Genomic DNA, 60948 nt, shown 5'->3' with positions numbered 1-60948 from the left:
CTCCCTGCATTATCTCTGTGCCTATGCTGTGAATCGGCAAGTGTGATGTGATGCCATCTGCGTGTTGGCTTCACTGCTACATACAGCAAAAGGAAAGGCAAAAGGAGTTGCTGTGGTGGGACAGGCAAAGGTGAGTATCTGTGTATATTATTTTAATGTGGAGGCACTATAAGTGGGGGAGCGGCTGGGGAGGGGGATAAGAAGGGGAGCTTTTGGTAGGTCACAGTAACAGGAGTAGCTGCTGAGGGTGGGGGGATAACAGGAACTGGTGGGTAGGCACAATAAGATGAGGAGCTGCTGGGGGGCAAAATAAGAGGGGGAGCTGTTGTTTGCGCAATATAGGAGTGAGCTGCTGAGGGGAGCACAATAAAAGAAGGAGGTGTAGAGATGAAGTAAGCGGTGGAACAAAACGGGGGGTTTTGCGACGCCCAAGACACCCTGTAGTGATGGGAAGTCCAGCTTTTCTTAGTGAGTTGGATCATTAGACTCTTCTGGCTCCTGAGCAGCTCCCCATTAAATATATAATAATAACATTGGATTCCGTGCCGAAACGGGTTGCAATAAAAAATCTTTGTAAGATACTGATTTGAAGAACTTTGTATGCCTGAGCGCCAGGAACATCTGATACCTCCAAAACCACATTTGGGTCCTTCCACTGTACCTTAAATATATAATAGGGATCCTCAGTCCAGCCAGTCCCCCACTCCACACCACTTTCAACCCAATATTATCTTGTTAAAGGGGGCGTGACGAGCCATTTAGGGGAGGGGTAAAGTGAACTATCGGCTGAAGGGAGCTGACTCGAATCGTTCATGCAAAAGAACCGGCTTGCCGCTCGTTCACGGACGACGCATCACTAGTACATCACATCTTTTGTCCCTCTTTCTAACAAAATTTGGGAAGTATACAATTGTGGGGCTAGCTTATGGCACCCGTGAGCATTAGTCTTATAAACCTCCTGCGGTGACTATTTCTAGGGGTAGTGGGTGTTATTTGGTTGTATTGGATGTAGCACTTGAGCTGTTATTCATGGGATGCTGTGACTACCACTGCAGGGAGTAGCTGCTGATCCTATTCATATGGTGTAGTGACTGGTATATAGACTGGCACCTTTACGGGCAGCCATAATATGAGGGGGGGGGGGGGGTGAGGCCGGTATAGAAAGACAACTGAAGGCTGAGCTGTACACACTGCACTGTAGTGGATAATCTATCTCCAGCCGCAGCAGTACATGGCCTCTCCGTGCATCACATTGGGGACAGGCAGAAGTGTAGACGCCTCAATGAAGGACTTGCGGCCTGTGACGTATACGGAAGTCTCTCCTGCCACATGGTGCTGCTGAGCTCCGGGCTGTGATCGGCTGCTGCTCGTGAGGCAGAGCCTGAGGAAGGAAGGAGACAGCCGCGGCCGGGGTCAGTATATCCAGCGTGTGCTTACTACACACATATAACCTCATGGGAGAGGAGGCCCGGGAATGGGAGACAGGACTCCATACTTATCATAGAAGAGGAGCCCCCGTAATAAAAAAAAAGGGGGGGGGTGGCTACTTGTCACCTGAGGAACGACATCTGTGTCATAACACGTAAAAACATCTAATGGATCCATTTAAATAGCGATCTGCTATTCTCCCCTTCATTGATCTGTCAGAAAACAGTAGGAATGGATCGTGATATTATTGGGTGGATTATGTCCTTAGATTTGTGACTGATCTTGCAGATGTGTTAGTAGACTGGATACAGGTCTCCTCTTCATCAATTATGATGATATAACACATTGATGGCAAACCTTTTAGACGCTGAGTTCCCAAACTACATCCTAAACACATGTATTTTCTGCAAAGTGCCAATGCTACAATTTAAGCAGTAACTTATTACTCCCTGCTCTGTCACATGTTTAAATTGTATAGGCACCTGAGGACACCGATACAGTAGATAGAAGGCAAGGAAGTTTGGATTATCATTGTAGCTTCTTTCTAGGGTCCTGGGCTGCCTGGGACTGCAAGAGGCCTTGAGTCCTGTCTGGCGAACTCTGCGCTGGGGTGATGGGGCGGGTGCCCATAGAGAGGGTGCTGAGTGCCACCTCTGGTACACGTGCCATAGGTTCTCCACCAATGGTATAACCAAAAACTTCCTATCCCTTATAATGGAGCTGCCTCTTACTGTGTGTCACAGGCTTTGATTGTCAGGCAATTTATGAGATCAGTTTTGTGACAGATGAGAAAGATCTCACTTGGACCAGTTGTTCATACACATTAAATGTCATGTAAATTCGCTGATTTCAGAGGAATATGCCCAGCTTCTGTTATGTATAGTGGCCTCCTGATTATCCCTTGATGATGGATTTTGTGTGTCCCAAAGTAACTTCCATTGTGGATTTTAAAACCACTTAATAATAAAGATTTAGAGTGTTTTTTTTTTATACTGTAGTTCACTCTTGGTGGTCTAATGTACCCTACACATCGGAAACAATGACGCTGCAGCTACATTCAATACTCTGTACTCTGCTGTTGTTTTTTTCCCTTTGTGCAAAGTCTGAATGACTAGGTTGAATCTCCTCTACTTTTCTGATACTGTATGCACTGAGGATTATCGACCTCTACTTCCGCTGTGGAAAGTCTTCAATGTTTCCAATAATTAAAATTTGTATTATTATGATTAAAAATACACAGTGCTCCTGTGCTGTCCTAGTAATATAATGATGGTTATTGTAGTACCTTCATCACAGATATTACGTTGACTATCATTTTATATTACTAGGAAAGCGCAGGTGTAGTGTGTATTTTTAATCGCTTTTAATTATTTGAAGGAAACGTGTGGGCTACCCCTTCCTCCACCAGCGAAGTACAACCACACTCTGAATTGTCTACTGTTTTTTTTTTTTTTTGCACTATTTGAAATTGTATTGATTTTTTTTTTTTACAATTTGTATAATCCTTCATGGCCTGTTGACAGGGATAGATAACTGAACATTCCTTTGTTTTCCAGGCTAACCAAGATGGAGTACATGACAGGACCAGCCACAAGCAGCCAAGGGAACATGTAAGTTACTTTCAAAAATTAAAGCAAACTCTTAGACCTATTCTTGATCCTTAAGGGGTTTATCATCACAGATATTTAAAAATATCTATTAAAGGACACCTGTCATCAGCTCTGTGTCACTAGTCCTGTCACTACTACCTGTTGGAGCAGCTCACAAGGATCCCATCACAGCCTTTATCTAGTTATTTCATACATTATTCATTGTAAAATCATCTATTTTTTTTATCATGTAAATGAGGCTGGTCACATGGTCAGAGGCAGTGATGTCACCCCTGTTACCCCTCTCCTCCCCTCGCTCATGTCTGTGTGTAATGTATAGTAAAGCATTGCTAGTGTGTGTGCTGCATCTGCTGACATGCTGCATCCTCCTAATATACAGGTGATAGACACAGACATCAGCTACACATGAATCTGACATGTTCTGCTGTAACATGGCTCCCTGGAGCTGTTGTATCTCTCCTATACACACACACACACACAGACTGCAGGGGGCGCCAGCATCAGGAAGCACATCATTATACAGCCTCACATCAGTATACAGGCTGTCAGTCATGCACTGGGGGTGTGGCCACCAGCACCAGGAAGCACATCATTATACAGCCTCGCATCATTATACAGGCTGTCAGTCATGCACTGGGGGTGTGGCCACCAGCACCAGAAACCACATCATTATACAGCCTCACATCATTATACAGGCTGTCAGTCATGCACTGGGGGTGTGGCTGTGCCTCCCACTCATGAATAAGACGGACAGCTTGAATATGCTAATGCTTCATTGGACATTTCACAGGTCATTTGCATACAGCTTTAGGACTTCATTGCTTAGTTTTACAGGCATGTAGAGGGACAATGAAGGTATAGAGACAATGCTCTCTAATGGCAGTTTATGAAAATATATTTAGTTTAGGGGGGTTATTTTGCATGACGGGTTCTCTTTAAGGTAAATCCCTATAAAGGACCTGTCTCCATGTACAAAATGTTGAATTACATAATTCTTCCTCAAGCCGTTCTTGGACAGATTTATGAACTGCGCCTACTTACATTTACAGAAAAGGTCTCCGCATTTTGGTGCAAGCATTTTCTCTAGGTAGTCCAAAATGAAGAGAAGTTTGCAAAGTAGCAGAAAGGCTGTTAAAGGGAAATCTACCATCAAAATCCATTCTAATAAACTAGGGGCACTTACTCCTAGATCTAGGCACTGTGACTGTGGTAATGTGCTGTAGCTTCATAAGCTGTCAAACTGAGCAGGAGCACCTAGTCCTCCCACTGTGTGATGAAACTTCCTCTTCTGCAGTGAGGTTACATCAGACAGAGGGAAGGGGGTTGAGTTGTAGGTGGGAAGATGGAGACATTGTAACAGCCTGTAAAGCAGCAGCACTGAGGGGCTCCGGTAACACCCGCAGAGCACGGATAACAAATATAAGAAGATTACTTGTCTCCTTCGTTCCAACACAGCAGCTCCTGTTAGTGCGGGTGGTTTTTGTACAGAGTCTGCGGAAATGACTTCTTATCAACAGTAAATGACTAATAACTCCTATTACTGGTGACACTGTGCTGCTTGGCTGATATCAGACCTGCTCAAAAACCTGCAGTAACAGGAGCCTTGAATATATATTGTATTGCCTCAACCCTACCTCCAATTACCCCCATTCCTCACACATCCACATCATGCCAATCATTGCTGCAGATTCTGGGGTTACTTTTAACCTTTGCCATATAATAGCAAATACAGATGCTTATGGTTGGTTGTTGCTGTGATGGGGTCTACTGCAGAATGTCCACTATGGGAATTGCATTGTGACCCTGTGTGTCCAAGTCTCACAGCTGCAACAACAGCCCAAGAGACTGTATGTTAAATTGCACCATCTCCCCTAAGAATAGATTGTGTTTGATCATTATGTGTTTTATTTATTTTTCAGCCTTTGTTGCGAATGTGGCGTGCCCATCCCCCCAAATCCTGCAAATATGTGTGTGGCCTGTTTACGGACCCAAGTAGACATCAGTGAAGGGATACCCAAGCAAGTGTCTGTACATTTCTGCAAACAGTGTGAACGGTAAGTGTCACAACTACAAATATTCTCCATCTCCTAACTAACTTACTACTGTGCGATATCGTCCATAACACCCTGTGCCATATGTGCTTACCATCTACACCCTTAGGGCTCAGCAGAACACCAGTTTTTAGTGTTTGTATAACACATGTGAAAGCACTTTGGATTTTAAGACTTTTTATGATGTTTTACAAGTGTTTTTCATTTGGTTACATTTATACTTAAATTTTTTCATCACATTTAAAGTCTTATAAAGAAGTCTCTGGAAAAAACCTCTGAACATAAAAATGTTACTGACCCTAGTGACAGAAAACAAAAACATCATGTATTTTGCTTTCCTTGAAATGACTATAGTCTTTAATGTGTGGCTGTGGTGTCCTTGAGATTAGCGCTGTATAGAGTTCCATCATAAACGGTAGGGGTTGTCTGAGTCCTTATCCATTATTGTTGACCTATCCATAACATAGATCTTTAGTATCTGATTGGTGGGGTTTTGACATCCTGTAACAATCTGGTGTTTCTATCCAAGTTAATGGGAGCTGTCTGCAGATCCCTGGTATAGTTGGCTGCACAGTGGACAGAGCTTCCGCCTTTGTTCCCTCTATAATGGAAGGTGGGGAAACTGCTGATTGGTGCAGGTTCCTGGTTTAAGACAATCGGGGTTCCTTTTAACGCGAGATGATGGTTCTGGGTGTTAGAGCATACAACATGCTAAAAAAGTAATTCTCAGTGTTTTTGGAACGTTACCCATAATCTGATATTCATTTAGAAACTTCTCTAGGCTCAATGTTATGAGATAACTTTGATGCTACGCCTTTCTTTTATTTGTTTAGCTACTTACAACCTCCGGGAACATGGATCCAATGTGCTTTGGAATCGAGGGAGCTGCTCACTTTGTGTCTCAAAAAATTGAAGGCTTCTTTGAGCAAGGTATGACTTGGTCGAATAGTCGCATATACTTGTGAAATTTAATGAAAATGCATTTGTGTTGTTCTGCAAGGTGGCTCACATGTTGCTGATATCCAGATTCTGGCAATATCGACCTCAAGCGCTACATAGGATTGGGTCAGATGTATCTTAGCAGTTTACCCTTATTGATATTGGCATTTGGTCTTTAGTGCATATACAACTTTTTAAAACAAAAGTCACAAAGTCTCCAAAAGTCGCAATTCGTTCTAAGCTAGGGGGCGGGAGATGGTGGAGCCGGAGCAGCTGCCGTTCCTCCTCGGCACCCTGCCTAAGCTCAAAATAGATCCAGGGACTCTGTTGTTGAATCAATGAACATTTTTCATGTTTTCAATGAGCCATTGCCAAAATCTCTAACAACAAGTTATATAAGTTATAAGTAGTTAAAAAAACAACAAGTTATATAAGTTATAAGTAGTTAAAAAATGACAAAATTGAAATGATGTACATACAAGAAGATATAGTATCTCATATGAGCAATCATATACACATAGGGGAACCCTAGATCGTACTGCCAAACACCCTAAATAAAGGAGACCTAGCCTAATGTCATGTATAAATAAGAAAGCTATTACATGAGCATGTTCCCTACAGCGGCCAGTAGAAAGACCCAGACCTTGGCATAGTTGTATTTTTCTTTAAATGTTTTTTCAAGCTATTGCTCCTTAAAGGGAACCTACCACCACAAATCTACCTATAAAGGTAGATCGGGTGGTAGGTGGATCAATAGGGCGTGAGGATAGGTCCTTTTAAGGGCTAATCCTCACGTCCCCGACCTGTTTCGATAACTTTTATTATCTTTATATGTAAATTTTGTTATGCGGCTACTAGGGCGTGGAGTAGCCGTGGCTGAGGCTACACGGCGTGGCTACTCCACGCCCCAGTAGCCTCTTTCCCCCTCCTACCCACAATAATAATAATAATAATTCTTTATTTATATAGCGCACACAGATTACGCAGCGCTGCACAAGCATGTCAAATTGGTCCCTGTCCCCATGGGGCTCACAATCTAAACAACCTAACAGTATGTTTTGGAGTGTGGGAGGAAACCGGAGTACCCGGAGGAAACCCACGCAAACATGGAGAGAACATACAAACTCTTTGCAGATGTTGACCTGAGTGGGATTCGAACCCAGGACCCCAGTGCTGCAAGGCAGAAGTGCTACTCACTCAGCCACCGTGCCGCCCTACAATCTTCGGTGCGCAGCTCCTCGTAGCCGCGCCATGTAGCCTCAGCTCCGGCTACTCCATGCCCCAGTAGCCGCATAACAAAATTTACATATAAAGATAATAAAAGTTATTGAAACTGTGCGGGGACTTGAGGATAGCCCTTAAAAGGGCTAACCTCACGTCCTATTGATCCACCTACCACTTGATCTACCTTTATATGTAGATTCGTGGTGGTAGGTTCCCTTTAATATTGTATTAGACACTGAAGATGTCAGCACTGCTTAGGATCTGTATGCTAGTCAGCTCTGTAGAGTAATCGTGCATATTAGCTTTCTCATGTGTTTGTTTCTGTAATCATGCTCTGCAGAATATTCATGTAATAGCTTTCTTATTCATGCTCATGACATTGGGCTTTGTCTAATTTCTTTAGGGTGATCACTTTTGTGATTGTGTGACATTTCTATCTAGAGTTCCCCCTATTTGTATTTGATCTATACAGGAATCAAGGAGTCACTAGTAAACACAATTGCAAGCGACTAAACAAAGTGCCTTCAGGAGGCTGCATTGATACATGATTGTATGTATCTGTCGATACTGTTCCTCATGTGATCTTCTTATATATATAGATACGTCAATTCAAATTTGTAGTTTTTTTTCACCACTTGTTATCACTTGTTACAGTGTTTGGCAAAGGCTCATGGTGTTGAGCCAAACTTCACGATTTATTGCTGCAATAAAATAGTTTAATTGATTCAGCAACAGAGTGCCTGGGACTATTTTGAATAGTATTTGGGGTAGGAACCCTTGCAGAGCATCTCCTACATTGTGCAGTGCGTGATCAGAATTCACCTGATAAAGATCTCCTCGCAGTTTTCTAGATCTCTGCTTGCTGTCCTGCAATGAAAATGTTTACTTCCAGTGAATAGAAATCTGTCCATGGTAATGTGATGGACACATGGGTGCACAAGCTTTAGTATCAGACGGCTCCTATTACTCTCTGTGATAATGGCTCCTGCACCTGCCTGAGGAATTGATACAGAAAGTATATGGGAAGATTATAAAACTATTTCTCACACAAACCATATCAATTAATCAATCCCAATCATTTAGTGGCGGGTGTTCTTTCAGGTTGGATTCACACATTGTGTTTTGAAACACAATTCAAGCTCAGCAGGGAGGAGTTTTTCCTGATCAAGGTTTTTTTTTCTTTTTTCAACACCTAAAGCCTTGTGATCAGGCATAAGCAATATGTGTTGTGCATTGTTTCCCGCCAAAACACGAGTGACTTGTTCCCGATACAAGGACTTATCTAAACACATCTGCAATCAGGAGAAACTCCAACCATGCAGCGCTTGAGTTGCATTTAAAAATGCAGTGTGTGAATGCGGCCTGAAAGGGTTCGGTGTGCTCCAGTAACCATGACCAGATTTTTGAGTGTTTAGGTGTGCTCAAATAACATATATTTTCTTTTCGAGAAACGTATCTTATCAGTATCGAGTTTCGGGATACTTTTCCAGATATTGTATCACACTCAAAATTTTGGTATCTGTGCAACCCTATTGTGTTATACCGTAAGATTGAAGTGAGATATTCAAATCTCATGTGTATGCCAGGGTTTCTGCAAAAAGTACTGTGCAGAGATTAAAATCTGCAGCATGTACGTTTTCTGTTGCTGATTCGATCTGGCTTTCATAAGTTGTAGGTGGAAATCTTTAAAATTCTTTAAAAATCTGGATTATTTATGAACTTTATTTATGGAATACTTCTGAAATCTAATTAAAATCTAACTCAGTGGAGCTTCCGTGTCCCTGTAAACAAACAGGGGCACTTACCAGCGAGACGACAACCCCTTTAAACCTGTAGGCTTAAAATCTTAAATGAAATATACCAACAAAATCTAGTATGAATAAACCAGGGACACTTACTCATGGATCCAGGCAGTGTGACTGTGGTAATCTTCTTATATTTGTTATCCATGGCCTCCTTCCTTCTAAAATCAACTTGTATAATTATACTAATGAGCCTGAAGGGTTCTGGGGGTGTTTCTAGAATCCCTTAGTGCTGCGGATTTACATGCTGTTACAATAAGCAGAGCCGGACCTGCTGCTGCTGGATTACACAGGCAGAGGGAGAGTTAGACCTGTTTGCTCATTGTAACAGCGTGTGAATCTGCAGTGCTGAGGGGCTCTGGTAACGCTTCCGACTCATTTGCATAATTTTAAAAGTTTATTTTTAGAAAGGAGGCAATTGATAACAAATATTGCCACAGTCTCGGTGCCAGGATCTGTAAGTAAGTGCCCCTGGTTTATCATGCTTGATGGTAGATTTTCTTTAAATAGTTGAATAAGGTTTTAAGATAAGTACTGTATGGGTGACCCTGTTAGGGTCGTGTACTAACCCTGGTAAATTTTTGTGATGGTGGCCAACCCTTTTAAGTGATTTTATATTCGCAAGACCTCTGCAATCTAGTTGGAGGAGGATTATTCTTACCATCTTTTATCTTTTCATAAATTGATAGTAAAGTGAATGCAAATTGTTTTCTAAGGTATATTATAGAACAGAGCTTCTTACTTTTATTATCCTCACACATATCACATAATCTTCTGAATTCTATCTTGCTAGCAACCAGAATTTACGCAGGATACATAGATGCATAGAATGGAGGCGAGGAAGTGAGTCAGTTTCCACAAAGTTTCTAGAGGGAACACTTGAAATTGAGACCTCTAATTAGGCAATTTTATACAGACGAAACGGACCATATGTCACGGCAGGGAGTATTAGTCTAATTTTACAGAGCTGCCCTTGGCAGAAAAAGTACCCATATCCGGACAAAAACAGATAGTAAAACGTCACTTTTATTATAACCATCTAAAATAATAGTAGCATTGCTACACGGTGCTCCATGAAAGAAAAAGTGCTTAAAAACACAGTGTGACTCAGTTCTCTGGGTCTATAATGACCAATTTAGTATTAATATATGCTGTAGCACACAGGTAGCCAACACATAGGGTCGTGGGCACAGGGCTGTATATAAGGTGTTTATTTCTACGCTCACAGTTATGTCACTTAATATGACAGTTAATCAGTAGAGGTGTTATTGTTACAGCAGTAGGAGTATTGAAAGTGACACCTGTTGCCTTTAAATGTGGTCCGGGTGACACCTTATACCAGGAGTGACATCTCATGAGCCTGCTGTAGGGACCCTACTACATGTAGCAAATAATAGAAGCATCAGGCCATTAAGCCAGTGGCCACCTACTTAGGTCTCTGAGTCACCCGAACCACATTTAAAGGCAACAGGGGTCACTTTCAATACTCCTACTGCTGTAACAATAACAATGACCCTATGTGTTGGCTACCTGTGTGCTACAGCATATATTAATACTAAATTGGTCATTATAGACCCAGAGAACTGTCACACTGTTTTTAAGCACTTTTTCTTTCATGGAGCACCGGGTAGCAATGCTACTATTATTTTAGATGGTTATAATAAAAGTGACGTTTTACTCTAATTAGGCAGGCGCCTAATTTTTTTTTTTTTTTAATGAACTGCGCCCTTTTCTGTTAAACCCCACCCTTTTGTCTAGTGAGCTGTATCAAGTATCTAAAATACATACTGGTCATGGCACCAGGCATGTGGGCCAGGCTTTTATTTGTGAGACTGTGTTCAGCTGCATTTTAGCTTATTTTATCTTCTCCAATTACTTTTGCATGAAGGAAAATGTTTGTTGTATTCATAGGATACTCTACATCATTTTCACCAGCTATGAGCTGCGATCAGTCATATTCTATTCCAGCCATGAAGAACACGGATTCTACTCTGCTGGATGCTGGGGGTTAAAGTTTCCAGACCTGGAAATTGCAGCCCTCATACCACATAACACAACATCATGATGAGCTTAAACAGTCTTAGCAAAGGCTTCTATTTTTGCACAGCATGGAACGAAATCCAGTTAGCAACCTTTAATGTTTGTTTTGGTTGAGGCGGAGTATTTCTGGAGGACATATCACTTCTCCGCAGTAAACAGGCTGAAGATCTACATGGAGGATTCTGTAATCATTCTTGTATCTTGTCCAGATATCTGGGCAGAAAATCCTCTGTCTGTCAGACTTCTCTACGTGTATTCCTTATTTGGGCTCTTACTAATAGTTAATACAGAACCGGTGTGGCTGTTCGGCCGGCAGGTGGTAATGTCTTATGCATTATAATGCATTATATTTCTATATGATGAAGGGATTCCCGTCCACTGCACTACCATTTGATTTCATGCATTATGAACCAAACCTACCTTGAGAATGCTGTAGCTGCACTGATGCAGAAACATATCTTGTCTAATCTCTAAACTGAGTGGTTTTGCTGAAAAAACAATTATAAAAAAATATGATAATGAAGATCTCTTGCTCCTTTGCCTGGCTCTGGGCTTTTCCTCTCATATTAGTTATGTACTGCACCAGTGGATGATGTCATCCCTGTGTCATCCCTGAGAGGCAGAAGTAATCAATTGCTGCACCATCCCAAAGCTACTTTGTATGAGTGATTTAGAATTTTGAAAATGGCAAATTTTTTAAAAAGGGGAAGAAATTTTTTAAAGAGGGGATTAAAGGGCGTGATTGACAGAAGCTCGGTATCCACCATTCTGTTCTGAGACCCCTGTAGAACCTGCAGAGAAGTAAACTGCAAGAAAATGCTAAAATAAGTCTTTTTTCCAAAAAGAGAATTCCAGTAAAATCAGAGGAGGGTGGCAGTTCACTGCAAGTCCCATAATTCCCCACAACACTCTTCATCTATACCAAGCACTGCAGTATATTGTATCAGTCTTGTATTTCCGGTTTTTATTTACTATTTGTGAATGTTTTTTTTCATTTTGTTTTCTGTAAACGATGAAAATGGAAAACTGTTTGGCATTTACTACAAATTATTTGACTTAAAAAATACCCAGGACTGTGGAATATGTCTTGTTGAACTCTAGTGCACATGTCTGACTTGCTGCACACGTACTGTAGGGACATGCAGAGGTAACAGCAGGGGGCGCCAATCAGAAGTTCTATTTATATTCAGTTATCTCATTTAAAAAGAAAAAAAAAGTTTCCAGTGAGTAAAAGGATTATGCAATGCATTAAATTTGTGGGAAACACCTTTTATCTGAGAGTGAAAGGGCTCTCCCATCCTTTCTCATTGTAAAAAAAATAAAGACAAAAAACAGAGACAACGGAGGGCGGCGCCTCGGGTGATATCGTAAGGCAATTAGTGAATGTAAAGAAAGTCCCAAATTGGGTGCTCACCATTAGCCACCTTGGCTAGTATGCATCAAGCCCTTTAACAGGGTAGCAAGGGAATGGACGCGGTCCCGGTCTGCTGCTCCTCTAGCCCAAAAACGAAGATGCCAATTCCAAGAAGCGGAGTCTAGATTCTACGAGCGCTGACCACTGACTGAGAGTATCAGCGAATGTATCACTGGTTACAACTCCAAATAATTTATTGATAAAACCAGAATGGTAAAAGAAAAGTACAGGAATGTATAGTATATCCTCCTAACGCGTTTCGGGTCGGACGACCCTTTCTCAAAGATAGATTTCCTATCTTTGAGAAAGGGTCGTCCGACCCGAAACGCGTTAGGAGAATCTAGCCAACCCATCCTTATATATCCTTTCTCATTGGTAAGGAGTGATGACATGAAGAAAAGTTACTGGGTTGAATGGAACCTGAGTAAGAGGCATCTTGGATGTCACTTTCTACCCTTACAGACACTCTGCTTTCAGATCAACACTGGACACTGAATTTAGTGAATTTAGTTTTTTGTCTTTAAAATTGAACATTGTGTCTTGAGAATTTTTTTTTTTTTTCTATGAAATCTTCACATGTACGTGGCAAACAGCAATGGGGGGAAAAAGGCAAAATTAAAACTTTGTGACGTTAACAGTGAACCTATAATGTATAGATGGCAAGACATGAATGTAAACCTTTACTGAAAGAACAAGTAAGATTAGACACTGACTGCGTTGGTATCGTTCTAGGTACGTCTTATTGATGCTGGATTTATTTGGACAGAACCACATTCAAAGAGGCTGAAAGTGAAACTAACAATACAGAAGGAGGTAGGTGAACTGGTGGGGGTGGAAAGAAATACTTGTTACCTCTGTTGCTTCTAGTTCTTGGAAGTGATGGCCGTGCTTCCAAGTATTCTTCAGAATGACATGTGTAACGGGAGAAGTGCTGCTGTCCGCACGTCTCTGGCTGTTAAGCAGACGGCTCACACTATTCATTTTCCGACAGGTGATGAATGGCGCAATCCTTCAGCAAGTCTTTGTAGTTGACTATGTTGTACAGTCACAGATGTGTGATGACTGCCACAGAGTGGAAGCTAAGGATTTCTGGAAAGCTGTGGTCCAGGTCCGCCAAAAGGTAACAAACCCTACTCCTATAATTATTATAAACCTGATGCAACGACTAGATGCCTATGGTGATCATATAGATTTTCCCTGTAGTCGCCATCTAACACTATATGATCAATGGGGTAAAATACTGTGAATGCAACTTTATTGTGACTTCAATGGAGAGGCTCTAGGTCACATGCGTTAACACACAAGGCCTTGTGCTATCCGGCTGCGCACAATGCCCCTGCACTGCCCTGTGCTTGGTCATGGGAACTAGCTGGCCAGGCTATGCTGTAACATGATGTCCATAACATGCAGCAAGAGCTGCCACAAGAAACCATTGGTCAGAGATCAAGACTGATGGCTACTGGGGAGCACTGTGACTTTGCAGGTTATTGCCCACTGCCTTGGATATACAATACAAGTTTATTGATCCCTTACGATAAATTGCTATAAAGTACATATAGACACATACATGTAAACACACAGAATCATTAATGTGGAGGGTGGGAAGTGGAGCAGATGGGGGTTGTTGGTGGCAACGCTGGTCCTGTGGGAGCTGGTGGATTTGTTGTATATTTTGATAGTTGATATATAGATCTATAAGTGCTCTGTAGGTTTTCTATGACTGTTATGTATAATGATTATGTTTTTCGCTAGGTTCTTCATAAGAAAACGTTCTACTACTTGGAGCAAATTATTCTGAAACACAGACTTCACCAGAACACGCTACGTGTTAAGGAAATCCATGGTAAAGTATATTTATACAAGACACTTGTGACTTTCTGAAGCAGTTTTTTTTTTTTTTTTTAGTAGTAAAATGTCTTCATTGATGACCTCATATTCTTCCATTATTTTACCCCACTACTCTTTTCTAGATGGCCTGGACTTCTACTATGCATCAAAGCAACACGCACAGAAGATGGTTGAGTTTCTCCAGTGCACTGTGCCCTGCAGGTATGTATTACTCTTGGCTGCCATGTGGTGTGACATATGGGTTCAATATTCACTCTTAATGCGTAACATAAAATGTGTAGTAGAAACATCTGCACCGCATAATATTGATCTTCATACTGGTATCCCAGTGTCATAAAGATGTAGCCTACAATCCTATAAGGCTAACCATCCAGATCAGCCTTGTATCCTAAAAAAACACTCCATGAGGAAGAAGCCAAACACTTCTGCAGACATCTATTAACAAAATATTCTGAGTATATTTGTGCGTATGTGAGTTATCCGCTCCCAGCTTCTTTAAGGGGAGGGAGTAGATTATTTTTTTTTTTTGTACAAATACTACTTTAACTGTAACTTGTGAGATTCCACCCATATTATTTATTACTTTACGTCACCTTTCTTGTGCTCTGCTTCCCAAGCTGTACACTGTTTTCCATGTGTGGCCTGCTGACTTATGAAGTGGTAGAATAATTTATTAGTCGTGAGTCTCCATGCCCCTTTTGATGCACCTCATGTTTTAATTTACCTTAGCAGCTTCTTGCTGAAGTCTAGGTTACTGTCCATTAAGATTTCCTAGTTTCCAGTGTTTTGTTTAACTTTTATTTTTATTTTTGGTAGATAATACTAAATGGAGTATTTTCTTTTGCATATTTAAAATTTTAGGTATTTTCAATACAAACACTAGAATACAAAGGCGCGCATCAAGGCACCTACACAACACAACTGTGTAACAACGCATTACCGAGCTTAAAAAAAAAAAGCCAAAAAATGCTAAATTGAGTATTTTACTGTACAAATCTATTATTAGATAATTTAGGAATATATTGGAGGAATAGCGAAACTGCAACCCAGTCAGCACTATGTTAGAGTAAACTTGTGAGAACATTATTTGCTAAGAGACAGAAATTTAAACCAGTGTCGTATTACTGTAGTCATTCTATGAAAGACTGACCCACCACAGAAGCTGGGATGGGACTCCTTGCATCATCATTAACGCATAGGAGAAATGATGATTCTATGATTCTTGGTGTCCTGTCTTCCTGTACTGTGGTTGATTCTCCAATTCCAGCCAGCCTGATAGCTCAACTGCTTGTGACTTTATGCAAGTCATTTTTTTTTTAATTTTAATTTTTTTTATGTTATAAAACTGGCAAGCGTCCATACACTGTATTAGGTATGTTATAGAAAAAAATGTAATACCTTAAACATTGATTTTGATCATTTTTTAGTGGTAGATTAAAGCAGATGATTAAAAGTTAGATAATTTTTTTTTAGTGTCTGTTCTAGATCACTATGTTCTGATGTATTGGACATCAAAAGTGCCATTATTTGAGGATCCGGTATACATTTAAGTAATGCCTGACTTGTGCTAGCTTTGCCTTACATCATGCCACATACCCTTGAAATGGCCAATGAGACCCATGTGTGGAGTATTAAGGTTTTACACATGTTCTGAGCAGTCTGGTTGTTCTCTGCATAGAATTCCCTGCACACTCTGGATACCAGGCAGGTTTATAACTCTGATTATGTGGGGATCTTGTCTAAAAGAAGGGTGGCAGTTAATAGGGCTCTAGGGGATCCTGCCACTTGCTGTATTTGTGAAAAAATGTGGTTCCCTTTAACATTTGCATTAACATAGCGTTGTATAAATGCAAACGTTAATGGCAATTTGATTTGGCATATCTCCTTCAGCTGTTGCGTTAAAAACACATGCGTTAACTCCACATGTGAACACAGCCTGAAGAGCAGCTCTATTACATCTTGCAGCCTGATTTGTCCTGCATGTATGTTTAGTTGCAACATATGAGCATTTTTTTATGGAAATCATTCATAAACCTTTTTCCAAAGGTTCATAGGTGGAGATTTATCAGGACTTGTACACTGGACAACTGGAGTCCTGAAATAATCTGTTACTAAGAAACCACCAGTTATTCACCAGTGGGCCGGCGTGAAGCGTTCCTATCATGAAAGTTCATAGGTTATGGCACAATACTCCACCGACCAGGGCCTGCCGTATAATGTGGCCGAAGCCTCCTGATGTATACGCTCGTGCCTTAGAGGCAGGGACTTCATCATACACTGGTGTGCGATAAATCCTGCTCATAGAGTATCAAAAAACATGGTGATGGAACTGTATGGGTGTCGTGTGCCAGCAGGAATGGGTGCTAGTGACAGCTGAGCTCACTCTGTAAAACAACCAGCATCGGAATTATGAGTGTGGCTGCTAACCAAGGCTCATACAGTAGCAAGATTTACAAAACCTAAAAAAGGTCTTGAGTGCATTAATATAATTTATTTCTATTTAGTTGTGTTCTACGTCGTGAATCCTATTGGAAAAAAAGTGGAACTACATACCCCTCAACCCAAGTTGGGGGACGACAGATGGGCCAAAAAAGCTTGAAGTCTTACAGAAGTAGTTAAAACGGACATTAAATGGAAGCCATTAAAAGTCCATTGCCCTCAGTGGACAATTTATCAGATCCATAAGTCTTGCGTTATTATAATTTTTGTGACAGAAGGTGAAAGCGGGAGGCAAAATGCGGTTGTGAACTGGGTCTTAGTTCTCATGCACATGACCATAATGGGGGTCGTGACCTGGCCGCACAATTTATGGCTGGATCATGGCCACCATAGAGGTCTATGGCACCCGCTCACGGTTTGGTGAGCACACTGTTTCCCTGCACCATGACCTGGCTCAGCTTTCTAGCAGAGGTGAGGGGAGCCCAAGTACATCACATACTGATGGATTTCTCAGAATTTATAGTTCTAAAATTGTTACTGCTAAAATAGTTCAAGACTCAACAGCATTTTTCTATAAAATGTATTTGATGGTTTTGTAAGTGCAAAAAAAAACTAATTCTTATCCCTACTTGTAGGTCAAAAGCTTCTCAGCGACTGATTTCTCATGATATCCACTCAAACACCTACAATTACAAGAGCACCTTTTCTGTGGAGATTGTTCCGATATGTAAGGTGAGTGGAAAGGGCTTTCAGCTTTAGAACATGTCCTGCTATCATCTGTAGTAAGCATACTGCCCCCCAGAGCCTATTTGAAGGAGTGCGTTTGCAGAATGCCTTTACTAGGTATTATTTAATTTCGTTACATAGCTGAAGTGTGAACACTTGTTTAGTTGACACTACATTTGGTACTGTAGCCAGTTGGTTTATGACTACAATGGATAATACATAAATTTAGTTATTTTTGATCCGTACAAATTGCATTTACCATATATACTCAAGTATTAGCGGAGTTTTTCAGGACAAAAAAATGTGCTGAAAAACCCTAACCCGGCTTCTACTTGAGTCAGTGAAAAAAAAAAAACACCTTGCAGGTCCTCTTCTGTGTTTAGCTCTGGCTTCGTCTTTGGGGCCCCGCGGCTGCGTCAAACACACACCATTATGTCAGCTGCTTGCCGACATCACACAATGATCCAAACGGCTGACGTCATGGTGTGTGCGACGGGACCGCACGGGGAGCTGAATACAGAAGAAGGTGGGTGTCCGAAAGTTGACTACAGGTTTTTTTTTTTTTTTAAGGTTGTGCGGGGCGGGCGCCGGCGGGGCTGGGCGGGCGCCGGCTGGCTGCACGGGCTGGGCGGGCGCCGGCTGGCTGCGCGGGGCTGGGCGGCTGTGACCAATACTCTGCTTATACTCAAGTACATATGATACATGTGTTTTAGTATAATTGTGATCTATACAGTTCGTATTGCTGAGGCTATTAATGACTCTTATATATTATTTATACAGGACAATGTGGTGTGCCTATCTCCAAAGCTAGCTCAGAGCCTGGGCAACATGAATCAGATCTGTGTGTGTATTCGGGTAACAAGTGCCATTCATCTTATTGACCCCAATACTCTACAGAGTAAGTCCGAACTGTCATATTTGTTTTGTTTGCTTAATCCCTGAAAAAAGTTCTTATAGTCCTCTTTAAGGTGCGCCTTATATGCAGAACCTTAATCTTCCTCTCATGAACATCTTAAACCCCGTCATGACCAGGAGTTGAATCTCCAGGTCAATTTTTGAAGTTCTGTTCTGTTCTGCTCTTCCTTAAATGGTATCATCTTTGGAATCACTTTATATAAAAAATTTTTTTATTGACTTTTTTCATGACATGTGAGACTATAAGATTCCCCGCTTTAATGGGACACCAGAAGTGTATTTCTATGTGCCACAGTTCAGGAGATATGACGGTTTGAATTTGGACACTGTCTTGACTTCTACAAACTGTCTGTGCTGCGTATGCACAAATAGGATGTATATAGCTATATGGCAGTCGTGAAGGGGTAAATGGTATTCAAAAATTTCCAAAGCCTCAGTCATTAGTGGTCAAAAATTACTGGAATAATTGCTGGTCCATCTTCTCTGTATTTAAATTTTCTGTGGTATATGGATGGAAACCCAGTTCTCAACCCACCTGTTCTTACACGTCAAGGATTTGTGGGTGTTTCCGTACCCCAATATTTTAAACTTGTATCTCTGAAATTAGGCACATGGGTTGAGCATTTCCTCAGGGATCCTGTCCTTTTCTGATTCTGTATCTCCACCTGCTAAACTGATCTTTTTCAGATGTCCACTAAGCACCTGCCACCACTTTAGGGCTAAGTCTCTCTCTCCACATTTAAAATGACTGCATCAGCATGTGTTACTTATTTATGATAAAAGATTTTCCTTCCATCTCTACAGTTGCTGAAGTGGATGGGAACACATATTGGCGCCATCCTTTTCACAGCTTGTTTCATCCAAAAAAGCTGGAAGAGTTCATTGTGATGGACATAGACCTTGTGAGAGACCGGAAGCAGGGAGCAGGGGCTGGCGTACGATCAAACAAGGTATGGATTAGATTTCTTTCCCTATTGCCATATTCTGCTTAGGGTTCTAAATCAGAACCTTTACTAAATATAATGAGTCTATGGAAAAACCCTCTGCCTTTTACTCGCATCAGTCTGATTAGAAATTGCCCTATGAAACTTTGGTGTAACGGGATAAATACTGAAAGTGTTATAGGAAATATGCAATTAAAGTCCTTCATGATAAACCAGTGACACTTACTCATAGATCCAGGCACAGTTACATGTGGTAATCTTCTTATATTTCTTATCCATGGCTTCCTTCCTTCTAAAATCAACTTTTACGATATGCTAATGAGCGGGAAGGGCTCCTTGGGGGCGTTACGTTACCAGAGCCAATTTGTGTTGTAGCTTCACAGTCTGTTATTGTAAGGTTTTGCCCCTGTTTCTACAGCCTCAGGTTCTCTAATGGTTAACATAATCCACTTAGGGAGCTCAAAGAAATCACACCAAGACAGAAGTATGATGCAAGTTATCTCGCTGTGGAGACATGCTAGTCTAGGCAGATGTCAGTGCTTTGCGTCACAAAGGATTATACAGAAACTTTTAGTGGGGCAGGACCTGGGCTTGGTTGGTTAGGGATAAAGAAGTAATGTCCATAGTTCATTGGTCCATAAATTATCACAGAAACAAAATACGTCGCTTAGTATCTGTAGATCGCAAGTATATAAAAATAAAAGGATTTTCATTAATTCTTGCTGCTCTGTTACAGCATACCCTTGCTGAGGTTTGGGTGCAGAAGACATCAGAGATGAACACAAACCAGCAGTATCATTGCCGAACTCACCTGGGACATCTGCTGAATCCAGGAGACCTGGTGCAGGGGTAAGGTATTATAAGGGGGTACAGATATAGGTCACTCTAACATCACACTGGATAACTCAAGAGTAAAAGGAATTGTGTAAGAAGATATGGACATATAGTAGAAGATATGGATATATTAAAGATTACGTCCCAGAGAGAGAGTCATGGCTTGTATGTAGATGCTAGCATTGTTGTTCTTTGTCCTAACCTATAACCATACAAACTTCTATAGACATGCACACTGTAACCACATAAAGATGTTCCGCAGCACTGTACCATAGTAATGATGATCAGTCCTTGCTAAGTGCTTCAAGTACATTGATAACTGACATCCTTCATGAATGGAACTTAGAGAAAGTAGTAGATTCCGTTCATAGTAATATGATGGCTCTGCATTGACTTATTTATTAATGTCCTGTAGTGCATAGATATACTGTAGTAAATAACAGTATACAGGCAATTCCTGACTAAAGACTCCATTTGCAGACTCTGGACCTCTGTCCCACTGTGACCTCTGGTGAAGGTCTCTGGATCCTGTTAATTTAATGAAATTTAGGATCCTTTTGGATGAGCATATGCTGTGCCTGGGTCAGCAACCGGGCGTAGCGTACCCTTTTAAAATTGTCACAGGGACCAGAAAGTAATTTTGCTGGTGTTGCACTTACAAAATATATGTGTTCTGAATTGGATACAAATTAAACTCAAAGAGGACCTGTCAGAGAGATTTGGGACACTGAACCACCCACAGGTCCTTATCGAAAGATGGTTTAATGTCTCAAATCGCCCTTCAGAAAGTCCCCAGGTGTGCACTATTAAAAAACATTAATATTTACCTGGTTCCCGTGCTCCTTGCATCGGCGTACTACAACCCAAATTTACTGTACATGGACTGTAGTTACTTTTGGGCAGTGAAACCAGGGTGTACAGCTCCAACTTCAGTGAAGACCTGCGCGGTGAGCACAGGAGATGGTTCCCATCTGTAGGTAACTATAAAAGTGTATTTTTTTTTTTCTTGGCCTCTAATAGTGTTAGCCTCTTTGGAAATGGTTATAAGCCATTGGTTTTAGTGCTGCACATAATAGAGGCTTGCAGAATATTGCTAGCTGATATACACACTTGTATGTACAGTAAAAGTCTTCCCTAATCTGCCTTGTTAAATGGCTATTCACCCACGTAGAGCTCCATAGGGCCTGTCCTGTGTTTTATTCTCGCATGGTTTGTGTGCCCCGTATTGCAGCTCATCACCAGAGACTCGGCTCCCTTTGGAGAGTGTGTGGGTGTGCAGCTAAATTACACACCCCTCCCAGGCATCCCAGCACCGCTTCTCCCTAATGAAGTGCTTTGTTCCGCTACTTGGGAATATTGCTGAACTGAGGGAAATAAAGACACCGACTCTGTGGTTATCAGGGTTTTTGAAGCAGTCATTGCTTACGCCTTTCTAATTTCTTTTTCAGGTTCGATTTAGCAAACTGTAATTTGAATGATGAATTTATTAACAAGATGAACCCTCATCACGTACCTGATGTGGTAAGTCTCCTCACCTCCCCTAGATGGCAGCCTTGTATTACAAACAGGAGCGTATATGGCGGTCATCTAGTGTATAATCATCTTCTGGAAGGATTATGGCAATTATAGATGGATTGCAGACTGCGTTGTCACTTTGTCTTTACTGGCTTACAGGATAAGGTTAAGTGTATGTCATGAAGTTCATGGCAATGGAATGACATATGGACTATTCTCTATTGATAACGTACATATATGATCAGATATATATATGTGGGTTGTCTGTAAATTGACTAATAAACTAAGAATCTCCTTAAAATGACCAATAAGACAAGTGTTTTTATGCTGTACAGGGAATATAATAAGCAAATAAACTGTTCATTTGGCATAAAAAATGATGCCACCAATTAAATAAATTGTGGGTTTATTGCCTTTAGGTCTACATAGTTATAGGGTTAAAGAAGCAGATCTATTGGGTAAAAATAATTTTACAGGTTAAACACTTTTTAGGTCATGTTTGTTTCTTTTTGCGTACCTAGTGTTTTTAAGGACTGTTTTCTGTAGTAGCTATCACTATTATATCAGTAGGGATATAATGTCAGCCCCTAGAAATACTTGGAACATGTACTAGTCAGTGAAACAACAGCAAGCACGCCTTCAAAACCGCAGAGGCCTTAGTCCTCATGCACATGTCGGCGCACCGGATAGGAGGAGTGGGTGAGCGCTGCTCACCCCTTCCCCTGTCCATAGGAAATAGTAGCCGCATGGCCGTCGAAACGGCCGAAGATAGAGCATGTGCTATCTTTTTGCTACGGTTTGTTGTGCTTTTTCGTAGTGAGCCCGGGTGCCATAGCTGTCTATGGGGGACATGTGTACGGCCTCAAGCTTGGTAATTATGGCAAGGGTCAATAAGGAGTGATAAGACCCCCCCTTCCTTCCCCATTCCCTACTGATCTCATAATAATTGCCCATCAGTGTTATAGATAAGAAGAATCCCTTTAATTGTGATGTGGTTAAAGATAATGTTTCCCAATTACCTTAGATTGACGTTTGTTCTTTCCAAACCTTCGTTCAGGTTCTCATCAAAAAGAGTTATGATCGTAGTAGACGTCAGCGGCGGAGAAACTGGAAGCTGAAAGAGCTGGATAGAGAAAAGGAAGGCGCGGACACAGATGATGAAAGGTCTGTGTATCTAATAACACCCTATTCAAGCCGCCCTGTTTTTAGGTCAATGGGTCTATAGTGTATACAATTGACAAATGAATGTTACATGATGTCCCACAAGATGTCTACATTTTGGTTATGTTTGCATCAAACACGAATGCACTCCTGGTAGACCTTTTATTTTTAAGACTTCACTAACTTTTTCTTTGAAAAGATAAATGATCTTGGAAGTTTCCTGCTGTAAGAACTCCTTAAACCGCTTTATGCGTCGTGTGCATGGAGAGGGCTCACAACCCGAAACAGTCTAGTCTTAACCATTTCATTACAATGTGCGATTTGCACATTGTAATGCATAAGTTGAAAACCCCCCATATACTGCCATACTGCTGTACAGTTGTCGAGACAACTGAAGATCAAAGTACCCTAGGGCAGTGGTGGCGAACCTATGGCACGGGTGCCAGAGGTGGCACTCAGAGCCCTCTATATGGGCACACTTGCCATCACTCCAGGGTAGAGTTTGCCAGACAGGACTCTAGGCCTCTTGCAGTCCCAGGCAGCCCCGGACCCTAGAAGGAAGCTACAATGATAATCCAAACTTCTTCTCCTTATTTCTACTGTATTGGTGTCCTCAGGTGCCTATACAATTTATACCTGTGAAAGAGTAGGGAGTAATAAGTTGCTGCTTAAATTTGCGCATTGGCACTTTGCGAAAAATACGTGGGTTTTGGTTGTAGTTTGGGCACTCGGTGTCTAAAAGGTTTGCCATCGCTGCCCTAGGGGGTCTAAAAAATAGTAACAATAAAAAAAAAAGTTAAAAAAAAAAAATCCCTAAAAATTGATATACACTGATATAAATATAAACAATCATAAACACATTGGGTATCGCCGCATTTGACCATGCCTGATCTATCAAAATATAATACATTTTTCGCTGGGTTTAACCCCATAACAGAAATTAATGCCCGAAGTCGAAAATGGCATTTTCCATAGCGTCCCCCATGACGGCCCCAACTGGAGGATGACCCTTGACCTCTGTAGGGACAGGAAGCAGAGAGGTTAAATACCCCACCCCGGCATCCGTACACCAGTGGCTTCCTGTCCCTACACAGGGCAGGTGGTAGAGAGAAGTCTCTCCTCATCCCCAGCGGTTGGGACGGTGAGGGGGGACCTAAGTGGCGCAGGGAGTCGTCCCTTACCCTAAGGCGGTCTCGGCCTCGATCGGACTTCGGTCCTTTCCTCTGCCACAAGCAGAGACGCCATTTTCTCCGGCTCTGCCCGCAGCTCTGCGCAGCTAAGGACACCCGGAGCGTGTCCATCGCGGAAGTCACGTGGAACCGGCTGCCGTCCGACTCTGGTGACGACTTCCGCCGGAAATGACGGGACCGGATGTGACGTCACGATGGCGCGGCCCGGAAACAGGAGCGTGGAGCGGTAAGATTCAAAAGCGAGATAGTCATGTTGATCTGAGGTCTAACAGTTGCTCCTTTAGCCCTGACTCAAGCATCCCTGAGACCGGACGCTATTCTAGGCATTTCCAGCCATCAAGGTCGGTTACATGCTGTTTGGTTGCCTCATATGTGTCTTATCCAGATTCAGGCCTATATACATGTGTGTGTCTCTCTTAGGGACCTGTGCAGTATATCCCTCATTTCAAGATACCTCAGGTACTCCTTTATTTGTATTCAAATTGGTTAAAAGCAGAACTTATTTCACTTCTGTTATAATGTTTAGGCTTACTGATACCGCTGGTCCCACAATTGGGAATATGGAGACGCATGGCATGGAGGCTGCGAGTCTGGATCTCTTATCCTTGAACCCTGTAAGTAGGGTTAATTAGGGATAGGGTGGTGGGTCACCCACATATCCCTGTATTATCACATAGGGTCCGGTTAAGGACTAATTACTTCTCCTTCTCCTTGGTAGGAGCCCAGGGAAAAGGAGAAGGATAAAGGGAGAGCTAAAGATCAGTCGAGCGCGAAAAGAGCCGCTTCAAGAAAGTGCAACATGTGCTCAGAAAAGCTCCCTGCAGACTACAAAAAACCAGTCTGTAAAACCTGTGTGGATAACCTACTCAGAGAAGAGAGGTCTTCTTTTGTGGATGAAATGCGCAGTTTTATAAGGGATGAGGTTAAAACATCTATAGCTTCATCTATAACAGCTCTTATACCTCAAGAGCCTTTGCATAAAAGACAACGAGTTATGGAATCCATGTCAGACTCCGCATCGGACTCGGAAGGGACCAAGGAATCTATTGATATGGAGCCAGGACCATCCAATTCAGCATGTAAAATGGAATCTAGATATTTACTAGCTTCAGAAGATCTGGAACCACTTCTAAAGGCTATGAGGGATACCCTCAAGATCGAGGAGATAGAGGAAACTAAATCCATTCAAGATGAGTTATTCGGACTCCTTAAGGTTAAGAAGAGGCGAGTGTTTCCCATAAATAACACTCTTAAGGAGCTGATACTTGAGGAATGGAGAGAACCAGAGAGTAGAATCTCCATTTCTAGAGAGTTTAAAAACCGTCTCTCCTTTGATGAAACAGAAGCAAAAATTTGGAACTCTACCCCCAAAGTCGATGTTCAAGTCACCAAAATGACTAAAAAGACGGATCTTCCATTCGAGGATGCAATTCAGCTAAGGGATCCTCTGGATAGGAAGGCGGACAGCCTTCTAAAAAAGACATGGGAATGTGCCATGTTGAATCTAAAATCTAATATTACTACGACGTCCATGGCGCGCACTTTGTTTCATTGGATTTCAGAATTGGAAGGTCATGTTAGAGACGGCACTCCAAGAGAAATGTTATTGGGCACATTCTCCACCTTAAAAGCAGCTACAGCCTTCATTGCAGATGCCTCAGCGGAGGGAGTAAGAATAAGTGCCAAGGAAGGGGCACTGTCAAATTCGGTTAGAAGGTCACTCTGGCTTCGCCAATGGACCGGTGATTTCAGGTCAAAATCAAAGTTATGTGGAATTCCATTCGAGGGGGAATATCTTTTCGGTTCAGAACTCGACACGCTTTTGGAAAAGGCGGCGGATAGGAAGAAGGGGTTCCCGGAGTCCAGGAGTAACCCCAGGAAACAGCCCTTTCGGGACGCTAAGGACAGGAAACAGCCCTTTAGAGGGAAAGGCAAGCAAGGTAGATGGAGCTACCCTAAAGGAGGGAAAGGAAGAGGCTTCCTACTCAGTGCCAGCAACTCTGCCCCGGCTTATAGAAAACAATGACGCCAGGGTGGGGGGAAGACTGTTAAAGTTCCACTCTCAATGGACTCAGATAACATCAAACCCCTGGATACTAAGTATTCTTCGGGAAGGTTACCATTTAGAATTAACCTCTCTTCCTCCCAGAAAATTTGTTCTGACCGAGCAGCCCTCAGAAAATCTCTCAAACTCATTATGGTTGGAGATACAAAAACTAATTCGACTGGACGTCATCATCCCGGTAGCCCAAAAACAGTTAAGAGAGGGACACTACTCTCCCCTCTTCTTAATAAAAAAACCGAACGGTGCCTTCAGAATGATTTGCAATCTAAAAGGATTAAACAGCCATATACTCTATCGAAAATTCAAGATGGAAACCGTGAGCTCGGCAGTCGTCCTGATACAACAAGGAGCATTTATGTGTACAATAGACCTGAGAGATGCATATTACCATGTGCCGATACATCCAAAATCTCAGAAGTTCCTCAGATTTGCAGTTCGATCGCCTTGGGGAGAAGAGGTCCACTACCAGTACAAGGCGCTGCCCTTTGGGATTTCTTCAGCCCCAAGGACATTCACAAAGATCATGGTCGAGGTGATAGCTTATCTGAGGCAAAAAGGGATACTAGTCATCCCCTACCTGGACGATCTGCTAGTGGTGGCCGGTTCAGAACAGGAGCTAATACGCCACCAAGATATTACAAGGACAATCCTACAACAGTTAGGTTGGATGATAAATCTGGAAAAATCCAGACTAGTCCCAAATACAAAAGTCGTGTTTCTAGGAACATTGTTGGATTCGATCCAGCAGATGTCCTTTTTGCCACCAGAAAAAGCAGCAAGACTGAGACAACAGATTATGACGTTTCAAAAAAGGAATCATTGCACAATAAGGGAAGCCATGAGGATACTGGGGGTTATGACATCCTCCATTCAAAGCGTACAGTGGAGTCAAAGTCACACCAGAGCCCTTCAAAACTGGGTTTTGACCTCCTGGGACAAAAATCCCCAACACTTGAATCAGAAGGTCCAGATATCGATAGCAGTCAAGCAATCCCTGGATTGGTGGACAAATTCTTCAAACCTGGAAAGAGGAGTGTCATGGCATCCCTGGCCAGTGATAAACATTCAGACGGACGCAAGTCTGTCAGGTTGGGGAGCAGATATTGCAGGGCGACCCATTCTGGGGCTATGGCCATCGACAATCAGATCCCGTTCCTCGAACTTTCGAGAATTAAGAGCTGTCCTAGAGACTTTAAGAGCCAGCACTCAAAGCCTGAAGGAGAGTCATATAAGAATTTACTCAGACAACACCACCACAGTGGCGTATCTCCGTCATCAGGGGGGTACCAGGAACCCAGATCTCCTCAGTCTCTCAGACAAAATATTTGCTTGGGCAGAAGCAAACATCTGCTCTCTCTCAGCCACCCATCTAAAGGGGGAAAAGAATTTAATAGCGGACTATCTGAGTCGTCAGACTATAGACCACAACGAGTGGTGCTTGAACGAGAACATCTTTCTACAGCTCACACAAAAATGGGGACAACCAGTGACAGATCTCTTTGCCTCCAGCAAAAATACCAAGGTTCCCCATTTCTTCTCTCTGGAACCAAATACTCCGTTTGGCCAGAGGGACGCCTTCAGTCAGACTTGGAGTGGGCCTCTAATGTATGCTTTTCCTCCTATACCTCTCATAGCGAGAGTTGTTCAAAAGATCAGAGAAGACCAAGCGAAAGTTATTCTCGTTGTTCCCTGGTGGCCAAAGAGGAACTGGTTTCCGTGGCTGGGGAAGATGGCATTAGAAGAACCTGTCAGGCTGGAACCAGTAAACAATCTCCTATTCCAGGGTCCAGTGTATCATCCAAATCCACAGGCTCTCCAGCTCTCGGCGTGGATCCTGAAAGGATGTTGCTGATTGCCAAAGGACTGTCAAGCGAGGTAATTTCTACACTTAAAGCAAGCCGCAAACCAGTCACCCACAAAATCTATTCAAGAATATGGGGTAAATTTGTATCCTTTTGTGGCAGGACTCCTCCTAACCAACTATCCCCTAATATTTCACAGGTGCTAGACTTCCTGCAGGCGGGATTCGACAAGGGCCTTAAAACAAGTTCTTTAAAAGTCCAGATTTCAGCCCTCAGTGCCTTTTTCGACACCTCATTAGCAGAAAACAGATGGATCCAAAGGTTTGTCAAAGCGACTGCTAGACTAAGACCACATATAAAGCAAAATATCCCAAACTGGGATCTTTCATTAGTGCTAGACTACCTCACAAAAATACCGTTTGAACCTCTCGAGACGGTTAGACTCAGAGAATTAACGCTGAAAATTTCCTTTCTCATAGCCATAACAACAGCTAGGCGTGTAGGGGAAATCCAGAGTTTATCAATTAAAGAACCATATCTTAGACTGCGTGAGGATAAAATTGTGCTAATGTTAGATAAAACCTTCACACCTAAAGTAGCATCATCTTTTCACCGTAATCAGGAGATTGTTTTACCTTCCTTCTGCCAGAACCCAAAGCATGCCAAAGAACGGGAGTGGCATACATTGGATGTCAGAAGATGCCTGCTACATTATCTCGAAGAGACCAAATCCTGGAGAAAGGACGACAACATTCTCCTACAATTTAGGGGAAAAAACAAAGGCAGAAAAGCTTCAAAAGCATCCATCGCCAGGTGGATCAGAACGGTCATCAAAGAAGCTTATGATGCCAACAACCTGGACATTTCAGGGACTATTAGGGCCCACTCGACCAGAGGGGTAGCAGCCTCTTGGGCGGAAAAACGTGGGGCCTCTCTAGAGGACATATGTAGAGCAGCCACCTGGTCTACTCACCTAACTTTTGCTAAACACTATAGGCTAGATGTCCAAAGTGCTAGAGACCTAACCTTCGGAAGGAAGGTCTTACAAGCTGTTGTCCCCCCCCTAACTATGTAATCTGGTACATCTCCAGTTGGGGCCGTCATGGGGGACGCTATGGAAAAAGAGAATTATTCTCACCGTTAATTCGGTTTCCATTAGTCCACCATGACGGCCCATATATATTTCCCACCCTGTATTTTGATTAAGTTAAAATTGCCTATTTGTTATGTGTGAATTGACATACAATACAATAAATGGGTTGCATCCAAGGCCGGTGTAGTTATTTGGTAGCCACTGGTGTACGGATGCCGGGGTGGGGTATTTAACCTCTCTGCTTCCTGTCCCTACAGAGGTCAAGGGTCATCCTCCAGTTGGGGCCGTCATGGTGGACTAATGGAAACTGAATTAACGGTGAGAATAATTCTCTTTTTTTTGAAAAATATAAAAAATTCAATAAAAAGTGATCAATGGGTCATACAAACTGAAAAAATGGTAGCATTGAAAACGTCATCAAAAGTCGCAAAAAAACACCACCCACAGCCCCCTACACCAAAGTATCAAAAAGTTATTAGCGCCAGAAGATGGCAAAATCTCCCCCCAAATTTTTTGTACAGGAGGTTTTCATTTTTGTATGAAAACATAATACCTATACAAATTTGTTATCCAAATGTTAGGGGTTCTTTAAGTTTTTTTTTTTTTTTTAACTGTTTATTGAAAAACTATTACAGTCATGTTGTGGACAAAGAACAATGGAATATACAGCGCTTTACACACATGAATGACAAGACAAGTCAAATCACATCTTCACTTCAAATAGTTCCAGTCGGCACGGCATGAAACATATACCAATTAAGACGTAATACAACAGATAAAATAAACATACTTGGCCTGTTCTATATTCTATGTTTAAATATTAGAGATTACAACAGTGGTTGTAATGGGACTGTATCATATTAAAGCAATACATTTTCTAGCCATGAAAAGTGATTCCTGTAAGGTTCTATGGCAGTGAGACCTGGCGTCTTCTAGTAGTAACCCAAGTAGACATGTTTCAGGAGTACAAGGAACTTGCAGGGAAAGTAAATTCTAAAGAAAAGGAGTTACCCTTTTCCAGAAATGTGCAATGGTGGAGGGGGGGGGGGAGTACAAACTCAGTACATGTGCCAAAATATGTCTTCCAGGGAGCCACATCGTGGACAAGTAGAGTTGGGTGCATGTCCTATTCTGTATAAACGTATTGGGGTAACATATACCTACCTGGTGTACTATATAAAGTTGCATCATTCTATTGTTTACTGAGGGGGAAAGCATAAAATGGGAAGAGAGAATATCCTCATCCATCTCATCCTGAAGAGTATGGACAAGGTCCTTCCACCTGTCTGGTACCTGTAAAGGGGAATATTCTTTGAATTTTAATACATTTTTTTGAATCCTAAATGCTAGATAGTAACATAACTGTAGGCCACAGCACAACAGAGATTGTTACCACCTAGCACTAGGAATCAAGTGCATAAAAGTAAAATAGTAAGCACGTTGTACAGCATTTAGTGAAATAATAACCTTTGGTTCTAAAAACTATTCCAGCACTTAAAATTACTTGATTCTTTATTATAAATCCATTAAGACTGGGGGACAACACAGACATGCGGATCATCACTTACTTGTTTCATAAAAAAAAAAATATGATCACAATATATATATGTTAAGTTATTCATTAAACCAATGTGTTTTCTATTACCAGGCAATATCAGGATTTCCTAGAAGATTTGGAGGAAGATGAAGTTTTGCGGAAGAACGTTAACATTTACAAAAGTAAGACTGCAATACTTAATTATTTTGCTTCTTCCTCCTTTCATTTGAAGATAGCCACTTATGTATTCTAGAATATAACTGACACACCCAAACAGAAGGTTTTCTTTTTTCCTAGCCTAAAGTTTGATTTGTTCTTCATAATTTGGGGTATGTTTTGCATTGTAAGGAACATATTTGGCAACACTATGCAAAGAAAATTGGATTCCTAGCGCTAAATTAACCCCTTCACAACTGCCATACTGCAATACACATCCTATTTTCACATGCCCCATGCAGAAATAACTTTTATAAACGTCATGACAGTGGCCAAATTCAAACGTCTATATTTCCTGAACCCTGGCACCTAGAGGCACAGTTCTGGTGTCATATTAAACAGGAAAATCTCACTCCAGATATAATATTAAAGGGAAGATTTGCCTGTTTAAAATGACACTAGAATTGTGTTTCTAGGTACCAGGGTTCAGGTGATTTAGGTGTTTGAATTGAGCCCCCCTCCAGCCTGTCAGTTTACTGCAGCTCGTTCTGCATTCAAGGCTTAGCTTAGTTTGCAGAATTGTAGTACATGCGCCCTCTGCATCTGTAGTTGAACTTGGGGAATCTGTGATGGAATTATTCTGTACATATTTATAAGACAATTTGGCAAAGGTTTATTCAGTTTTACTACTTATTAAAAAAAAAAAAGTTTAATTTTAAAAATTACAAACTTGATTTTTCACATTTGTTGTTTATTGGATAATATTAAACTTGATAGGATAGTTTTATTGATTACCTTTTTTTTTTATGTCTCGCATGTCATGAAGTAAAAATTGTTAGGATATGTAAAGCTTTTCCAGTCATTTAAAGAAGCGCATAACAGAACCGCAAAATATGACATGGACATTCAGGCATCAATGATGAGTCATGAAGGGGTTAAATATTTAGTTTAACCCAACTGCTATAGAAAAGTATCTTAAAAAAAAAAGAAAAATGTTTCTTTTTTTTTCCATGCACGTTGATTAATACATAAACAAAATAAAAACCTATACAGCCTGATATGTGTATAAAAGAAAGCCCTATGTATCCTTCCAAAAACAAACAATTTGTGGCTCGTAACGGCAGACCATAAATGCTGGCCATCCTTCATAGTCACAGAGACCAAACATAACCAGTTCTTAGCAGCTCACCATTTCCATGTTGTCTCAGACACTGCTGGCCATTTTATGTATCTGAGACCACATGGAATTGTGAACACTCACAACCTGATCACATGTGGTGATTGTGGGGTCCTTTTGGGGGCTTATATGCTATTTGATCTGTCACTCATGATCATGTAAATACTCGAGTATAAGACGAGTTTTTCAGCACAAAAAATGTGCTGAAAAACTTCACCTCGGCTTATACTCGAGTCATGGAAAAAAACCCACACTGTACTCACCTTCCAATGTCCCCCCGGCAGGTCCTCGTCTATATCGCGATGCTCCGGCATCGACTCCGTGTCCCCGCGCTATCTGTCGCAGGGATCGTGACATCAGCCGCTCAGCATACACAATGATATCAGCGAGCGGCTGACGTACAGTGCAGGGACACGGAGCCGATGCCGGAGCATCGCGGTATAGAAGAGGAACTGCCGGGTGGACATCAGAAGATGAGTACAGTGTTTGTTTTGTTTCCTAAATGAATTGTACTGTGGGCAGGGGGCTGGGCAGGCTGTGTACAATGGGCAAGGGCTGGGCAGGCTGTGTACAATGGGCAAGGGCTGGGCAGGCTGTGTACAATGGGCAAGGGCTGGGCAGGCTGTGTACAATGGGCAAGGGCTGGGCAGGCTGTGTACAATGGGCAGGGGCTGGGCAGGCTGTGTACAGTGGGCAGGGGCTGGGCAGGCTGTGTACAGTGGGCAGGGGCTGGGCAGGCTGTGTACAGTGGGCAGGGGCTGGGCAGACTGTGTACAGTGGGCAGGGGCTGGGCAGACTGTGTACTACTGGGGCTGGCTATATACTGAGAGGCTGTGACCAATGCATTTTCCACCCTCGGCTTATACTCGAGTCAATAGGTTTTTCCAGTTTTTTTGTGTTAAAATTAGGGGTCTCAGGTCGGCTTATACTATATACGGTACCTCAAGTTTGTATGCAGAAATGTAATGTAAATGTTTAGACTTTTTTCCTTAAATGTTTCAAGAAATAAAAAAAATCAGGGTTATTAAGGGACTAAACTTAATGTATGTTTAATTTTCCCAAGTTATCACCAACAGTTTACTATGAACTCATGAGTTACAGAGGTTGTACCAAGTTAGCAGGTTATCCCCTCTCTCCATAGGTTAGGGGATAACGAGCTGATCGGTGAGGGTCCGACTTCTGAGACCCCACCTGTGGATAAGGGATACCTTGCTAACTAGGATAAAATCCTGATGGGGCTTTAGTCTAAAAATATAACATAAAGGACATCTATCACCAGGATAAATCATTGTAAACCAAGCACACTGAAATACTGGCGTGTGCGCCCTCTGGCAGGATCCACTGAGGGGCTCCGGACTCCATAGTTAATTGAGCCCAGAAGCCCTCAGCCTCATTTACATAATTTTGAAAGCCTTTTTTGTAAAAACAAGGGCATAAGAAGCTAAAAGAGCCGATCCTGCCAGAGGGGGCGCACAAGAGTATGTAAGTGTACTTGGTTTACAATCCTTCATCCTGGTGGTTGATGTCTTTTTAACCCCTTCGTGACTGAGGGTCATTGGTACCTGAATGTCATGGTCAATTTTTACAGTCCTGTTATGCCCTTCTTTAAATGACGATATATTTGGAAAAGCTTTACACATCTAAACTATATTTGCTTTGTTTTTTTCATGACATGCGATACTTTAACTTGATAGGATAGGTTAAATAATTACAGAATAATAATAATAATTCCTTAATTTATATAGCAGACACAGATTCCGCATTGCTACAGTTTCAGTATTTTTTCTTTATAAAAGTAGCTGATATATGATTAGAAATGTGAGAAAAAAGGCAAAAATGGCTAATTTTAAATCTTTTTTTTTTTTTAAGTAGTAAAACTGAATAAATTTTTACCAAAACATGTTATAAATATGTACATCATGATTCCTTAATCCTTTCCCCAAGTTCATCTACAAATGCAGAGGGTGCATGTACTACAATTCTGCAAACCGTAAGCGAAGTCTTTCCAGCAGCTTCTTCTACATTCTGCCTTCAGCTGACATCTATATCTCCTGAACCCTGTGCCTGGTACCTAGAAACACAAATCTGGTATCATATTTACAGAAGGATCCCCCCTTTAATATGCTATATGGATTATGTATACATTCTGGAGTCCCAGAACGGTTCTGGTTCTCTAGGCTCCTGGGCATCAGAGATAATGTCGCATCCATTGTGCTTGTGATGCTGGGCAGATCGGAGCCTTGTAAATGGCGGCTCCGCACATTCTTGCCATCTGTTAATGTTCTGTTTTGTATACTGTTAATGTATAGGACCCTTGGGGGATGCTTGTGACTTCATAAGATTCACATTGATAATTTGGTTACACTTGTGTTTGAGAACTATAAAGCCTCCTGAAGGCAGTGAACATTGTGCTTTGTGCACTTTTTGGTCTGCTCCAGCTTAGACCTCACGCTGACTTTCCTTCTTTCAGATGCTAACGTGCCGGTGGAGAGTGACACTGATGAGGAAGGAGCTCCGAGAATCAGCCTGGCAGAGATGTTAGAAGATCTTCACATTTCTCACGATGCCACCGGTGGGGAAGGGGCAGAAATGCTGACAGAATAGACTTGCTTCAAAGCTTCCTGCTGGAGCGTCTCATAGAAGAGGATTTAAAATGTGTCCAATTTAATTTTGAACTCTAAAACGTGCGCTCATACATATTTCTCTCTGAACTTGGATTACTGTACACTAAGCTCTTGTGTGTTTCCTCTTCCAGCTGCCAAATATTAAAATAACAAATGTTTAAGCTGTTTGCAGTTTTTTTTTCTGCGCTGACATCTTATGAAGAGCTGATGAGTACAACACGTATTGCAGGTGTTTGCAGGACAGATTACCACAGAGATATGGTAAAATTCACATTCATCAAAGTCTCGGGATACTTGTGGTACATTTGACATTTCTGGCAGATGTCTTATAAAACAGACATTTTGTGACTTTGGAAAAGTAGATTCTGTCTCTGTTCTAGTAATGTACATATTGATGGATAGATATTGATCACGTTGTTCTCTGGTCTATGATGTGGTCTCTGGAGATCTGAAATATATATCAGAGAAGTCCCACACAAGGATGGGCACAGCCTGGCCGGGCATACCACTGTGCGCTGAAGAGGAGTAGGAGGTGACCCCTCCATAGAGAAAAGCGGTGCACGGCCCGCACACTGGGAGAAGGATAGAGCATGCTCTATCTTTTCCCCGCGTACGGTCCAGATCGGTACCACACATCTGTGGCACCGTACCACCGCCATTGCCATCTATAGGGACGTATATATGCGGCCACAAATTTGCAGCTGTATATACATCGCCATAGACGCCGTCTAAATGTACCCTTAGGGTACATTCACACAGAGGTATGCTGGGCGGGAAAACAGCGATGTGCTACAGTATAAACAAAGGGGATAAATGAGCACTAACAAGATACATTGCCACTCCCCCTGCATTCCAAGACCAGATTACACACACACACAGATTCTCACACTTCCTGCCGGCAAGCAAGGAGAGTTAAAGGGGTATTCTCGTCTGGGCATTCACATTGTTTCATTAATCTTCCATATATAAACATTTCTTCAATTGGATGTTATTAAAAAAAATGTTTCTGTGTGAAGATAATTTCCCATAAACATAGCCATGTTGTCCCTTAGAATGGAGACAGCTTCCTCGGTTATGACCACGTCACATTTAGGCAGCAGTGGCCAGACATGCACTATAGAGTCCTGCCTGACCACCCGGCTTCAGCGATCATTACCACAGGACGGCTGTGGGACATGTAGTAATTCCCAGATATTTCATATACAAAAACTTTTTGTTTCTTTGTGCAATCACTCCAGCAGAGGTAGCCGTATCCGAGGAAGTCATCTTGTTTCTAAGGGACCACATGACTACATTTATGGAAAATTATCTTCACACAGGAACTTTTTTTTTTTAATAACATCTAATAAACATTTCTTCAATTAATGGCAGATTAATCAAACAGAATGTGAATGCCCAGACGAGAATACCCCTTTAATCTACCAGCTGCAGGCAAGATAAGATCTTTAAATCAAGGGATCCAGCAGGGGAGAATGTGTGTGTGATATAGCCAAGTTAGCAGGACTGACTGTGTGTGTTATAGCTCAGATGTAGCAGAGATGGAGAGTGTCATTGTGTTTTATATCCATCTCATAGATCTTATCATCTCTGATCTGCCTCATATCTTTTTCTTTGAACATTCACTAGTATCAGAAGCAGAAGCTAAATATAACCGTAGATAAACCTGGACCCGGATAATGTAACCAGTCAGCAAACACATCTTGCAGAACTACAGGGATCATAATGTGTCAGCTTAGACACATTCTGGAATTTTACACCTACCATCACTGCGTGATAGAAGCTAAAACATCAATAAATCTGCCGAAAATTGTAAAGTAAGGGGTAAAAATTATCTTTATTGTGTAAACCTCACCAGGGGATTCAAATTTGAGAACTTTCTTTCATGGGCAAACCCCTTTTTAAGGGCCTAGTTGTGTGAACAGCCCAGGGGCCATAGGATACTTGATCCGCCACTGGCTCCTCCTGTAGTGTATTGATTGTGCAGACTCCCATTCCCTTCTATGATGGCTGTAACCCTAAACCGCTTTAGGTCATAAACCTGATAACCCTCAGATATTTGTGTGTAAGCTTTTCCAGTCTTTACCAAGACTTGGTCCAAACCAACATGTGCCAGGATGTTAGGACTTAAGTACTACTCTATCCTTAATCTTGCACTGTTCATATTTCTTAATTTTAAGACTCTTTTACATAAAAAAAAATTGGAGGACTTGTTTAAAATGACTGTCCACTTTTGGTAAATAATTTATATTGTTCATGTAATGAAAAGCTTTAAAATGTTTGTGATCTACTTTCTGTATCATTTCCTCAGTTTTCTAGATCTCTACTCGCTGCCATTCACCAGGAATCTTCATTGTTAACTTCCTGTGGATAATAATAGTCTTTGGTCATGTGACGTCACACAGGTGCACGGCTTGTTATATCACACTGCTCTGATTACTCTCTGATCTAACGAGCCGTGCACCTGTGTGACATCACATGACCAGGGGCTGGTTTTTATCCACAGGAAGTAAACAATGAAGATTCCTGTTGAATAGCAGCGAGTAGAGATCTAGAAAACAATGAGGAACTGATACTGAAAGTACATTGGTAAACTGCATAGCTTTTCATTGCACAAATAATGTCAATAGTTTTTTTCATGAATGTTAGGAAGCTTAAAACAATTGGTACATTATTTCAAATCTCCTTCCATAAAACTGAAGTACATATGCATACAACAGTATACACAGTGCACGTTTGTTTTGTACTTTCATGAAGGAAAAGTTACTGCTAAAATGCTGAGTCTTATATGATATCGGATAAAATTGTGATTTTGCATTAAACACAAGACTCATTTTATAACCATTTAATAGTCTAATTTAATAGCTGTAAATTAGTATTGCAGAATAAGGACCTTTTAAAGGTCTTTGGCGAGCTCTTTTTTTTTTTTTTTTTTTATAGAAAAAGGTATATATGGTACAAAAAACAAAGATCTTGAGATCTTACATACATAAACAATGTTACACATGGCACCATTACCACCTAGATTATTGCGTATAATACCTTTAAACCCCTTACCACCACCACACATAATAGCCTGTACAACATAAACAAAGCAGCTAATAGCTTTTAAATTCATTACCACCCACCCACAACAAATAAATACTTAATTCGAATTTATAATCTTAAAAAGAGAAAAAAAAAAAAAAAAAAAGGGGGAGGGGGGGGGGGGTTTCTCTCTCTCCCGGTATCCAAGTCCCACCTAAACCAATCAAGCTGGGTATCCCAACACTCTCTTCTCCTCTGTTGACAAATAGGTGTTGAGCCATTTAGACCAAAGCTTAAAAAAGGTTGCTTTAGATTTTATACCCCTTCCCTGGCCTTCCGCCAAAATTGTCTTATTGGTTGTACGCTTCCAAAGAGCTATTGAGGGCGGATCTACTGAGGACCATTTTTTAATGATACAAAATCTGGCAAGAAACAGCATTTTTTTTGCTACTAGTTTTCCCCTACCGGAACCTTCAGTTCGTTGCCAGATGCCCAATACACAAACTTTAAAATCTAAGGAAATCCGGGAATCACAACACCACTCAGTGACCCTTATGACTTCCTTCCAATAGTTTTCAATCGAGGGGCAAAACCAGAGAGTATGCACATCATCGGTTTTTTCTTTACCACATCTTTTGCAGCAAACCGTCTCTCCAGAGAACTTTGAGATTTTTTGTGGTGTGTAGTATGTTCTTTGGAGAATGGACAGTTGGGCCAGACGATGGGACGGGATTTTAAGAATTTTATAAATATCACCACAAGTTTTTGACCATGCCTGGTCCTCAAGAATTCCCACTTCCTCCACCCATTTTTCTGCCACTCTATTAGTGTATTTGTGGTGTTTTTGTAGCACCAACATATTATAGAGTTTTTTATTGTTAATTTTTTTTATTAACTGAGGCCCATATTAAATTTATCGCCGGGGGTAGACTGTCCCAATCCATCACTACCTTATTAGAAGAGGACCACCAGTGCGCAAGTTGTAAGTAGGCAAAGTAACAAACCTGGGTAATCCCAAATTCTTTTTGAATTACAGAGAAGGGCTTAATCCTACCACTCCTAATAATTTGATGTATATATATAATCCCTCTTGCAATCCAGGGTGGAGTAAAGACCACAGGAGCCCCCAAATTCAAGTTCTTCCATATAGGGGTGAATGGGAGTAGATCTACCATTGTCCAAAGAGATTTTATCTCTCTCCACACCTGCGACATGAGGAGAAAAGTTGGAAGAGATTTCATTTTATTATGCCCATCCCATATACCAGTTTCCAATATTTCTAGTATATTCAACTTCACTATACCCTCATCAGTCTGTAATAGCCTGGCATGTGTGTCCGCCAAGGGAAGGGAGTCCCACATCAGAAGCATTTTTACTTGTGAAATTAAGAAATATATTTTCAAATCAGGAAGTCCGTAACCTCCCCTTTCATATGGGAGCATAAGAACCTCCAGCTTGATACGAGGTTGTCTTCCCCTCCAAACTAGTTCCCTAAAAAGACTCTCAATTATCTTGAAAGTCTTCTGGGGGATCCAGATAGGGGATGCAGAGAGTGTATACAGAATTTTTGGAAGAAGTTGCATTTTAATCAAAGCAATTCTACCCAATAGATTAAGAGGTAGTTTTTTCCAAATTTTAATTTTCTTTCTAATGTGTCCTAAAAGCGGTGCAATATTAAGCTCATTAAATCTGAGTACATCCACTGAGATTTTTATCCCCAAGTAGTCTATATAGCCTTCCGGTGCTAGGATCTCTATATCCCTAGGCAAAAAATCACCAAGAGGGTCTATTGGGAGGCAAGCCGACTTCTGCCAGTTTATCATTAATCCGGAATACTCCCCGAATTTGGAAAATACTGTAAAAACTCTTGAGAGGGTTGCATGGGTCCCACAAAAAAGCAGGATGTCATCGGCATATAGTGATATTTTTTCATGGATCCCACCGTATCTGAAACCCTGTATATCTTGCGCCTGGCGAATTCTGCAAGCTAAGGGCTCTAAAGCAATGGCAAATAGTAGAGGCGATAATGGACAGCCCTGTCTGGACCCTCTACTTAATTTCAGCTCCCTCGATATCTCCCCATTAACTAAGATCCTTGCTGAAGAGTCATTGTATAATAGTTTTACCAACGCTATAAATCTTTCACCAAAGCCCATGGCTTCCAACGTTAACCATATGTATTCCCATTGCAACGTGTCAAAAGCCTTTGATGCGTCTAACATTAGAATAGTTCGTTCTCCCGGGTTGGACGGTACCGTCTGCAAGTTCAACATTAGCCTTCTAAGATTATCCATTGTGGAGCACCCTGGCATAAATCCCCTCTGATCCACATGGACCACGCTCCTGATACATTTCTTAAGTCGCTCGGCCAAAATTTTGGCCAAGAGCTTGTTGTCAGTATTAATCAAAGAAATTGGCCGGTAGGATTCAAGTTTAGTACAATCCTTCCCAACTTTGGGTATCAGGGTTATTAAGGCTTCCCTCATAGAGGGGGGAAGGGACCCCTTGTCCAGGGAGTGGTTCCATACCTTTAAAAGGCGACTAATAAGTACATCTTTATATACAACATATAATTCAAACGGAATCCCGTCCAACCCCGGGGAGCTCCCCCTAGCAGTGCAGGCCAGAACCTCCTCCAACTCCTCAAGGGAGATAGGGGAGTCAAGGCATTCTCTTTCTTGATCTGAAAGAGAGGGCAACTGGACTTGAGCAATATACTGAGCTATCTCAACCGATGTGTGAATACTTTTAGATTTAAGGAGCTCCGCATAGTAGTCCACGAAGGCTTCAAGAATATCTTCCATCTGATGTAGGAACCCCCCTCCGGGTTTTTCTATAGTCCTAATGATGGTACGTTTTCTATCCTCTTTAATCAGGTTAGCAAGCATTTTCCCTGGTATGTTTGCTTCAATATAACCCCGCCTAGCTTCTATGGCAATTTTTTTTATCAGCCTGATAGTGGACTAAGTCCTCTAGGAGATTTTGTGACTCTTCCCAGTTCCTTCTATTTTGATCCGAAGGGTCATTCAGATATTTTTCTTCACTCTTTTGAATTTTATTTTCAAGTTCCCTTATATTATTACTCATAATTTTGTTATATCTATGAATTTGGGCCTTGAATGTACCCCTCAAAAAGGATTTGGCTGTGTCCCAAACCAGATCCACTGAGGATTCACCCTCATTAAACATAAAAAATTCCTTAATATGTGTTTCCACCCAATCACTCTTTCCTAAAGTGTCTATCCATGATGGTGAAATTCTAAACCAGCCATTATTTGCCCTTTTCCCAATGTGTATATTACAGACCAAGGGGGCATGGTCGGATACCCCTCTAGTTCCATATTTACAATTAGTGCAAATTTTAAGTGTATTTATATTAGTGAATGCCATATCTAGGCGAGAAAAGACCTTATGGGTTTTAGAATAATAGGAAAATTTCCTCTTATCCTTATTAAGTTCCCGCCAGATCTCATACCACCCAAAAGTATCAACTATATTTTTCAAACCGTGGGGATTATGATATGAATACTTATCTAAGCCTATATGGGCTACATCCGAGTTCAAATCCAAAATAGTGTTAAAGTCACCAATAAGCAACATGTTCGCCCCGCCCACCTTTGTGAGGAAAGTGTAAAATTCCAACAAAATAGTAGTGGAAAAGGGGGGTGGAATATAGATATTACCAATTACCCAATTTTCCCCTCCTATAGTACAGTGAAGAAATATATATTGACCCTCTGTGTCTACCCTAACCTGGGTTTCTTGAAACTCCAGATTTTTATGTAAGAGAAGTGAAACCCCCCGGGAATATGAAGAGAAACAGGCATGGTACGACCGATCATAACATTTTTTCTGGATCTTGTGAATCGAATCTGGAAGGTGAGTTTCTTGTAAAGCAATAATATCTGGGTGATGATTATTAATAAGGTCAAAGACCGCTACACGCTTACTTTGGGAGCCTAAGCCCCTAATGTTCCAGGACAGAACTTTCATAGGACAACAGGGAACAGAAGTACTTAGAAAATATTACATTTACTATATTCTTGTGAGACAATTGACCGGAGGGGAGAGAGACCCCGGGGGATGAAACGGAAGGAAAAAAAAGAGAAAAAAAAAAAAAAAAAAAAAAGGAAAGGAGAAACAAAACAAAACAAAAGGAAACACCAACAAACCTAGACATGCAACCAACCCACCACCCACGCCCCCACCCCCTAACGGAGGAGTACCCGCTCCAGACTCTCGATCCAGGACTGACTCCAACCTCTATACACAGCATCAACCCTCCCCCCCCCCCAATTCCCGCACCCAGATTACCACCCCAGAACTTAGACCGGGTAATTAATGTTCCCTTCTACTGTTACTAACTGACCTAGATGCTTATTTTCAATTAAATTAGGGACTTATCTTAAACCTATTTCACTTATTAGATCATGTTGTTATAATCTGGTCTAATATTTTCTATCTACCTAGTCTAGTTATTATACATTAGTTTTATACTTATCCCTATTTTTTCCTTATAAACCAATCTAGTGCATCCTTAGGATCATCAAAGAAGAGTGTTTTTTCCTGCCAGATGACACGGAGTTTTGCGGGAAACAACATAGAATATTGAATTCCTGCTTGGCGTAATTTCTGTTTAATCTCCATGAAATTCTTACGCTCATTTCTTGTTTCCAACGCAAAATCCGGAAATAACCGGATGATTTGGCCATTAAATTCTATTTTTCCCTTTTCTCGTGCTCGAGTCAAAATTAAGTTCCTGTCTCTTGTGGAAAACAATTTAATAAGTATGGGGCGGGACAGTCCACCAGGAATAGTATTGCGACTGGAAACTCTGTGGGCCCTCTCAATAAAGTTTGGGAAAGAGGCAATATCTGAGCCCAGGGTTACTTTCAGCCATTCTTGTAGGAAGGATGTTATATCATCACCCTCTGTTTTTTCTGGAAAACCCACACAGCGAATATTTGAGCGACGAGATCTATTTTCCAGATCAACTATCTTTTTTTTTTGCTCCTTTAGTTCTGCTCTGAAAGTTTTAGATTCTGCCTCTATCCTGACTAATTTATCTTCAACGTCCGATATGCGATCTTCAGCTGTATCTAGACGGAGACCCAGGCTAGCCATGTTGGCTCGGAGGAGGGACAGTTCCTCCTTCACATGAGTAATTTCCACTGACAGAACCTTAATATCACCCCTACATTGCAAGACCGCATCCAGAATCTGACTAAGGGTAGGAGGTGTTGGATACTCCTTCCCACTGGTATCTTCCTGGGCAATTCTGCCATCATCATCCTCATTTTTTTCAAGTCCAGAGACCTCTATCATACTAGAAACAGAGATATTTTCTAGAGAGATATTAGAAGAGGTATCCCCGCACAATGCTCTATTATCATTCTCAAGGCCGCCCATAGTCCTACCACCCCCCAAAGACCTTTCAGAATCGTCTTTTTTGGGGGAAAGGGCATATTTATCTAGTTTAGATTTTGCATTGTCTCTAATCTTTTCAACTCTTTTTTGATCTTTCGGGGTCGGGGTAATTGGTCCCATTCCCCCTTTCGCCAAACGTCTATTGCTTGGCATCTTGTTTCCCCCTGGTTGTACCACACCTTGGTTATCAAATATATACCCGTAACTCCACCAGGGGGTTTGGGGAAGCCAAAGAGAGGGGGTGACAAAATAGAGTCCTTAAACCTGAAAAGAGCAAGTAGGTATTAATCATACAATCCAATATAAGATGTTAGTTCAATAACCGGGTAAAGAGACTAGACTCGTGCCCAGGCACGGACAAGCAATTTTCTCCCAACACTATTATAGAATTCAGCTTGTAAGCGTGGTTAAAGACTCAGTCCACTTGTATGGTTAGTGCAGCAATAGCAATCAGTTAGCTTGCAACAGCGGAGGTTAGTCCATGTTATAGTGTTGGTTAAAGATCAACGGAGGTTAGTCCATATTATAGTATTAGTTAAAGATCATCGGAGGTTAGTCCATGATATAGTGTTAGTTAAAGATCAAAACAGACTTAAACCATACGTGCCAAGCTTGAAACGTGAGTTTGGATTTCCAGAACTGTAGCGGAGTAAATATAGCAGTCTAGATTTGCAGTTAAGGGCACAATCCACCTGTGTGTTTAGCAGTCTAGTTTTGCAGTTAAGGGCACAATCCACCTGTGTGTTTAGTTCAACAGACGCAGTATAGTTAGTAATCATGCAGACGCAGAGGTTAATCTCAGGCTTGTATTATTAGTATAGAAATCAGGTTTTAGTCATTACAAGCCAATTTCTTGCCTTGTTTTTAGGGTTCCGTCCCTGTGGGGACTAAGTTTAAAACAAAGCCTTTAACCACACCACTCTTTACTCAGGCAATGGTAACACCACCTTGTGGCAATATAAACAAAGTGCAGCTCTTATTCAAAAAGAACTTCCAGACAGCGGTGAGCACAAAAAAAACAAAACAAAAACATTTGTGACTTAAAGAGCCTTTCAAACTCGAGTCACATTAAGCGATGGAGTATTCGAGTGTACACTTATCTGAGCCGGCTACTGCAGTCCTGTCAGACACGCTTGACATCTCATCATGGATACCAGGAATCGCCAATCCGCCACGACCACGCTCCTCCAAGGACTCCTCACCTCAGGTAGAGGCCAAAGGAAACCCTGAATATCCGTGGCCAGGCAAGGAACAGGGAAACTCCTCCACGAGGGTGTCTAGCAGGGGCACCAGACCTTATTCGTGCCGTTGCTGTCTAGGTCCCTTCTCGGTCCACAGACGGGACGCAGCTCTCTGCCACGTGGCTCACACTCCGGATCCTCCACGCGTTACCTCGGGTCCTCTCGGGTCCTCTCGCTCCGAGTAGTAGGGGCACATCCCGCTGTTTACTCTAGTGGGGCCTCCCGGGAACGCTCCTATACATGGTTCCGGTGCTCTCTGGGTGCCAGGACTCGGAGGGGCGGGAGCGACAGGACGGACGTCCGCTCACATGCTCCTCCTTTGGCGAGCTCTTTGCATTTTGCATATTCCTGCCATGTATTATAAAGCGCCTATAATGGCAACTCTGTATTTTACAGATATATAGAGGAAAACTGTAGTTTGTCAAGAACTATTAATATAAAATAATTAGTTTCTTTAATGCTTATGTCTGTGCCATGGGAGTTTGCTACTCCCCCCCCTATTGTCTATGTCCTTAGACTCCAGTGATGCGGTACATAATAATTTATACTGCTCTTTGCCCTGCTCCCTATGTTTTTAGCTTACAGGCGGTCCCCTACTTAAGGACACCCGACTTACAGACAACCCATAGTTACAGACAGACCCCTCTGACCTCTGGTGAAGCTTTCTGAATGCTTTACTATAGTCCCAGACTGCAATAATCAGCTGTAGAGTTTCTGTAATGAAGATTTATTGATAATCCTTGTTCCATTACAGCAAAAAATGTTTAAACTCCAATTTTCACTAGGGCCAAATTTTTTTTTGTCTGGATCTACAATTATAAAGTATACAGTTTCGACTTGCATACAAATTCAACTTAAGAACAAACCTCCAGACCCTATCTTGTACTTAACCCGGGGACTGCCTGTACTGTCACCTACCCTCCCTCTCTCTAAAGCAATTTCTCTTTTCTGTATTGAGGAGATCTATGTACTCTTCTGCCGCTCATACGGAAGGTGCTGGTTCAGCCTGAAACAACTGACGGTCTAACCTGCTTTGCAAACGGCTGATGTGATTAAAGGTTATTGATTTATCAGTCAATACTGAACTTGTGGTTTCATGACCCACGTCTCTGATTTCTTAAATCTTTTACTGACAGTGCGGGTGCACAGGAGCGAGAACATTCAATGTGTGTCCTGTCATCCAGCCACTAGATGGCAATAATGGTCAGGATTTTGTTACCTGACGACAAATTGTAATTCTTTTTTGCATCCCGTTTTAATCGTATATCGTCGCTGTCAGCCGAGAAGAGTCCCAAATGCTTCCCTTTGTGAATGATAATAAATGTCATGATTTGCTTATTTACTTAGTTGCAACTTCTTTAGCCCACGACTTCTCCCCTTCACACTCGGAGGAGAATTGCTCAGGGATAAAAGTGAAGCTAATTAGAAGGTAACCGTCCGGTCCGTCAGATCCGGTAAACTATGAAAAATTACACCTGGCTCCCGCACAAATCATGTCATCTTGTCTGGCAGCAGAAATGACGGCATTATGGGAAATCGGTGATATTTGGCAGTGGACAGTTAATAAGCGGAGCCTTCAAGATCCAAGATGTAATATTAACTGTCAGTGAATGTTTCCTCCAGTCCCACTGGATTCCTTCAGCTTCATGTGAACTGTTGGGTTATATGTTGTTTGTGTCAGCGACTTGTAATTACTTACTGTAAATGCGAACAGTCTTCTCTACGCAGAGAAATTGCAACTCATAATCTATTACACTGACCAAAATAAGGTGACAACACAATGTTTAGGGTTGTTGATTCCAGTAGATGGCGCCAACACCCTATTTCAGACTTCCATACAAGTTGTCCTTTCTGTAGGTAATTTCACATTAGCTGCTCCTATCTAGGGTTTGAGTGGACCCGAGGCACAAAGTTAGAGTCCACCGGCGGCATTTAAACAGTTAACACCTGCAATCGGTGCCAGCGTCATCAATGTTGTTACTGGGGAGGTGGTGGTTCTTTTTTCTGACTTTTATTCCTTCCTAAGATGCAGTCAAGGAGGTGGGGAGCTCAACCAAGCAGTCGGCCAACTCCGCCTCCTGACTGGTATTTGCATCTAGCACTTCCCACTGCAGCCTCCTCTCGCTGATATCATGCTCTGGCTATCTGGAGCTCTTCCACATGAGCAGTGCGCACCACATGCAGCTAGCTGGCCGATAGGCACACCAGCGAGGTTTAAGACGGCGCATGTGCGGAAACTCTGGATAGCCAAAGTGTGACGTCATCAAGAGGAGGCTGCAGATGGCAGGAGGTTGAGTGGGCAGTGCAAATGGCCGTCAATAGGTGGAGTTGCCAATTAAGATTTAAAGAAAAAAAGCTGTAGTCACCTCAGTCCCTCCTGGTGTCCCGTGAGGCTGTGTCGCAGGTTCGTGCCCTTATTCCCAGCACAGTATATGCTGAGATATGGGGACAACTGGGCGTGGCTGACCGCAATCCGAATTCAGTGGAGCTTCCTACCCCTGTAAACAAACAGGGGCACTGACCAGCGAAACGGTGGCACGGAACACCAAACTTACCTCCCCAGGCCACCTGCAAGATTTTCAAAAGAGTCGGACAAGCCCCTTAAAAAGAAATAGAAAGACCTCCTGTAGATTTACAGAGGAACAAGGCACTGGTTGTGGGATTGGGGAGACTTAAATTAAAAGGGATGTCCGGAGGTTGGGAAACATGGCTGATTTCTTCCAGAAACATCACCATACCTGCCCATGGTTTGTGCTGATATTGCAGCTCAGCTGTATAGAGATGATTGGAGCCTTGTCACAATATCACACACTATCCATGGTCAGGAGTGGTGCTCTTCTTTATGTTTGCCAGAGCAATTTCTACAATTTCGATGTCTACAAATAAAACTAAAAGTACAACAAAAAGTATTATACTAAACCAAAGCAAGCCATATATTTACTGAAAGCAGACTCTTGCCCCATTTTCAAAATTGCATTGAAGAGTTTATAGACATAGGCACCTTCAGGCAATTTTGATTCAAAGTGTATAATTACATAACATTTGACTTTGATGCCAATAAATGAGCCTCGAACAGAAAAATGTTTACCTTCACATCTCCTAAATCCAATAGATGAACATGTGTAGAGTTCAGAGATACCTCATAGTCATATGTTCAAAAGAAAAAATCATCATATTATCACTAAAAGTGAAATAACCACATGCTTTTCAGCTAGAAGGTTTAAGACAGGTAAAATACAGCAATCAATCAGATTAAAAAGTAAAGGCATCCCCTAAACCTATATATTTTTTTAAACTGGACAACCAGGCGATTGCATTTGTCTTGATTAACAGTTGACAGCCTGTACCACCATCATGTAACTTTGTGACAAATGCAAATTATTAAAAAGAAAATGCAATATAAACATACATTTTTATATAAAAAGCAGAGGTTTAGGCACCAATAAGGATTTAAGAATAATAACACAAAGTGAGCAGATTAATAAATCAAACAACATCAACAAGTATTAATACTCCCAAGAATGGTAAACCAAAAACTATGCAATATTCGGTTGCAATCCACAAATGTGTTTAAAAAAATAAAACAAAAGTAAAAAGCTCCTATTCTGTCAAAAAAATTTTTTTTCAGAAATCACAGCCTACCATGTAAACAAACACACTACCACCTTCATGCAACTTTGCAGCAAACAGTAATAAAATACAAAAATTACATGAAAATTCTAAATTTCCACTTAAATATGTACAAATCCAGAATACTTATATAAACTCACAGGCACCAGACCACCAGCCATTGGTCGTTCAGGTGGGTGACTTGGGCAGCAGCCTGGATCACCCACGAGTACGGACCTCACCTACCGTACATATATCAATAGCACCTGTGTCTTAACCATTGATATGCAGAGTGGAACAGACAAGATCTGTCTGTCTGTCCTGCTTTGTATAGTGTAGAGGTGCCATCTGTATCGAAACAGGCAGATAAGTATACATTTTATTATTTTATTAATTGCCACATGCAGATTTTAATGAATTATGAGGGGCTGTATATAAAATATGAGGGTGATGCTATAAATATACTGAGGTGCTGTATACAAATAGACCTATGTGGTTCAGGTGTTTTATATTGATTGTAGGGGTTGCCAGGCGGCTTGTATATAGATTGTGGGGTGTGGGGGCCTGTATATTGACTATGGGGGGTGGGGGGCCTGTATATAAACTGCATTGGTAGCAATGCTATATACTTATTGTGTGTGTAGCTGGGCTATTAAAGGAAACCTACCACCATGGATCTACCTATTAAGTTAGATCGGGTGGTAGGTGCCTCTATTGTATGTGAGAATATCACTTTTAAGGGCAAATCCTCACGTCCCCTGTATCTTTTTATAACATTTATTTCCCTAATGTGCTAAATTTCTAAAGAAGGCTACTGGAGCATGGAGTAGCCGGAGCGGAGGCTACACGACGTGGCTACTCCACGCCCCAGTAGCCTCTTTGATCCTCCTACCCCCATATCTTCGGCGCACGGCTACAAGGAGCTGCACGTAGCTGTGCGCCAAAGATAGATAGCCTTTTTCATGCTTGAAACATTGCAGCTTATTTCACATGATATCTGGATGGTTCATGAAATAGTTTTATTTCGGGGAAGTCCAATACAAAGGGAAAAGTGTTGTCTGGAATTCCCTTAATTTACACTCACCGGCCACTTTATTAGGTACACCATGCTAGTAACGCCTCAATTCTTCGTGGCATAGATTCAACAAGGTGCTGGAAGCATTCCTCAGAGATTTTGGTCCATATTGACGTGATGGCATCACACAGTTGCCGCAGATTTGTCGGCTGCACATCCATGATGCGAATCTCCCGTTCCACCACATCCCAAAGATGCTCTATTGGATTGAGATCTGGTGACTGTGGAGGCCATTTGAGTACAGTGAACTCATTGTCATGTTCAAGAAACCAGTCTGAGATGATTCCAGCTTTATGACATGGCGCATTATCCTGCTGAAAGTAGCCATCATATGTTGGGTACATTGTGGTCATAAAGGGATGGACATGGTCAGCAACAATACTCAGGTAGGCTGTGGCATTGCAACGATGCTCAATTGGTACCAAGGGGCCCAAAGAGTGCCAAGAAAATATTCCCCACACCATGACACCACCACCACCAGCCTGAACCATTGATACAAGGCAGGATGGATCCATGCTTTCATGTTGTTGACGCCAAATTCTGACCCTACCATCCGAATGTCGCAGCAGAAATCGAGACTCATCAGACCAGGCAACGTTTTTACAATCTTCTACTGTTTCAAAGTTTCCTGTTCTTAGCTGAAAGGAGTGGCACCTGGTGTGGTCTTCTGCTGCTGTAGCCCATCTGCCTCAAAGTTCGACGTACTGTGCATTCAGAGATGCTCTTCTGCCTACCTTGGTTGTAACGGGTGGTGATTTGAGTCACTGTTGCCTTTTTATCAGCTCAAACCAGTCTGCCCATTCTCCTCTGACCTCTGGCATCAACAAGGCATTTCCGCCCACAGAACTGCCGCTCACTGGATGTTTTTTCTTTTTCGGACCATTCTCTGTAAACCCTAGAGATGGTTGTGCGTGAAAATCCCAGTAGATCAGCAGTTTCTGAAATACTCAGACCAGCCCTTCTGGCACCAACAACCATGCCACGTTCAAAGGCACTCAAATCACCTTTCTTCCCCATACTGATGCTCGGTTTGAACTGCAGGAGATTGTCTTGACCATGTCTGTATGCCTAAATGCACTGAGTTGCCGCCATGTGATTGGCTGATTAGAAATTAAGTGTTAACGAGCAGTTGGACAGGTGTACCTAATAAAGTGGCCGGTGAGTGTATATTTTCTAAAGTTTTCTATACTGTAAAATATCCTTGGCATTGAAGGCATTGATCTAGAACTATAATCAGCATAATGTGATGTTTTAGAACGACCTGGCCTTCTCCTTAGCCATAACCTACGATTTCAACTTGTTTGTAATCAGCCTAATCCTATGTTTCAAGGCACAGAACAGTGAAATGTCACAGAGGACTTGGAAAATCACATGTCTACTATGAACGTACATGTAATCAGCATGAAAGTCGCCTGGTCCTTACCACACAATTCCAAATCAAGGAAATTACATGTAAAACATGCTATTACAGTCTGTATATACACCTCTAAGTGTAGACACCACAGCTTTATATGTAATTAGATAAATAGAGTGTTGTTTAAACAACAGTGTCTAAAATCAATTTGAAATAATGTGGTTTGGAAAATAAAGGGGCATGATAATTTTATTGTGTTTGCATTGAGCAAAACCTCCTCAGGAATATTACACACCTTATAATTGACAGTAGTGTCTGTAATTGAAAACTACTCCAATAATGGACCTTTCACCTCTAAGATGCCATGGCCAGAAGAGATCAAGACATCAGAGTGTTTATTTTCACTTCCGACTTTATCAAATGACTATCCCATGGGAAGAAAGTAGGAGCACACACTATGGTAGTTGCCTGAGGCCAGTCTGTGTCTATATAACTTTCTATGACTCTCTATCTATGCTGTATCATACTCTTCACTCCTCTGCAGCCTTCTCGCCTCTACCTCTGCTCAGCAGACACTGGGGCACATTTACTTACATTCCCGCTGGAGGTCACAGAAAGTGCATTGTCTGACTATAATGCACTGTGCCACGATTCACTAAGATTGTGTGCCCAATATCCTGCATGTGTCACTTCCCCATTCAGGTCTGACAGAGTTCAGCATCTTTTTATCTGTGCATCTAAGTGCTTGAGCTTGCGACACAATTTGAAAGTTAAATCCCGCGCTCAGTCTGAATCAGTCGGATCACATGGAAGCCAGCGCAGCTGCGCCAAAAAACGATTGCAGTGCAGACACTTGTTAAATACCTGTGCAAGTCATGTTATGCCCGAAAAAGGTGCACAGTCCAATGAAAGTGCAGTGTGCGACCCTTAGTAAATGAGCCCCACTGTCTTCATAGGAGGGAAGCTGTGCACAGACTGTACACTTCATGTGACTATTGCACCATTCGTGTGACTGTTCTTCTACTTACTCCGTGCTCCTCCTTGAGAAATATAAAAACAATGGTGACGATCGTCTGAAAATAGCAAAATACATTTTTGCCATGATCTCCAAAAGGCAACCAGCCATCAAGAAAAGTTACAATAAACCTTACCTCCCTAATTGTGCCTTCATTGAAAAATGAAGTTCTCCATTCCTGGCTTAAATCTGCCTCATCCCGCAGGTAAAATCTTTCCTCGAACATTGCCAATGTATAACTTGGCATGGCCCACTGCAGAGTATTGTTAGAGGCTGCTTATTAGTGTCAATAGCTGCAGAGATACACTGTAAGTATATATTTTAATTGTTGAGTCTTAGAACAGTTTGTAAATAAAGTTATTGTTGCCTTGGCAGTCCTAAAGAGGGCTAGCGAGTTTATAAAATTAGTATTCTCAAACAGAAACATGTATCTCTTACACATTTCTACATGTCTGGTTTCTGTAAATTGTGTGTGTGTGTTTGTGTGTTTTTGTGTGTGTGTGTGTGTGTGTGTGTGGGGAGGGGGGGGCGGGTTTCTACTCTAGTGTGATATTTTTAGTTTTTTTTTTACATAGGGATGTTTAAATGTACAAGGTGGGGGGCAGATACGAGTTCTTGCTGTTTGATTTTTTTTCATGGATCCAGGTTTTGCTACTAGCAGTTTTCGTTTATGAACTGTAATAGTTTGAAGTTGATAAACAGAGAAACACATTCATAATGTTGTTCTTTTCTAGAAGATATGTTTGAGTGGATTGTGTAATACTATTGCAGGTCAAACTGGAAAGGTAGGTTGGTTTGTGTGTTTTTGCACTCCTCAAATAAAGAACTATATCAGCTCCACTGAAGGTAAACTTTCCCACAAAAATGCACACGTCAGAGCTAAAATAAAACTGGGGACATTTATAAAACAGGATGGATGCTGTGTCCTAGCTAATATTTTACTACACTTTATAGGTGTAGTCATTGTCTGGAAGTTACTCTAATGTATTACTTCCTGTAGAATCTATGTATTACGCAGCTATTACTGCAGTGTTTTCTAGGATTAAAATGGTTTATTTGTAGAATAGCTATTCAGTATTAGATTGGTGGGGACCGGAGTTCGGCCACACAAATTGACTTGTTGACGCACCAGTGGGACTCATGTGGGAGCCTCTTCCGCTTCCAGGCCTTTCGATTTCACATCGATCAGTCACACATCCAAGTCACACATCCAAGTGAAATGGGCTGAGGTGTAATACCAAGCACTGCTGCTATACAATATCTGGCGCTGTACTAGAAGGGTGGTACTATGTTAATCCTCAGGATGATTTCTTCAAATACAGTAGCTGGTGGACCCCTCACTGATCTGATATTGATGGCCTGATCTAGGGATAAGTAATCAATGTTTTTGTTTGGTAAACCCATTTTATTTATTCAGGAATGAACATTTTATCTTAAAAATATTATAACTTAAAACCATAACTCTATTAAAAAACTGCCCATTGGTTCGGAAGCCTACAAAATATTAATCCATTTGCTTAGGTCCTGTTTTCAGAGCTCCGTTTTTTTATTCCGTCACTAAAATGATAACTATGTCTAACTGATAACTAAGTCAACTTATACCGATTATTTAAGTGGACTATTAATGGCTTTTGATAGAGTCTGTTAGCGCTACTTCTGTTCTGCTTCCGTGGAAATTCAGACGGATAGTGCGCAGAAGCTTCTTAAAGGGATTTAGGTGTAGCTCTCATTGTAATGAATCTGGATTGCCAAATTAACCCCTTAACACCGCAGCCCTTTTTCGTTTTTGCGTTTTCATTTTTCACTCCCCACCTTCAAAAATCTATAACTTTTTATTTTTCCATGTACAGAGCTGTGTGACGGCTTATTTTCAGCATAACAAATTACACTTCCATGCGGTGTACTGGGAAGCGGGAAAAAAAATTCCAAATGCAGTGAAATTAGTTAAAAAGCGCATTTGTGCCGTATTCTTGTGGGCTTGGATTTTACGGAATTCACTGTACACCCCAAATGACACGTCAACTTTATTCTTTGGGTCGGTAGGATTACGGTAATACCAAATTTGTATAGGTTTTATAATGTTTTCATACATTTAAAAAAATTAAAACCTGCTGTACAAATTTTTGGGGGGGATTTTGCCATCTTCTGGTGCTAATAACTTTTTAATACTTTGGTGTACAGAGCTGTGGGTGTTGTCATTTTTTGCGGATTTTGATGACGTTTACAATGTTATCATTTTTAGGACTGTGCAACCTTTTGATCACTTTTTATAGAATTTTTAATTTTTTTTAATGGCAAAGTGCCATTTTCAATTTTGGGCGCGATTTTCCGTTACAAGGTTAAACACAGTGAAAAACCGTTATCATATTTTGATAGATCAGGCATTTTAGGATGCGTTTATACCTAATTTGTTTATGATTTTTACTGTTTATTTATATCAGTTTTAGGGAAAGGAAGGTGATTTGAGTTTTTATTATTTTTTATTATATATATATATATTTTTAACTATACCCGAGGCTACCATGACGACAGATCGCCGCTCCCCGATGTTGTCACGGGGAGCGATGATCCTTAGAAATATGGCGGCGCATGGGCTTTGCCGGCGACGATCAGCATGAAAACACCCGCGATCGGGGGTTACCGGTAAGCCTTTGCTGCAATATGCTGCAAAGACTTTCCGGCTATGGAGAGGGCTCAGCCCGTGAGCCCTCTCTATGCACCCGCACCCGGCATGTGACGTAATACTACGTCACATGTCAGTAAGGGGTTCATAAAACGAACCCAAAGTGGACAAAGTAAAGATATTTGGCCAAAATGCACAGCAGCATGTTGGGCAAGAATCAAACACAAGGATATTAGCACAAATACTTCATACCAGCTGTCCAGCTTGGTGATAGTGGTGAGGATGTTAATTTAGACTTTTGTTTTGCAGTCACAGAACCTGAATACCTTGTAGTCATTGAGGTGACCAAAGATAATATATATATTTTAGGGGTGCTGTATAAAATCAAATGTATTCAGGGGAATTGAATGCAATACAATTCCAGAGTCGCTATGTATGATACAATTAGTTCAGGACACTGCATAAATATAAAGTCAGAGGAACTGTATATGTTCTATATATACACTATACTTTATATATTATTATTTATTCAGAGGTTATTTATACTTATATTTATGCACAATCATTTATTGAGTGTGTTTATTGTATCATATATACATATGTTTAGGAGCACAGTGTGGGACATAGTAAGGGGTCCTTGAGGAGTACTGTAGACACTGAGTAACCTTCTAGATTGTAAGGCAAAAGTCAGCATGTGCAATGTCACCCATAATTTGGTTTTGTATGTTTTTTTGACTGTTGCTAGAAATGACAGGGTAGGGTAGCAGAATTTTTAGCCTATATATCCCCTTAACTGGTTATATTTAAAATAATTGCATCAAGTTTTTTTTCTGGTAAATGCTATGCTAAAGTGTCATGTAGTGGGGGTGTAATTGTTTTTAGGTAAACAATTTATGACTTCGAAGAGTCTGTTGTATATTGTTGTTCATTTGAAAATTAAAAAGGGTGAACATTCTTAATCTTATGATTGTATTTATAATATATTATTATATACAGGATTGTAAACCACCTAATCCTATGATTAGGTGGTTTACAATCCTGTATATAATAATATATTATAAATATAATATATATAATTATATATAATTATAATATATAAAGGACATCCACCACCAGGATAAAGGATTGTAAACAAAACACACTGACATACTGGTATATGCCCCCCTTTGGCAGAATCCACTCTGGCTTCTTATGTTCTAGTTTTTACAAGAAAAGTATTTTTAAATTATGCAAATGAGCAGCTCCAAGTTCCATAGATGTTCCATAGATGCTAATGGAGCCTGAAGGCCGTCAGGCTAATTTGCATAATTTTTAAAGCTTTTTTTTCTTAAAAACAAGTAAATATGAAGCTTAAAGAAGAGCGGATCCTGACAGAGGGGGCACACAGCAGTATGTCAGTGTGCTTGGTTTACAACCCTTCATCTGGTTGTAGATGTCCTTTAAGAGGATTCAGGCCCGGGGTGTACAGGACGAAAGCATTTGAAGCTATAACAAGTTTTAATACTTACGCAAAAAATATAACTATTGTGAGAGGAGATGTAGGACTACTAAAGACATGTGGCTAACAGATCTATGGGCTGGATAACCCCCACCTTTATTGATGGTTTAGTATGCGTGAATGGATTTAAGATTTTCCATGTTACAAGTAGATTTTTCTTTAATTTGTACTTGATAAGGTCATGTGTTTCTGTGTGTTATTATGACCTATCAATCTTCATGGTGCGAAGGGTAACTTATTATCAGCACCATGCAGGCTTTACTGCTAGCTGATTGAATGAATTCTAACATGGAAAATGCTTGGTTTACTCTACTCCATAAACAAAACAATAATTTAGAATTGATTGATTTTATAATTAGATAACATTCGGGTAATTATCCAAGCAAGCTTTTTTCAGTCTGCCAAACATGGATTATCTTCGAGTAAACTTAACTACCAAACCCGAAGTAAAGTTAGGTAATAGATTTCTTAATATTAACAAAAAATTTATTTAGCGAATCTCTATACAGAGACTGTGTTGTAAAGTCATACACCAAGTACAAACACAACCCAGAACATTAATAAAAAAAATATTCCATTACTTTCAATGAGAAAAGTGCCAGCGTGCCAGGTTTATCAGGGCATAAATACTGATAAATCTGCCCCAACTGTTCCCGAGCGGCTGACTTCTAGAAATATACACTCTTTCTGCACAATAAAAGCGCACTTGTGTTATGGCCTAAAAGTCATAATTATCTATGTCTGTCAGTTGCTGCATTATACTTCTGGACAGTTTTCCCTGGTGAAAATCACTGAAGGACCCATCCAAAGTGTGAGGTGCTAATTCATACAGACATTTTAATTTTCGCCGCTTCTCTTAATTTGCTTTCCCTTCTATAAGAAAACTTTCTTAGAGATGGAAGACTGTGTACAGACATGGCTGTGAATTTAGAAGAGGCTTGTAAAGTTTGACAGCTCGGGCTATAAAACTGTCATAGTACCTATATCAGTCACTACCCTCTCTGAGCCCGTAGGAAAGACTACTGCACATGAATTTATACTGTTTGATTGATCCCGTTGACATTTTCATGAGTGCGTATTAGTGATACATGTTTTAATGTGCAACAGCATTTGCATAAAATAAAACAAGAGAACACTAAACACTCGTAAAAGTAAGATTCAAGCAACTCCTAAGACTGTTCTATCAGCCGGAAACACAGTAGCATTGAAAGGGATGAAGCACAAGGCAACATTGCTGTTTATTTTAGGCTGGATTCACATCTCAATTTGGCATAGGTGTTGCATGTATGGCAGGAAGGATCCTAATGTACAAAGTAAATGGGGCTCATTTACTAAGGGTCAAGCGTGCACTTCTGTCAGACTGTGCACCGTTTTCAGGGCTAAAATGGCTTGCACAGGTATTTAATACATGTGTGCGCTGGGATTGTGGCGCAACTGCACTGGCTTCCACGTGACACAAATTCGGGGTTGTGTCGTAGGGCGGTCCGACTGATTCGGACTAAGCGCGTGATTTAACTTTCAAATTGTGTTGAAAGCCCAAGCACTTAGAGGCACCACTAAAAAGATGGTGAACTCTGCCGGACCTGAGCGGGGAAGCGACACATTCATGATATCAGGCGCACGATCTTAGTGAATCGCGGCAGTGTGCATTATAGTCAGACAATGCACTTTCGGTGACCCTGTAAGTAAATGTGCCTCAATGGGACTCATGAGCTACAGCTAGTAATTGAATAAATTACAAATGATATGAGATCTTGCATTTTATTAGGACTGCATTGGAAACCTCTACACAGATGTAAACAGAGTCTTAATGCACATCCTTTTGCGGTAGTACTTTGATATCAGTTGTTACTCCATTACTTTGCAAAATTACATTTCTTGGAATAGTAGGTACAACCACTCATCACAGCTGTTAGAATAACATGGAAATAACATGATAAGTAGTTTTGTTTCTGTAACAGGGCATGTAGTGTCATGTCTTATCTCTCCCAACCGGGGACGGTTTTTAAATGAAGATAGACAATAAAATGTTGTTCTCTCACATTAATATATGTAGAGCAGCACATAATGCCACTGCAGCCCATTGTTGGTTACAAATGAGGCAACCGGTGTCTCCACTGCCTTATGGACTTGGTTCTCCTCTACAGTCATACAGTAACTTCTGAAATAAGCAAAAAACAGAAGTTTTGTGGAGTAGCACTGTGGTAATCAGGATTGTAACACGATGTGGTCCCATCAATTAGAAATCCAAGACATGGAAGCAGCACTCCATAGTGAATAATGATATTTATTTCACCAGTGGAAGAAATACAACGTTTAAATATCATTATTCACTATGGAGTGTTGTTTCCCTGTCTTGTAACTTCTGAAATACACTCACCGGCAACTTTATTAGGTACACCATGCTAGTAACGGGTTGGACCCCCTTTTGCCTTCAGAACTGCCTCAATTCTTCGTGGCTTAGATTCAACAAGGTGCTGGAAGCATTCCTCAGAGATTTTGGTCCATATTGACATGATGGCAACACACAGTTGCCGCAGATTTGTCGGCTGCACATCCATGATGCGAATCTCCCGTTCCACCACATCCCAAAGATGCTCTATTGGATTGAGATCTGGTGACTGTGGAGGCCATTTGAGTACAGTGACCTCATTGTCATGTTCAAGAAACCAGTCTGAGAGGATTCCAGCTTTATGACATGGCGCATTATCCTGCTGAAAGTAGCCATCAGATGTTGGGTACATTGTGGTCATAAAGGGATGGACATGGTCAGCAACAATACTCAGGTAGGCTGTGGCGTTGCAACGATGCTCAATTGGTACCAAGGGGCCCAAAGAGTGCCAAGAAAATATTCCCCACACCATGACACCACCACCACCAGCCTGAACTGTTGATACAAGGCAGGATGGATCCATGCTTTCATGTTGTTGACGCCAAATTCTGACCCTACCATCCGAATGTCGCAGCAGAAATCGAGACTCATCAGACCAGGCAACGTTTTTCCAATCTTCTACTGTCCAATTTCGATGAGCTTCTGCAAATTGTAGCCTCAGTTTCCTGTTCTTAGCTGAAAGGAGTGGCACCCAGTGTGGTCTTCTGCTGCTGTAACCCTTCTGCCTCAAAGTTCGACATACTGTGCATTCAGAGATGCTCTTCTGCCTACCTTGGTTGTAACGGGTGGCAATTTGATCAGCTCGAATCAGTCTGCCCATTCTCCTCTGACCTCTGGCATCAACAAGGCATTTCCGCCCACAGAACTGCCGCTCACTGGATGTTTTTTCTTTTTCGGACCATTCTCTGTAAACCCTAGAGATGGTTGTGCGTGAAAATCCTAGTAGATCAGCAGTTTCTGAAATACTCAGACCAGCCCTTCTGGCACCAACAACCATGCCACGTTCATAGGCACTCAAATCACCTTTCTTCCCCATACTGATGCTCGGTTTGAACTGCAGGAGATTGTCTTGACCATGTCTACATGCCTAAATGCCGCCATGTGATTGGCTGATTAGAAATTAAGTGTTAAGTAGCAGTTGGACAGGTGTACCTAATAAAGTGGCCGGTGAGTGTATATATTAACGAGCAGTTGGACAGGTGTACCTAATAAAGTGGCACTCCACTCACCAGCCACTTTATGGGCATCTTTGGGATGTGGTGGAACGGGAGATTTGCATCGTGGATGTGCAGCCGACAAATCTGCGGCAACTGTGTGATGCCATCATGTCAATATGGACCAAAATCTCTGAGGAATATTTCCAGCAGCTTCTTGAATCTATGCCACGAAGAATTGAGGCAGTTCTGAAGGGAAAAGGGGGTCCAACCCGTTACTAGCATGGTGTACCTAATAAAGTGGCCGGTGAGTGTATATCTCGTACACTGGTGTAAAAGTTCATCTTCATTAAAGTGAATCCGAAACCACAATTTACCTGTCCAAAGAAACTGTTTTGTAGGGCTATGTCCTCACATACCACCAGTAACTTTGTTTTTATTTTCCATCTGCTCCTTCCATGCCAAAAAATCATTTCATACTTTAAATATGCAATTTAGGCGGAAGTGCTTTTGGCAGAGCACCAAAGGGCTCAGGCTTCACATTTTGCTGGACCCAGGAGTCATATAGCTGAATTAGGAACGATGAGAAAAGGTTCAGGTCAGTAACAGTGTAGCAGGAGCTTTGAGGTGCTCTGATAATGTCCAACAAAGCACTTCAGCCTCATATGTATATTTCTAAAGTTTACTATTGCCATGGAATGAGTCACTGGAAAACAGAAACAAAGGTATGGGTGACATACGCAGACATAGTGCTACGCTACATCAGCTGTTACCTCAGACAGATAAATCGTGGTAATGAATTCCCCTTAGGTCTTTGCTTTTATAATCTGTCATAGAGCATGAGTTATAGTAATAATAATTCTTTATTTATATAGTGCACACAGATTACGTGTAAGTGCCTTACTCAAATTGCAGCACCCAATGGCAGACCCACACAACTTAGCCATGAGCACGTAATGCCATAAGGATCATTGCGACCACATCCTAGTCAGAACTGTTTTTTTCATGGATCGGTCATACTTTATGAGGATGTGTGAAGAACAGATGCCAAACCAAATGCAGCCAATAAGTAAACTTCAGTCTTTTATGGACGATTTTTCCTGTGCAGGTAGCGTAACGAAGGATATCGGATATGCTCAGATATTCTGTTGTATCTAGAGAACTGTCGAAATTATATTATAATATCCTTGTTATGGATAATGGATGGATTAAGTTATTCAAAGATACCTAATCTTTTCTATCCTGCTTCTGTGCAAATCCAGATAGATATGACCATATTAAGATAAGCCAATCACAACTAAACGTAGTGCCTAGGAAGGATACCTTCCTCCAAAAGATAAATGGTACCGTAGTTCATTAATAAATGGAGGATCTTACTAAGAGACCGTGGATGTCTGTTTCTATTCATGCATCAACTTTGTAACTTATTGGGGCTTATTTATTAAGGGTCGCGCTGCTCACTTTTTTTCGGACTGTGCACTGTTTTGGAGATTTGCACGGCCTTGACAGGTATTTAACAGGGGTTTGCGCTGGGCCGTGTTGGCCCAGCTGCGCTGGCTTTCATGCGACACAAATCAGGGGGCGTGCCATCAGATCCGACTAATTCGACTGAGCGCGGGATTTAAATTTCAAATTGTGTTGCAAAACAATGCGCTTACATGCACAAGAAGAAGAAGGTGAACTCTGCTGCACCTGAGCGGGGAAGTGACACATGCAGGATATTGGGCGCACAATCTTAGTGAATCGCTGCAGGGTACATTATCGACGGACAACAAAATTTCCATGAGCTCCATGGACCAGGTAAGTAAATGTGCCCCATTGTATCTCATTTGGGACAGAGATCAATGCATTCATATTGGCACACAGATTTTAATGTGTAATCCAAAACAATATAATATCTGATTAAAAATAATATAGACCTTGTTTTTCTCGTACACTAGATTTCTGCTTATGTTCTGTGTAAAGCTATAATAGATCATACAATTGTCACTTCAAGCATGGT

General features: G+C 41.4%; 1 protein-coding gene across 1 annotated transcript; it reads left to right on the top strand.

Annotated features, from left to right (window-relative positions):
* The first annotated feature begins 1161 nt into the window (after positions 1 to 1161).
* On the top strand, positions 1162 to 34695 carry NMD3 (NMD3 ribosome export adaptor). The gene is made up of 16 exons (XM_072142899.1): positions 1162 to 1412; positions 2985 to 3038; positions 4958 to 5092; positions 5923 to 6019; positions 13241 to 13321; positions 13500 to 13628; positions 14261 to 14351; positions 14479 to 14557; positions 17431 to 17527; positions 18302 to 18419; positions 19241 to 19386; positions 20117 to 20229; positions 21663 to 21735; positions 22787 to 22893; positions 30689 to 30759; positions 34381 to 34695. Exons 2-16 carry the CDS (start codon positions 2995 to 2997, stop codon positions 34512 to 34514), a joined length of 1515 nt encoding a protein of 504 aa, XP_071999000.1. The 5' UTR covers positions 1162 to 1412; positions 2985 to 2994; the 3' UTR covers positions 34515 to 34695.
* Positions 34696 to 60948: the final 26253 nt, after the last annotated feature.

Source organism: Engystomops pustulosus, chromosome 3 (assembly GCF_040894005.1).
Source record: "Engystomops pustulosus chromosome 3, aEngPut4.maternal, whole genome shotgun sequence".
Classification (NCBI taxonomy): domain Eukaryota; kingdom Metazoa; phylum Chordata; class Amphibia; order Anura; family Leptodactylidae; genus Engystomops; species Engystomops pustulosus.
The sequence above is the reverse complement of the archived record's forward strand: the minus strand, read 5'-3'. Positions and strand labels throughout refer to the sequence as shown.

Coding starts and splice junctions, on each gene's coding strand:
- NMD3 (XM_072142899.1), top strand. CDS start 2,995: ATGGAGTACATGACAGGACCAGCCACAAGCAGCCAAGGGAACAT. Junction 5,093..5,922: donor TTCTGCAAACAGTGTGAACG/GTAAGTGTCACA, acceptor TTATTTGTTTAG/CTACTTACAACCTCCGGGAA. Junction 14,352..14,478: donor ACGTGTTAAGGAAATCCATG/GTAAAGTATATT, acceptor ACTCTTTTCTAG/ATGGCCTGGACTTCTACTAT.